Genomic DNA, 72,089 nt, shown 5'->3' with positions numbered 1-72,089 from the left:
TCCCTTTTGCCAGATGGCACCAATGGCCCTCTGTCACAAAAAGCATGTGTCTACAGGTGAGCTGAAAGAGGAACCTCTGCTGCTCAAGACTACAGTAGGCTCATCAATCTCTGTGTGGGCCAGCCCCCAACTAGAAGGGGACAGAGCACCACACAGAGTAGGTGTAGGTTACACCAGAGTATAAGCTTCTTAAAGCAGGGGCCATCTTTTTATTATTGATTATTATTATTACTAATAAAAATAATTCATTCATGTGTGTATAGCACCCAAGACCATGATTGGTGCTCCTCAGACTACTGCAATACAAATAATAAAGAAAATAATTCTTACTCTTGGGAACAGACCTGTTGTAAACTCTCATATGCCAGCCCAGAGGGCTGTTTACTGGAGAGTTGTCAAGCCCTCTGTGACCTCACAGGTCCACAGTTAGTAAGCAGAGACACACATAGTCAAGTACCAGACACATTTTAGCTATTGCAATTACTCAGACACTAAACTGAGCCACTGGGAAAATGTGGCAAAACCTGTTCCTGAATTATTGCTGGCAGATAATGACATGACTGAAAACAAGGTAACACTGGAAATTACTAACTTTCTTGTGGCATTGGAGTATGGTAAGTCTGTCCATGTCTTGAATAATGCTTCCAGGATAGTAAAAAAAAAAAAAATCCAAAATGGACTGTGGGTATGACTATTGTGACATGGTGGGATCCCACCATTTTTCATCCAGTGGGATACATCTCAGCCTATCTTCCCCTCTATATTTCCTCCTGGACTCTTGTGCATCCTACATGCTTTGTTCAGCTTCTACGTGCATCACTGGGACAGGCATTCTGCATGGGCAAAGTGTTCTTGACAACATCTAACCCACGCAGTGGGAAAGCATGAGGGGAAGTGGAGCAGAAGGTGGTTGCAGGGCAGGCTCAGGGAGGGGTATGACTGGCCCTGTGGGGAGTCCATACAGTAGGATGAAGGAATGAGGGATGGAGAAGTGCTGGCACTTCCAGGAAGTTAAAAAGGAGAAAGGCAGCCAAGGGAGCGTAAGGGCAAGGTGAGCATGGCAGAGGGTTAGCAAAGGAGGAAGTCCTACGCAGGAGGTGGTGCTTGTGCAGGAAGTGAATGGGTGAATGACTGGATAGATGAGGAAAAGAATATGGAAGAAGACATCCACTGTGGCTAGGGGTCAAGAAAGGAAGGGAAGAAAATACAATAGGGACCAGAAGTGCATGAAAACTTAAAAGGAAGACGAGGATAGCAGGAGGTGAAATGTAGGTACAGATGGGAACAGCAGGACGGAAAGAGGGTCATCATCTGATTTATTTGGCTTAGGTCTGGGAAGTACATGCATTGTTCCTATTATTTATATTCCAGTAGCAAATACAGGCCCCAATCAAGTTCAGAGCTGTGTTGTGATAGGCACCAGATACACAGAGACCATCCTGAAGGGCGTAGAGTCTAAATCAACCACCCAGACAGGGCAAGAAAACAGAGACACAAGATGATGAAGTAACTTGCTTAAGGTCACAACAGGATAGTGGTTGAGCCAAGAATAGGACCCTAGTTTCTAAAGCCCCAGGCGAATTGCCTAGCCCCTGGTGCATGCTGCTTTATTGCACATACACCATGGGAGAATGAGACTTTATCAAGACCATTGCAGACATAGGTTTATTTCTAAAGTTTAAAAATATTAAAAGTAAATTATTGTTGCCTGCAGATTTCTGGAGCCTCTGCAGCTGCCAGTGAGGAAACAGATTATTGCTGGTATGTGACACCCCTTTGGGTTATTGTGCTAAAAGTGAACTTTGGTAACCTCCAGACAAGCCCTTCTGGCACTGTTGTACAAATCTGGCTGTCACAGTGAGCTCATGGTTGATTCTACCCTGCCTTCTCACCCTGTTTTCCCCATCCTCTCATTCACCCCTCTCCTTTATTTTGTCTGCTGCACATTGTCCAGGGGTGGGATTTTTTCATCACACCCAATGAAACTGGGATAGTGTAGGTAAATCACTAATGACCTACCTCTCTCACATCCTCTCCTCCCTGTTATCTGTTCATTTGCATACTTGAATCCTATTAGTTAAATTAAATGTCTTGCCCTTTTTCACTTGTGATATGTAAAAACTATTCTATTTAGAGGTTTGTATCCCATGCTTATCATTGCATTAACTGATGGTCTCCATAGTGTTTAAGAGCCTTTGATTCATATTTTTAGTGGCATCCCCCTCCTACAATAGATAGGATCCGAACTGTAGAGAAGTGAAGTATCAGTCTGGACATAGTTCAGTGTGCACCAGTCAAATGTATAACTGAACATTATTAACTAGCCATCTATGTCTTGGATATAACATAATCATAGGTCGCTAGCCAAGAAGTCATATTCCACATTTCTGTTGAGCATATGCAGCAGCTACAGTGGCACTTTAAAATGTCCTTGTCTGTTGTCTCTGAAGTGTCTAAGTAGCCATGTTTTAGACTGCACTTACTTCTCCTAGCAACTTAGTGGGCAAAAGCCTGTATAAAGAGTATGGATTATAGGATAGTTTGGGGGATTATTTCGTGGTTCAGAGCATCTTTCAAATGAAGTTCAGCAGCTCAGACTCCACCTGGACAGATAGTGCGTAAAATGTGTTGCTATCTGAGGCCTTGGAGTTCTCACAGTAGGTCTCAGGGGACAGGTGTCCACAGAACCATAACTAACGTGAATTTTCCAAATCTGGCAGCAGTCTCAAAAGGGAGACCAAAGATTGAACAGTTATAGAGACTCCACATCTCTTGGCTCAAAGTCAGGGTCAGGAGCACTAACAGAACAATGCTGCCTTGCTTTGGCCATTGGAGCGGTATACATGACTACAGTTACAGTTATCAAGCACAGTGTGCATTCACTGCCCATGTGATCACACAGCCATAGAACCTCAGCATTATTTAAAAGACATTCTGTGGGAAATTAGTCTATGCTTTGCCTATGGTGCTTCAGTGATAGTTACTGAGATTAGCTCCAAATTCACAGAAGCCCCACACAATCCGGGTGCGTTTGGGTTCCAGTGTGTGTGTGTGTGCCAACCTCAGCCAAGATTCAGATGAAGGCCAGCAATCTGGACTGGATCATCACAGCTCCCCCCTACACCCTTGCTGTCCCCACAGGAGCTCCACTGATAGCCCCCCTACACTGCAGACTCTGAGATCCCTCCGCCTTACTTTGGATGTCTTCTGCACTGGTCTACTGAGGTCACTCTGTGGTCCTGGTGATTCTCTACCAGTTCACAGGTACCACACCCCTCAATAGGCAGGGAGAAGGATGTGCCTGCTCCTCCATAGGGCAGTACCTCCTAGGGCAAAGGGGAAGACTCCTCCTCCCTCTGCCAGCTCCACTCAATTGGGAACCCAGACACTCCATAATGCCCAATGTGGTTGGTAGGGAACCTTGGGGTGTCCTAGCAACCATCTGTTGGGGAAAAGAAGCCTCCTGCTGCCTAACACGAAGTTGCTACATCATTTTAGGGATTTGCCAGCTATTGCACTAGGTATTATGGAGTCTCCACAGCCAGCCCCACTGCCAGGGGAAGGGTTTCCCAGCTGCTGTTGCCCTGTTTCTTCATACAAGTGTTTAGAGGGCCTAACACACCAATGGTGCTGTGTGAAGAGTAGAAATTAATGCCATTAAAATTAGGAACCTGAATGAATAAGAGACGCTGACTCTCTGGCAGTAAGCTGTTTTTCTTCTGCTGATGGTTGCTCTCCTCTCCTCCTCCTCCCTCATCTCTCCCATGCCCGGGCGCCTCTCTACACACGATCTTTCTTTCTTTTGTTTGTATCTTCCTCCTTTTCCCGCCTCTCACTCTGCTCCTCTAGCCACCCGATTTCTCTCCCTTCACCGATAATCTTTTTCTTTTCACCCCTCCTCACAAGTGGCCAGTCTCTTTCCATCCCTCACTTAGGGCCCCAACATTTTTCTCCCCTCCCTCTCACCCAAGGCTATCAGTATTTTTCCCTCATCCCCTTCCCATGCACCCTGAGTTTCATTTCTCACCCCTCAACTCTAGTCTCTTCCCGGAACCCTGAGAGTTGCGTGGGGTGAGACTCCTGGGGTCAGCACCTCCAGGAGAGCAAACCTGCCACTAACACCTCCCTCTCTCAATGACTCATTCACACAAACCCTATTTCAGTACCATTCCCATCTCCCCTGAGTGCCATCAGCTGCCCAGGTTTTCCCCTCGGGGTTCCCTCTGGCGCTGAGGGCAGCTTCATGAACACACAGAGATTCTACTCTGTCATTGCACTGATCATCCGGGGGCTGCTTAGACCCTCACATATCTGGTGCCCATGTCCCTGAATCTCAAAGGTCACACTGATTTCCTTCTAAAGAACCAGAGTGGGATTTTCAAAAGCACCCGTGTGGTTTAGGAGCATACATCAAAGGGGTTTATGCATCTACGTTGCTTAGGTGCTTTGGAAAAATCTCAGCCCTGGAATGTAATCAAATGCAGCTCCCTATATCTCTAGGCCACCAGTTCTCAAAATGTGGGTCAGGACCCCATTTTAATGGGGTCACCAGGGGTGGTATTATACTTGCTGGGGCCGAAGCCAAAGCCTGAGCTCCACCGCCCAGGGTCAAAGTTTGAGCCCCATCACCCAGGGCTGAAGCCGGAGGGCTTCAGCCCTGGGTGATGGGGCTCAGGTTACAGGCCCCACACCTGGGACTGAAGCTCTTGGGCTTTGGCTTTGGTCCCCCCACCCGGGGTGGTAGGTTTTGGGCTTTGGCAGGGCTTGGGTGGGCTCAGGCTTCAGTTCTTCCTCCTGGGGTCATATAGCAATTTTTGTTGTCAGAAGGGGGTCACAGTGCAATGAAGTTTGAGAATCCCTGGTCTAGGCATTTACTCTACCCTCATCAGCATGGTATCTGAATGAGGTAGAGTTTTCTGACGCTGAGAATTTTTTTTGTACCTGTGCTAGGGACATCTGGATAGCAGCAGAAGGTGACTCAGTCTTCCAGTCCCAACACATAAACATGTTGCTGAAAGAGCAACTTCAAAGTCTGTGTAAGGAAGGGAACAACATCAGAACTAGCATTGGAGATGTAGAGAAAGCCATGAGCAGCATAGAAGCCGAGCTCAGCAGGTAAAGGCAAACAGCCTGGGGTTTTAGATGAACATTCCATCCATTATGACAGGTTTCAGAGTAACAGCCGTGTTAGTCTGTATTCACAAAAAGAAAAGGAGTACTTGTGGCACCTTAGAGACTAACCAATTTATTTGAGCATGAGCTTTCGTGAGCTACAGCTCACTTCATCGGATGCATACCGTGGAAACTGCAGCAGACTTTATATACACACAGAGAATATGAAACAATACCTCCTCCCACCCCACTGTGGGAGCTCATGCTCAAATAAATTGGTTAGTCTCTAAGGTGCCACAAGTACTCCTTTTCTTATTCCATCCATTGATGACATGTCTGAGGATGCCAACAACTCAAACACTCTTGAGCAAGACTAGATCTGCACTTTCCCTGTTGAGCTAAGAGAAGAGGAAAGATTTGGGAATATAGCTGTCTAAGTAAACCAGCCATCATTGCCCCCTGCTTTTCATTTCCTTGTATTCATTTGCAGGGTATTTCTTAATAACTCACATTTCCCTAAGTAAATGTTTCACTGATCTGCACAACAAGAATTCCAGGCCATCAGCCCATCAATTCCGAGCAACACACCAGAGCACCTGGGGGTTGCATGCGTAGCATGCAGGAGATCTGCTCTGGTAGGGCACAGAATTCAGAGTTAAGCTTCTAAGTGATTACTGGAAATCACAGGAAAGGGAAAATGAAATGATGCAGTGGTTGGGCTGCAGTTTCCCCCGCCCCTGACATTAGCCATCAGTTTCGTGCTGTGCCATGGACAAGCCTCTGCCAGTGACTTACTTACCATGCTGCATCAGACTGGGGCTCCTTCTCGTGGCCAGTACCTAGTGCTTCAGAGAAAGGAGGAAGAACCCCTGCCATGGGCAGCAAGGGGAAAGTTTCTTCCTAACCCCTGTAATTTACAGGTTATTGACAAGTTGCCAAAATGACATTTGGACTTAATTCACCTCTGCGGAGGCAGAACAATCCCATTGCCACCTTCCTGAACCAGTGGGATCAGCACTGGACCAGCTGTGGCTCTAAGGATACTTCCCCCTTCACATTCCTAGGGTCCGCTGGCCTCAGCCCCTGCTCTCTGGACTACAGGCAGAGCGGCCTGGCTGCAGACTCCCCAGAAGAACAGGCGACCTGAGTTCACATGATGCTACATCTTCACTCAGTGTCAGCACACAAAAAGACCCCAGAGGATCCTGGGGCAAGAATAGGTTAGGGTCCTCCTTCCCAATTCCCATATCAGAAATTTTGCTCAATCCCAACATCATAGACCCACAATGTCCCCTGGACCCCCAACTCAGCCCACACAACTCTCCCGACTGCACTGATCTCTTCACCCCATTGCCCCCCAACACTCCCTATGCACACACAGACCCCCAACAACTCACTCGCAGCCCTTCACCCAGCACCCCCAGGCTCCTCCTGGCCACTCACTGGCACCCGCCCCCTTCCCTCCCCCTCCAGCTCAGTGGTCTGCTCCAATCTGGGCTGGGGTGGCTCCTCCCAATCCTGGCTCACCAAAGGCTCTATTCGCTGTCAGTGCCCACTTTGCACTCGCCCAGCACAGCCTGAATTTGAGTGATGAGTGGCATTGTGACCTGGTGCATGGGCCCGCAGTGCCACTCAGGTTTGGCCTGGCCTCCCATGTCATGATGGAGAGGTGAGCGGGCCAATCTAAATGGCGTTGCAACCCGTGTGCACCTGGTCTGAATACCGCTCAAATTTGGACCAGCTACCTGGCAGCTCAACAGTGATGTGGTGGAGCCAAATTTGAGTGAGTGGTATTGCAACTCTGTGCACCAGGTGAAGTGCTGAAGTGCTACTCCATCTAGTTGGGCCCCATAATTTTGTGGGCCCCATTGCAAACGTATGCAGCTATGCTATTTGACATGGATTTTGCTACCAAAGGCTGCTGGCAGATCCTGGATTGTGTGTGGAAAGATTTTGAATGCACAAGCTAGTATATCTCAGCCCTAGGGCATTTTCTTTCATAGAATCATAGAAGATTAGGGTTGGAAGAGACCTCAGGAGGTCATCTAGTCCAACCCCCTGCTCAAAGCAGGACCAAAAAGGTCAACTAAATCATCCCAGCCAGGGCTTTGTCAAGCTGGGCCTTAAAAACCTCTAAGGATGGAGATTCCAACACCTCCCTATGTAACCCATTCCAATGCTTCTTGACCCTCCTTTCATTTCATACATGACACAAACATCTCCATCCACTACCTGTGCAATAGTCACAGGTTATACAGTTAGAGACCAGTTGCTAGCAGGAGATACATTCACACCAACCATCTATTACACTTGTTCTCCTTCCGTGTACATACATGTTCATGACTTCAATTTAGGTTAGCAATACACCATCTTGACAGTCTATGATCCGGGGAGAATTTCACCAAAATTCCAGGAGTGGGCAAAGCTGTGTCAGAACATTCTCAATCCCAAATAGCATCACAAAAAAGAAAAGCTAGACAATTATCGTTTCCTAATGACCACGGTGAAAGTCTGGGTGAGAGAGAGAGTGCAAAAAGTGGAAGGTATAATGGAGAAGACAGACCTATGAAAAGTTTTGTGGGGGGACAACTGCCTGCCTTTCCCCATAGTACATGACAACCCTGCCATGACTGGTTGATTCCTTTTTTCCCTCTCTTGTTCATTGTGTATGCCCAATACTGATTAACAGGAGTTCCCAAACTTTTTGCTGGCTTAACCCCATTTTAATGAACTATTTCCTCCGGGGACCCCAGACAGCAGAGGGGATGCCATTTTGTAGGCAAAATGGCATCCTCCATACACCATGACCTCTCATGCAGCGTGTATGCAAGGTCATGCTGTATGAAGCAAAATGGGGTCCTCCACACACAACCCCATCTGCTGATGGCGCCACACCCTTTGGGGGTCATGACCCACCATTTGGGAACTGCTGCTTCATAGACTTACATTTGAGGCTGAAAGTCAATGGCACTAGTTCTCCTAAGTCACATGGGTACTTCTGAAAACCCCACCTCTAAAGTATGCTGAAAGAGTCAGAAGCACCAATGATAAACTGAACTGAATAAATGTCAGCCAGGGATTCACAATCTAGCTCAGCCTTTGAGAATCTGTAGTAAACAGCTCCATTGCTACATTAGCAATCTTTGGATTATAATTTTATTGTCTTGAGTTTATTTCGCCCCTCTGATGCATACAGGATAAAACAGGCAGAAACCATGAAAACGCTTTTAGAAGCAGAGATACAAACAACCAAGAAAACTCTGGAGGAGGAGCGTGTGTCAGCCTCACAAAAGGAACTTTACCTAAGGAAGCTGGTACTGTTACATTATACCTAATAATGGAATTATTCCACATTTCTATATTATTTATTATTATTTCTATTATTATTCTATATTATTTCTATATTATTCCACATTTCAATAAGATTAACAACAACAAATATTTTATTATTGTGTAGATTACTCTTTTAGGACACTACGCTATTATTAACAGCAACAATAATAAGTGTTACCTAATAGAAGAATATATCCCAATAATAAAACAGATGATTATTATTATTGTTGCTGTAGTTTTTGAAATAAAGTCTCCGAGATTAATTTTATTAGAACATATGGATATGAGATGTCCTGGAAAATGCGAATGAAAGCAAGTAAAATAATCAGGTGGATTTCAGTGCAAAATTCAAATGCAGTGATTCTAAAGGAGAAGGAAAACGGATTTCTCTCAAAAAGTGTGTAGTTTGCTATTAAAATCTCTATACGAAGTTTCTGATTCTCCTGTCCCAGACCAGAGAGGTGTGGTCCCCTCCTTACTTTCACATCAGAGTGATGATGTTTTTTTGTCCCATCCCACAAGTTGTAACTATATGTGTTAGTCTGGAAACTCAGAGGAATCCAACAGAAAGCAACAAACTAACTGGTTAGTTCAACATTGGCAAGCAAGGTAAGAATAGGCCCAATAGTGTCTAGCACCAGATGCTTCAAAGGAAGGTGCAAGGAACCCCACCTTAGGCAGATGGAGCTCAGAGCAACACCTGTATTGTACAACTAACAAAATACCATACTGTATAGAAAGGTTGACTCATCACTGGCATGCTCCCTTGTGGCACAGCATGGCAAAACAGCTCTTCTCTAGCATCCTCAGCAGACAGCTGCTCCGGTCCTGCGGTGGTCCCTCCTCTTCTCACAACTCAGCCATCCAGCCAAGTTATGCTTTAGTTCCACCAATTCTGGGGTAACAGAACCACAAATAAGAATCTAATGTCCCTACAAATGGTCTTCAGCCCTGCAGCCCTTACACCTGTCTCTCAGACTTTTAATCATCCACCTCCCCTTACATCAGGGGCCTCATCCCCCCTTCCCCTGTGGCTGGTAGGGGAACCCAGATCCTCCCACAACACTGGGTTCCAGCCCAGGGTACCAGCGGCCATGAGCTGCTCTAACAGACTCCTTACTGCAGCCTCCCTGGACATCTTCCTACCTTAGCCCATGAGCAGGTCTCTCCCAGAGACATCCTAGGTTCATCTTTCTTTCAGGTCCAGAACTCACGAGGTTGCTCCCTGGATAATCCTAAAACTACAACTTAACCTAACTTCTGCCCTCCTCAATCTTGACCTGTCATCCCTCATAAGTTTCCCTTGCTCTTTTCCTCCACTGAACACCTCCCAGGGCTTCCTCCCTGGAAATCTAGATCCTGCCCTTTTATCAGCGTTCACCACCAGAGCCCACTGCACCCCAAAGGCTACTCTTTGTCTCTCCTGGCCTCCTGCCAGAATTCTCTACTCAGGTGAGGATGCCAAGGATCAGCTAACTCTCCCCGGGCTTCCTCCTTGCCCCTCCTAGTCTCTCCCCTTTCTAGTGCCAAGAGAGGAACTATAGTGTTCTTCCAACCCTCCCTGCAACCCCCTTCTGCTCTGGGCTTCCTCTTTTTATAGCACCACCCATCTTTTCCTTATCTGGGCTTCACCTTCAGCCTGGCCCTCCCACATGGTGCAAGTAGGCGGGTTAATTGGGCTTAGGCTCCTGTTAATCAATGTAGGGTTTATACACCCCATCACACCTACCCAGTCAACAACATCACCATTGATATTTGAAATGTCAGCTTGCACAGCCACCATACCCAGTCCACAGAGTCAGTGGCAAGCCCTTTGAATTTCAGCCAAGGAATCTTTGTTCTTCCCACAGGAAAAGGACAATGAAGATTTAAATTTGAGGATTCTCATGCTCTCGGAGGAGGTATGTAGGAAAAGCGGATCATGCCCCCTGGGACTCTTTCCTTTTCACTCTAGTACAAAAGATAAACAACTTGTCAGCATGTATGTATAAAACCATGAGATGTAACACAATCCAGTAATGCACCTAAGAGGTTTGGAGGAAATCATGCACAGCAATGTGCTGAGCTGTGTTTGCAAATGAAATAGGTTACCAGTCCTCTCTGCCTTGTACCATTCATTCTATAGCACCTTCCATTCCCCAGATAGAGGGAACTAACCCTACCCCACAACACTCCCCAAGGGTGTGCAGGCTGATTAGCTTTATTGTATTAGCTTGTCTTGCCACAAATGTGGCTGCTGATCACACAGTTATTAAGTCCTTTTTAAGATCCAGCCATAGTATTCAGGACAGAGTCTGATCTCACTTACTTTGGATTTGCACAGTCTAACTTCACTGAAGTCATTGGAGATATCCCAATATAAAGCTAGGGATCTGTCTAGCTACTTATATGGCCTGCATCACCGTGGTATTTGAGACTCTCACAAGCATTAATGGATTTTATCTTCACCACACCATCTTACTAATGCACAGAGATTCTGTAACTTCCCCAAGGTGACACAGCACATCTGCAGCCTAGGTGGGAATCAAACCTACTACTCTTGACTCCCATTCCAGCTCCCTAGCTACCAAACTACCTGGCCTGCCCTGCTGTGAATATTCTTCCCTGGTGTCAATGGGATCTGAGCTAGACGCTTGCTGTACTTTTATTTGATCAAGTCAGGGATTGGTTAAAAAGGAGGATTAGAATGGTGTTCCTGATGCCCTTCATAATTCGGAATACCCAGTTTGCTGCTCTCCTTTCAGTCCCCATGGTTGATTCCATCATGCCTTACACCTTGGGCCATCATTGACATCTCCGAGTGGGTTTAAAAACACCATCAGATCAGAACAGGTGCATTTTACATCTACATTGCACAAGTGTCAAGGATGGCATGAGGTGCAAGGCAGGGGGGAATCAGGCACCATATTAGATTAAATCCTGCTGTCCTGAATCATTCCTTTCTGTGTTGACATCAAAATGAATTTTGACCTCAAGGGAAGCTTGGTCTGATGAATCCTGGCTTAGTCTTTGCAAGAGCTTGCATGTGTTAAGCCTGCTGGGAATTATTGCTGCCCTTCAGCCTCTGCCCTGCAGGACATGGTCCTCCAGAACAGGGTGTGCTATTGTTCACTATGACGTGGCTATATCCTGAGTATTACCAAAGCCTGCTCTCTTCACCAGGATGGACTTTGATAGCAAACATGCTAATAGCTTTTGGCTACCCAACCTCTCCTCCTAAGGGAAGAAGGATGGTCTTTTGATTAAGGCAGAGACCAGGCAACCTGGGTTAATTCCAGCTCTTTTATAGCCTCCCAATGTGACTTTGAAACAGTCACCTGATCTTTCTTGCCCTCAAGACCCTAGTTATTAAATGGGGTAATAACCCTTCCTTTCTTCCACTCTTTGTCTTGTGGCTTTAGATCATAAGGGATTTAGACTTAGCTTTGCAGCACCTAATGTTTAGGCACTCTATCACCTAGTGGAATCCACAGCCCTGAGCTAGGTGCCCAGGCTCCCTGTACAATGCCTGGGGGGAGCTAGGCACCTGAGAATAGGATACACCAAGGCTTACACGCTGAATGGGGAGCCCCCTAAGGCAGCCATTATGAAGTGCCAAGGGGAGGGCTGGAGCCTAAGCCACACATTTTCAAAGAACTTAGATGCTTAAATCCAGTTTGAAGGGAGGTGCCTATCTCTTCATGGGGTTCACAGTATGAACCCTGTCCTGCACTGAAGTGCCTAAATCCTTCCCCATGAAAAACTGAGACTGTTTCCCCCTTTGTTCCCTTTAGCCCAGGGGTTAGTGCACTCATCCAGGATTTTGGAGACACATGTGCGCCTGATGTAAGGGTTTGAACCCAGGTCTTAGGAGAGTGTCCAAACCACTGGGCCATGAGGTATTCGGGGGGAGGGGGGGGACTTTAAAAAAATCTCTTAATTGAAGCTTTTCTACTCTTTAGAAATAATTAAATATTCATTGGGACAGGGACTTGTGTCTGCCAGATCTGAGGGGAGTGCCCTAACCACTGGGTAGTACCGTCATTCTTAGGCTATGTAGTCACTAGAAACATGGCAGCAGCACAGTTGTGGTGCTTCAGTGTAGATACTCGCTACATCAACGGGAGGATTCTCCCATCACTGAGTTAATCCACCTCCCTGAGCGGAGGCAGCTGGGTCAAGTTAAGGGGTTAGGTTGGCTGAACTACATTGCTTACGGGTGTGGATTTTTCACGCTCCTGAGCAACGGAGCTGGATTGACTTATTTTTTTAGTGTAAACCTGGCCTCAGTTTTTCTCTTGCCCAATGAATATTTACATGTCTTTTACATTCATTTGTTTACTGCAATTAATTATTGTATTCTTTTAATTAAAAGGGAAATTTTTTCAAAAGCTACTTTTTAAAAAGCCACTTAGGCACTTGAAAGTCAGTTCAAATAAGGCAGTAAAGTGCCTAAGTCACTTTTTAAAAAGAGACATTGGCTTCTAAGTCACTTAGGTGCTTTTGAAACATTTACTCCCAAGCATATGTCCATAGTATGTGCATCTGCAGAGACATGTGTTTTGCATTCCACCTCAGCTCCCTGAAATGAATCAGAACAGTGGAAGTAATTTGGCTTCACCTACAGACAGTACCTACAAATAGCAATGGAGACCACAGCGCATTACCACATATTGTAGATCATGCATATTGACAATTACATACCAGTCTGAGTGTCAGGTGCAGGTCATTTACACTGCAAGCAAAGCATCCATGGATCTCTGCTTTCCCTTTTGACAGCTGAGAAATTGGAGAAAAATTCCATGCTGGAATGGTCTGAATTACTCCAGTGTCTCACCTGGCTTGGCACTCGCAGAGATAATGAACCTGATTTGCTTTTCATCAGCACCTGTTGCTGCTCTGGTGAAATCAGTGAAATTACTCCTGATTCAGACCAGTGTAAGTGGGAGGAGAATCATGGCCAAATTCTGATCTCACACCCTGTCAAGGTTCCTTCCCCACTCTGAACTCTAAGGTACAGATGTGGGGACCTGCATGAAAACCTCCTAAACTTACTTTTACCAGCTTAGGTTAAAACTTCCCCAAGGTACAAACTATTTTACCATTTGCCTTTGGACTTTCGCTGCCACCACCAAATGTCTGACTGGTATTTATTATTGGGAAAGAGTTCGTTTGGAAACGTCTTTCCCCCCAAAATCCTCACCAAAACCTTACACCCCCCTTCCTGGGGAAGGCTTGATAAAAATCCTCACCAATTTGCGTGGGTGAACACAGACCCAAACCCTTGGATCTTAAGAACAATGAAAAAGCAATCAGGTTCTTAAAAGAAGAATTTTAATAGAAGAAAAAGTAAAAAGAATGAACTCTGTAAAATCAGGATGGTAAATACCTTACAGGGTAATTAGATTCAAAACATAGAGAATTTATCTAGGCAAAACCGTAAGTTATGAAAAGACACAAAGACAGGAATATCCATTCCATTCAGCACAGCTTATTTTCTCAGCCATTTAAACAAACAGAATATAATGCATATCTAGGTAGATTACTTACTAAGTTCTAAGACTCCATTCCTGTTCTGTGCCTGGCAAAAGCATCACACAGACAGACCCAGACCCTTTGTTTCTCCCCCATCCAGCTTTGAAAGTATCCTGTCTCTTCATTGGTCATTGTGGTCAGGTACCAGCGAGGTTATCCTAGCTTCTTAACCCTTTACAGGTGAAAGGGTTTTTCCTCTGGCCAGGAGGGATTTTAAAGGTGTTTACCCTTTCCTTTATATTTATGACATGCCCCCCAAATCACAGATAGGGTGAAAAGCTGGCTGGGATTTCTTCCTGGAGCTCTAGGAAAAAACAGAATTAATAAGATACATGCACCTCTAAATATACTACCAAGTATATAAAGACTAACAATATTTTCCACATCTCAAGGACGATTTTAACCAGTTGATTCTGGGAAACTTTCATGGGAGAGTGCATCAGCCACTTTGTTAGAAGCTCCTGAGATGTGTTGGATGTCGAAATCAAAATCTTGGAGAGCTAAACTCCACCAAATAAGATTTTTGTTATTTCCCGTGGCAGTATGAAGCCACTGTAGCGCAGCATGGTCAGTTTGCAGGTGGAAATGCCATCCACAAATATATGGGCGTAGCTTTTCCAGAGCATAGACAATGGTGTAACATTCTTTTTCAGTGACTGACCAGTTGCTTTCCCTCTCAGACAGCTTCTTGCTGAGAAACACTACAGGGTGGAATTCTTGATCCGGTCCTTCCTGCATTAAAACTGCTCCCACACCATGCTCGGACGCATCTGTGTTTACTAGGAACAGTTTGTCAAAGTTTGGGGCCCTTAGTACAGGGTCAGACATGAGTGTCGCTTTAAGCTGGTTAAAGGCCTTCTGACACTCTTCGGTCCACTGAATGGCATTTGGCTGTTTCTTTTTGGTTAGGTCTGTCAGTGGGGCGGTAATTTGGCTGTATTGTGGTACAAATCGCCTGTAATAACCGACCAAGCTTAAGAAGGATTGAACCTGTTTCTTTGACTTTGGGACAGGCCACTTTTGGATAGCATCCACTTTGGCCTGTAGGGGGTTGATAGTTCCTTGACCCACCTGGTGTCCAAGGTAAGTCACTCTGTTTAGGCCTATTTGACACTTCTTAGCCTTAACAGTTAGTCCTGCCTCCCTTATGCGCTCGAAGACTTTTTGTAGATGTTCCAGGTGTTCTGCCCAGGAATCTGAAAATATGGCCACATCATCAAGGTAGGCGACGGCATATTCTCCTAATCCCGCTAGGAGACCATTTACAAGTCTTTGGAAGGGGGCGGGTGCATTCCGCAGCCCGAAAGGGAGTACATTAAATTCATACAGCCCGAACTGTGTGGTGAAGGCTGACCTTTCCTTGGCGGATTCATCGAGCGGTACCTGCCAGTACTCCTTGGTTAAGTCCAAGGTAGAGATGAACTGGGCCCGTCCCAGTTTCTCTAATAGTTCATCTGTGTGTGGCATTGGATAGTTGTCTGGGCGAGTTACAGCATTTAGCTTACAGTAATCCATGCAAAAACGTATCTCCCCATCTGGTTTGGGAACTAGAACCACTGGAGATGCCCATGCACTGCCAGAGGGGAGGATTACACCCATCTGTAACATATCCTGGCTCTCCCATTCTATAGCAGTTTTAGCTTGAGAAGACACTCGGTAAGGTTGGACTTTAATTGGGTAAGCATTACCTGTGTCAATGGAGTGGTATGCCCGTTCAGTCAGTCCTGGGGTGGCTGAGAACATCGGCGCATAGCTAGTGTACAGCTCCTGGATCTGCTGTCACTACATATGCCCAAGGGTCATGGAGAGGTTCACCTCTTCCACACCACCAGCACTTTTCCCTTCGTAGTAGACACCTTCAGGCCACTCAGCGTCATCTCCTCCCTGGGCTGTAAACTGACAAACCCTTAATTCTCTGGAATAAAAGGGCTTTAGAGAATTAATATGGTATACCTTAGGCTTTCAGTTGGAGATGGGGAATGCTATGAGATAATTAACAACTCCCAGGAGCTCCTGGACCGTGAATGGCCCTTCCCATGACGCTTCTATTTTATGGGCCTGGAGCGCCTTTAAGACCATGACCTGGTCCCCTACTTTGAAGGAACGCTCTCTGGCATGTTTATCATACCAGACTTTTTGCTCTTTTTGAGCATCCTGTAGGTGTTCTTTAGCAAGGGCTAGAGAGGTTCGGAGGGTGTTTTGTAGGTTGGTTACAAAGTCCAGACTGTTAGATCCTGGAGAAGGTGTAAATCCCTCCCATTGCTGCTTCACCAACTGTAATGGCCCCTTAACCTCGAGGCCATATCCAAGTTCAAAGGGTGAAAACCCTAAACTAGGATGTGGTACAGCTCTGTAGGCAAAGAGCAACTGCTGCAACACTAGGTCCTAATCATTGGAGTGCTCATTTACGAATTTACATATCAAGGCCCCCAAAGTTCCATTAAACTTCTCCACCATGCTATTTGTTTGATGGTGGTAAGGAGTGGCAACCAAGTGATTTACCCCATGAGCTTCCCAAAGGCTTTCCATAGTTCCTGCCAGGAAATTAGTTCCTGCATCTGTGAGGAGACAGATGGGTGATCTGTAAGGTGGGTAGAAAGCTGGCTAGATTGTCGGGCTCAACGGGTAGTGATCAATGGCTCCATGTCTAGTTGGCAGCCGGTATCAAGTGGAGTGCCCCAAGGGTCGGTCCTGGGGCCGGTTTTGTTCAATATCTTCATAAATGATCTGGAGGATGGTGTGGATTGCACTCTCAGCAAATTTGCGGATGATACTAAACTGGGAGGAGTGGTAGATACGCTGGAGGGGAGGGATAGGATACAGAAGGACCTAGACAAATTGGAGGATTGGGCCAAAAGAAATCTGATGAGGTTCAATAAGGATAAGTGCAGGGTCCTGCACTTAGGACGGAAGAACCCAATGCACAGCTACAGACCAGGGACCGAATGGCTAGGCAGCAGTTCTGCAGAAAAGGACCTAGGGGTGACAGTGGATGAGAAGCTGGATATGAGTCAGCAGTGTGCCCTTGTTGCCAAGAAGGCCAATGGCATTTTGGGATGTATAAGAAGGGGCATAGCGAGCAGATCGAGGGACGTGATCATTCCCCTCTATTCGACATTGGTGAGGCCTCATCTGGAGTACTGTGTCCAGTTTTGGGCCCCACACTTCAAGAAGGATGTGGATAAATTGGAGAGAGTCCAGCGAAGGGCAACAAAAATGATTAGGGGACTGGAACACATGAGTTATGAGGAGAGGCTGAGGGAGCTGGGATTGTTTAGCCTGCAGAAGAGAAGAATGAGGGGGGGATTTGATAGCTGCTTTCAACTACCTGAAAGGGGGTTCCAAAGAGGATGGCTCTAGACTGTTCTCAATGGTAGCAGATGACAGAACGAGGAGTAATGGTCTCAAGTTGCAGTGGGGGAGGTTTAGATTGGATATTAGGAAAAACTTTTTCACTAAGAGGGTGGTGAAGCACTGGAATGCGTTACCTAGGGAGGTGGTAGAATCTCCTTCCTTAGAGGTTTTTAAGGTCAGGCTTGACAAAGCCCTGGCTGGGATGATTTAACTGGGAATTGGTCCTGCTTTGAGGAGGGGGTTGGACTAGATGATCTTCTGGGGTCCTTCCAACCCTGATATTCTATGATTCTATGAGGATGTCGGAGGGCCAACCTACCCTGGCAAAAATGTCTGCTAGTGCCTGGCACACACGTTTAGCCCTGGTATTGCTTAGAGCTACTGCTTCCGGCCATCTGGTGGCAAAATCCATGAAAGACAATATGTACTGCTTTCCTCTGGATGTCTTTTTCGGAAAAGCTACTCGCTGAAATGGAACTTCAATGATGGGGTGTGGCTGGAGAGGGGCTTTGACCTGGTCTTGGGGTTTTCCCACTTTTTGGCATACCTCACAAGACCGGACATAGGTAGAAACATCCTTGCCCATTCCCTCCCAATGGAATGACCTCCCCAAACGGTCTTTGGTCCTGTTCACCCCAGCATGGCTAATAGGATGATCATGGGCTAAGCTCAAGAGCTTGACCGGTACTTAGTTGGAACTACCAACTGTCTCTGAGGATGCCAGTCTTCTTGGTGTCCATCAGAAAGAGTTTTCTTGTATAAAAGTCCTCTTTCTATAACAAACCTGGATCGATTAGAAGAGCTGAGTGGCGGTGGGTTTCTCCGTGCCGCCGTCCAAGCTCTCTGGAGGCTTTCATCTACTTCCTGTTTGGTCTGGAACTGTTCCTTGATGCTGGAGACATCAGTTCCTCATTGGATTATGGACCTATGCTTGGTCCCTCTGGAAATGATGTAGGGGATGAGTCTGTTTCCGTTGACTGTGAACCGCTCTCCGCTGGTGCACTATGTTGGGGTTCAGGCTCTGGCTGAGCCTCTTGTGTAGGGTTATTGGCTGCTGCCAGTTCAGGTTCGGTGGAGCCCTCTGGTGTTGGGGTTGCAAGTACTGGATTCAGTGCTGGCAATGGGTCTGATACTAGTTGTTCCGCCGGTTCCGGTTCTGACTCTGTCTGGGTCTCTGGGACTGGATCCACTACTGCTGTTGCAGACATTGGCCTGGGGTTCGGGTCCATCACCTCTGACCGGGTCCTGGTAGAAGTTTCCGGAACAGAGCTAGGCGTGACAGCTTGTTTAGCCTGGCTGTGGGTGACCATTCCCACCCTCTTGGCTCGCTTCACATGACTGGCCAAGTCTTCCCCCAACAGCATGGGGATGGGATAATCATCATAGACTGCAAAAGTCCACATTCCTGACCTGCCCTTGTACTGGACAGGCAACTTGGCTGTAGGCAAATTGAAAGAGTTTGACTTGAAGGGTTGAATCATCACTTGGATCTCTGGGTTGATTAAATTGGGGTCCACTAAGGAAGCATGGATAGCTGACACTTGTGCTCCGGTGTCCCTCCACGCGGTAACCTTCTTCCCCCCCACACTCACAGTTTCCCTCCGCTCTGAGGGTATCTGGGAGGTATCTGGGACTTAGGATTTCTGGTGTGATTCTGGTGCAATGAACTGTAATCTGTTGGGGTTCTTGGGGCAGTTGGCCTTTACATGCCCAAGCTCATTACATTTAAAACATCGGCCAGCTGATGGGTCACTGGGGTGAGGTGGGTTGCTGGAGAATGGTGTGGTGGGACGATAAGGTGTCTGGAGGGTTCCTTGGGGAGGTAGTTGGGACCTTGGGCAGCCCCCGGTAGTAGGGGGTGGTCTGAGGTTGTCCCTTCTGGTATCCACTCCAACTGCAACCATTTTTTTCTTTTCTGCCACCTCCACCCATTTGGCTCCAATCTCCCCTGCCTCGATTACAGTTTTGGGCTTCCCATCTATGATGTATCTTTCTATTTCCTCAGGAACACCCTCTAAGAATTGCTCCATTTTCATTAGGAAGGGCAAATCTTCTGGAGATTTAACACTTGCTCCTGATATCCAGGCATCCCAATGTTTCACAATGTGATAGGCATGTCGGGTAAATGAAACATCTGGTTTCCACCTTAGGGCTCTGAATTGCTGACGGGAATGCTCGGGTGTTAGCCCCATTCTGACTCTTGCCTTGGTTTTAAACAGTTCATACTGGTTCATGTGTTCCTTTGGCATTTCAGCTGCCACCTCAGCTAAGGGTCCACTGAGCTGCGGCCTCAGCTCTACCATGTATTGATCTGTAGAGATACTGTACCCAAGGCAGGCCCTTTTGAAGTTTTCTAAGAAGTCCTCGGTATCATCGCCTGCCTTGTAGTTAGGGAACTTTCTGGGATGGGAAGTGGTACCTGGAGAAGAATTGCTAGGGTTTGTTGGTATATTCTGCTGAGTCTTTTCCTTCTCCATCTCCAGTGCATGCTTTCTCTCTCTTTCCTTCTCCTCCAGTTCTTTGGCTCTTGCCTCCAGTTCTTTTTCCTTTGCCTCCATTGTTGTCCTGTGGGCAGCCTCTTGGTGTTGTTCTGCCTCTTTAGCTCTCCTTTGAGCAGCCTCTTGGTGTTGTTCTGCCTCTTTCGCTGCCTCCATTTCTTTGTCCTTTGCCTCCATTTCTCTCCTGTGGGCAGCTTCTAGGGCTTTTTCTGCCTCTTTTGTTGCCTTCAGTCTGGCTAACTCCAATTTCTGTAGTGTCTTGGTTTCTGTCATCTTTACCTCTCTGTTTTTAACTAACTTTACACCCGAGAGTTAGAAATAAAACAAAAAAAAAAAAAACTTGGCTTCTAAAATTTTGCTGTGCTGTAATATGATACCTATATTCTCTGATAGTGATTGTCAGCCTACAGAAAAATCCAAAAAAAACCCCAACAACAATAACAAAAGCCAAAAAAATAAAAAAAAAACCCTAACACCTTTGTCTCCAGGCAAATAGGCAGAAAACCCCTCTAGTAGCTCTTAGGTTAAAAAAAAAATCTTTAGGTCTGTGAAGACTGGTGAATATCCCTGCAGGAGGTTAACTACCCTGCCTTTAGGTAGAGAAAACTCCAGCTCACCAAAGACAATTCCCTTTTGTCTCTGCTCTGGCCCCAAAGCAGAAAAAAAAACCTCTAACTGCTTTCAGCCCTGAACCTGCTTTTCAGCAGCCCAAACAAAAAAAAAATTCCTTTTTAAGATCTGTGCTCCTTGTTCAAAAAATCAAAATCCTAAAAAAACCAAAAACTAACACCTTTGTCCCCAGGCAAATAGGCAGAAAACCGCTCTAGGTGCTCTTAGGTAAAAAACAACTTCAGGTATGTGAAAACTTGTGAATTTCCCTGCAGGAGGTTAACTATCCTGCCTTTAGGTAAAGAAAACTCCAGCTCACAAAAGACAATTCCCTTTTGTCTCTGCTCTGGCCCCAAAGCAGAAAAAAAAAACTAACTGCTTTCAGCCAAAACCCTGCTTTTCAGCAGCCCAAAGGAAAAAAAATCCTTTTCAAATATGTGCTTCTGGTTCAAAAAATGTCAAATTGATCTCAAAATTATTTCAAGTTAATCCCACTGCTCTGCCACCATGTCAAGGTTCCTTCCCCACTCTGAACTATAGGGTACAGATGTGGGGACCTGCATGAAAACCTCCTAAACTTACTTTTACCAGCTTAGGTTAAAATTTCCCCAAGGTACAAACTATTTTACCTTTCGCCCTTGGACTTTTGCTGCCACCACCAAACGTCTAACCGGTATTTATTATTGGGAAAGAGTTTGTTTGGAAACGTCTTTCCCCCCAAAATCCTCACCAAAACCTTATACCCCCCCTTCCTGGGGAAGGCTTGATAAAAATCCTCACCAATTTGCGTAGGTGAACACAGACCCAAACCTATGGATCTTAAGAACAATGAAAAAGCAATCAGGTTCTTAAAAGAAGAATTTTAATAGAAGAAAAAGTAAAAAGAATGAACTCTGTAAAATCAGGATGGTAAATACCTTACAGGGTAATTAGATTCAAAACATAGAGAATTTATCTAGGCAAAACCGTAAGTTATGAAAAGACACAAAGACAGGAATATCCATTCCATTCAGCACAGCTTATTTTCTCAGCCATTTAAACAAACAGAATCTAACGCATATCTAGCTAGATTACTTACTAAGTTCTAAGACTCCATTCCTGTTCTGTGCCCGTCAAAAGCATCACACAGACAGACCCAGACCCTTTGTTTCTCCCCCCCCTCCAGCTTTGAAAGTATCTTGTCTCCTCATTGGTCATTGTGGTCAGGTACCAGCAAGGTTATCCTAGCTTCTTAACCCTTTACAGGTGAAAGGGTTTTTCCTCTGGCCAGGAGGGATTTTAAAGGTGTTTACCCTTCCCTTTATATTTATGAGGCACCCCTTATACACCAGTGACTTCTGCAGAATTACGCTTAGATGAGGATCAGGCCCATAACAGATATGTTTGTTGGAAGACTAATGACTTTCCTTGCATGCAAGATATTTGGCCCTACAGGAAATGAAGTACAATGGCACCATCTGATTTCAGAACTCATCATTGACCATGTCGAGAAGAACCAGCCAGCGCAGCCACATGCAGCTTTGGGCTGATGTCCACAAACTAGTGGTGAGTAGAACTGCATCCAGCAAAGAGGAATGCTTGAAACACAGAAAGATCCAGTTCATGTAAAGGAATTGGGGGCCTGACCCACAACCCACTGAAATCAGTAGGAATCTTTCTGTTGACCTCAGTGTGATTTGGGGTCAGGCACTTAGGGAGGCCTGTAAATGTCATTTTTGTCAAACCAAATGAGTTAGGTGTCCAATTCCCCCTGAAATCCAGTTGTCAAAGGAACATGAGACTCATTTCCATCAGCCACATTTCTCAACTCAGCCTATTCCTTGACAATGTTAGGAGAACATTCTCCTGAGTTCTCCTGAGCTCTTTCTCTCTTCTCCCCAGGCTACCCTCCTTGGTGATTTAAAAATCACTGATTTCCCCCTGAAATCCAGAGGGAATTGAGAACCTCATTCCCCCCGGACCTCTATAAATCTTAGCCTGTGCCCCAGCTCCCCAATCGCTGTAAAAATTGTCACAGCTCCATTGATTTCAACTGAACTTTGATGCCGCACAAGTTCAGGATCTGGCCCTATATGTCTTTGTTAAATGTAAATCAAGGAAGCGTGTGAAACCACTTACTATAATCAGTCAAACCTTTTTTTTTTTTTACCCTTGTTCGGTTACTCAAGAATATTTCAATGGATGCCAGAGTTGAAGAGAGGAATTAGCCATGTGAATATTCTTTTGGAGATGCTTTGGGTAGTTTTTCTGAACCAGCCTGGATATGAATTTTGTGGGAAAAGCATAAAGATATCTAAAGCTGTGTCTAGGTCAGCTAGCATGCAGGTAGCAACACTGTACTCATACCAGTGCCACAAATTCAAGAGAGGGCTTAAGATTTCCCTTCCTTGGCTAGCAGAAACAACAGTGGTGCATGGAAGTGTATGTTTTGTGGGGGTCAGGGGAGGGACTGTTGGCCAAGAAGTTGTATTATCAGAACATATTTATGGAATGTTTGTCTCCTATTAGAAAAAGATACAGAAATGCAAACTGGCTTCTGGTGTTGAAGATGAGATTTTCAGAAAGGTACAGTAAACTCGTTTATCTAGGCATTATTTATTTAGGCTAGGGAGGGATCTTAGTGCATAGACAGCTCAATATCACTAGCTGAATATGATTTATGGTGTATATGCAGGTAGATCAGGGTCTTAGCTAGGCCTTCAATACAAGCTAGTACAGCTGGTACGCAATATTAAGGATATTTTTGGAAAGTGGGTAAAGCTGAAGGAGACCTAGAGAAAATAACCAACAGCATTGTTTGTCATTTAGCATAAAAATCCAGTGCAACTTTGGGCTGCAAACTCAGAGGCATCACTTCACAGAACTGGAAGGTCCCTTTCTAAATGGTACGGAGGGGCCATATCTCACAGTACAACCAGAAAGCTTTTGATTAACTGAAAGGAATTCAGAGACTAGCAAATACAACTATTTATGGGCTCAAGGGAATGGACTGTTTACATATTCATAGCTAGACTCAACGAGGACTGGGGGGGAAGGTATAATAATAATGTATCTGAAGGATGTGACACCAAGGAAGAAGAGGAATGTTTGGGGTGCTCTGCAAAGCATAACTGGGGAGATGGGAATGAAATCAAGCATTAGAAACATGAATATAAAAACATTTAATCAAAAGTTTGCACAGAGATTTTTTCACATTTGAGTCCCTACAGCACCAGCTGTTGGCTAGTTGATATGTTGATTTTTCCTTGAAGGTTGGGAGAATAGGAATTCCCACCAAGAGGAGTTCTGCCCAGTTTGAATCACCTCTGTTGTGGAGGGAACAAAATGGGCTTAAATAATTTCTCGTTCTGTATAGATATTGGCATTACTGAGAAATGATTTAATAATTCCCAAGTAATATTTATTGCTTTTCAGTCACAAGTAACAAGTAACAAGTCATTACTTTACTATTCACCTGTAATTAAAATTCACTGATTCATTTTGCAAAAAAAATAATTTTAAGCAACAATGGGTGAGTAAGTAGCAATTATTGCACTTGTTATTAGCATTTAATAATGCCCAAATATTTTGAATTTCTTTGTGTGTGTGAATATGCAGAAGGCTACAGTCTTCAGGGCTATCAAATGAGCACCTTTCACAAAAAATAAATTCACCCATATTTCTTTCTATATGAGGTTAGGCACAACCCTCCTGTCTATATAATTTAGAACTTTAGGGCCTGTTCCAAAGCCCATTGAAGTCAGCGCAATTCCCATTTAGTGGGCTTTGGAGCAGACACTTATGTAATAAAAATCAGGGGCGGCTCTACCAATTTTGCCGCCCCAAGCATTCGCCGAATTACTGCCGCCCCCGGCACAACGTGGGAGCTGCCGCCGAATTGCCGCCATGGGACATGGACTGCCACCCCATTACGAATATCGCCCCAAGCACCTGCTTGGAAAGGTGGTGCCTGGAGCCAGCCCTGGTAAAAATAAACTCTGGAGCCCCAATCCTGCAATGAACTGCATGCAGGCAAAGCTCATTGGACAGTAGTAACCTTGGACAAGAGCACTTGCTGCCACACGGGCAACATAAAGGGAAAATTGGTTCTCACCAGCGTTCCTGGGTAAAGAACCTTGAATTCTTGCTGTCACACTGGGTGCTGTTCCCTATCTGTAGCACTGTTCAGTGGTAAGCCGAGACAAAGGACATTGGAGTAATGTAGCCTATGAGCCACATGAAATTATACCTCAACTTGAATTTTTTTTAGATGAAACACCAAGCCCAAGAATTGGAGGAATCCATAAAAGAATATGAGGCAGTGATCCAGGTAAAACTTCCACGTGCTAAATTGGCTAAAGGTAGCATGTCCTACATAATTCAACGTGTAACACAGAAGAAGGATCTTGTAACTAAGGCACTGGATTAGCACTCCAGAAACCTGGGTTTGTTTTTTGGCTCTGTCAGTGTGTCCCTTGGGTCTCCATTTGTACAGTGAGGGTGCAGTGCTTCCTTTGTCTATTGTCCTCCTGTCTATTGATATTGTTAAGTTCAGTGTGGTAAGGGTTGTCTCTTGTTATGTGTCTGAACCATACTTAGGAAGACTAGGCTGCCATATCAACTGGGGCCTTTAATCATATTAAAGACATAATCATAGCTCTCCCCAACATTTGTCTTTGGGCTAAAATTTTTGAGCCTTGCTGTCCATCCAAAGGGACTTTGGAAAGTGGGGATAGGGTCTCTTCAGCAGCTTCTGCAGTTCTAGGACAGTAACAACGCACCTTTTCCCACTGTAAACAACTGTTGCGATTTTGGGAGGTGTGGCAGGAAGAGTGGGAGTGACAGAATAGCACCATAATGGTGGAACCTATAAACTTTACAATGGCCATTGTCACAGGGCACATCACTCAACACCGGACTGGCGCCTCCTCCTGGTACTCTGGGGATCAGCTCGAGGCCAGTGCTCCCCTGTCCACAGTTCACAGTGTCACTCCATCTCTGCTGTCCACCTGCAGTCCCTCTCACAGCCTCAGGAACCCCAGCAGCCTCTTCATGGCTCAGCCCTCCTGCCGGGTCACTGTTGGTGTTTCCCCCTTTCTGGGGGTGGGATTTAAGTCCTCATTAGTCTTAGGCAGTCTTTTCATTCACTGCCTCAGTGCCACTCGTCAAGTAGCTGATAGGGGAACCCAGGCCCACACTCTTTTCCAGGTTCCAACCCAGGGACCCTCAGCTCTTTCTCTGGCCTCACTGCTCTATCCCTGGGCTGCTTCCTACTATTGGTTCCCCTTGTCTTCCTGGGTCTATCAGCTCCCAGAGCCTCCACCCTCTTCCCAGAGAGCGACTACAGCCTAAAGTCCCCACTCGCTCTTCCCTTTCCCCTGGGAGTGTCTGCCTTTTCCCAGCAGCTTCTACTTTCAGCTCCTGGGCTTTGTAGGCCTCACCTATTCCTGCCCAGGTGAGCCTCCTTAATCAGCTGCCTAATTGATTAATTGGCCCACCTGGCCTTGTCATAAATATAAAGGGAAGGGTAACCACCTTTCTGTATACAGAACTATAAAATCTCTCCTGGCCAGAGGCAAAACCCTTTCACCTGCAAAGGGTCAAGAAGCTAAGATAATCTCACTAGCACCTGACTAAACTGACCAATGAGGAGACAAGTTACTTTCAAAGCTGGAGGGTGGGGGGGAACAAAGGATCTGTCTGTCTGTGTGATGCTTTTGCTGGGAACAGATCAAGAATGCCCTTCAGAACTCCTGTAAAAAGTTAGTACGCAATCTAGCTAGAGATGCGTTAGATTTTCTTTTGTTTAATGGCTGGTAAAATAGCTGTGGTGAATGGAATGTATATTCCTGTTTTTGTGTCTTTTTGTAACTTAAGGTTTTGCCTAGAGGGATTCTCTATGTTTTGAATCTGATTACCCTGTAAGGTATTTACCATCCTGATTTTACAGAGGTGATTCTTTTACTTTTTCTTCAATTAAAATTTTTCTTCTAAGAACCTGATTGCTTTTTCATTGTTCTTAAGATCCAAGGGTTTTGGTCTGTGTTCACCTATGCAAATCGGTGAGGATTTTTATCAAGCCTTCCCCAGGAAAGGGGGTGTAGGGCTTGGGGGGATATTTTGGAGGGAAGACGTCTCCAAGTGGGCTCTTTCCCTGTTCTTGGTGTAACACACTTGGTAGTGGCAGCATAGGGTTCAAGGACAAGGCAAAGTTTGTACCTTGAGGAAGTTTTTAACCTAAGCTGGTAAGAATAAGCTTAGGGGGTGTTTCATGCAGGTCCCCACATCTGTACCCTAGAGTTCAAAGTGGGGAAGGAACCTTGACAGGCCTGCATAAAACCCTGCAGGGTGAGTGTGGGGTAGACACCCCATCACAGTCATGTGCACAGTCGAGTCCTGAGTGTGTAGAACAGTGGTGCCTGCAGTGGTGCACCTTATGTACAGTCCTTACCATTCGCAGCAGCAAGGAGAAGTAGTGCTCTCCACCCCAATGCCCATTCAGGTTTGTCCCACTGGCCCATCATGATGTAGGTGCCATGGGACTAAAACTGAGTGGGTGGCATTGCAACCTGATGCTGGGGGTCACAGCACCACTCAGGGAGGTGCAGCAGGGCCTCTCTGAGTGTCGGCGAGATCCCCGGGGACCAGGTCACAACACTACTCACTCAGTTTTGGCCATGCCACCCTCCTATCATAATGGAGGGCCGTGGGGCCAAACCTGAGTGGACAGTGGTGGAGCCAGTGATGCTACTCTTCACTGCTGCTGTGGGGCTTGCTCCTGCACCTGGATGATTCTCCCCAGTGATCTGCCCAGCCTTCCCGCTTCTAGCAGCCTGGGTCCCCTCTCTGGGATGGGGAGTGACACTGCACCTGCATGGGCAGGGCTGGAAGGTTGGGGCTGAGCATGGCCCAGACTGGGTGGGTAAGGCACTGGGGCCAGCAGCAGCAGCAGGGATGGCTCCACAGGGATGGACAGAACATACCACAGGAAAAATTTCTCAGGGCAACAGTGGTTTAGGACATACTTTGGTACATTTTGGCAAATAGGTGGTGAGATGACAATTATGGCCATTTTGAAAGTCTGTGTGCGTGCACCTGCACTTGGAAATAGTACTATATTTGAAGCCAGAATACTGAACCCAGGAGGGGGAGGCTGATTTCATTTCACAAAGAACTGCCTTGGCCCCTGGATTGCTCTGAAACAATCCAAGGAACATTTGGGGGATTTTGCTTTTCTCTACAGAGTTCCAGGTACCACACTGTCATATATTGAACATCCGCTACTTGTTGCCAAATCCAAATTGTAGCCATGTGGGTTCGCTGAATTTAGTCTTTTGTGTGATTCATTTGCTTAGTCTCGTTTTGGCAGCCAATGCAACCAACTTGTTCTTGAAGCAGATCTGTAGGGAAAATACCCTCAGCATCTTATGGAACAAAATCAAACTGCTGAGATATAAAACACGTGAAACAGAAACCCAAGCAAAGGTGTTTTAATGGGTTTGCTATTTCTAAGGTTCTTCAGAATAAAGAGAAGTCTCTTCAGGACCAGCTCTCAGCTGCTGAGGAGAAGGCTCGGTAAGTCTCCTGGGTGCAAACCAAAGCTTTTTATGGCCAATGTCTTAGTGATGAGCATTACCTGGGGAAAAGTAGTATTGTATGCAAAGTTGAGAGGAAGCCAGTGTAAGGAATTTAAATATAAGTACTCAATACTGCTAAGGCTCAAGAAAGTGACTGGTTAAGAGCCTGGTCTGAGTCAAGCGTAACCTGGTAGTTCTTGCACAAGCGCCTACCAGAGCTCTTTCAGTTCACCACAGTCATAATCTGAGTTATGCTTCCTGTACGGATACTGAGCCTCTCTCAAACAGACTTCTTAACTGCAGGGTGGTTTCGTGATGTGCTCTAACGGGAGCTAGGATAAGACTGTCAAACGCCTATTCAGTTGTGTCCTATCCAGGATTGTTGCCCGGACTCTCACACTGGCAGGTGAGACTTACAACCCCACTGCACTATTAAAGAGTCCATATCACTTGGAGTACCAGAGACTTTTAGATATCAGCACAGGTAGCCCTGCAGTCCATTATGACAAACGGCTGGGGTTGTCAAAGGAACATGAAGCTCATTTCCATCAGCCACATTTCTCAACTCAGCCTATTCCTTGACAATGTTAGGAGAACATTCTCCTGAGCTCTTTCTCTCTTCTCCCCAGGCTACCCTCTTTGGTGACTTTTGCAGGCCTAGGACTGTACCATGGTAGCATGTATTTGTCTCCTCTTCCCCTTACATCACTTTTTATCTTTTTAGTTTGTTGACACTTGTATTCACATGGGGCCTAAGCTTCATTAACCCCATCCTCCTGACTTTCTGTTTTGATGACTAGATGGGGCGGGGTCGCAGAAGAGCTGCTTGTTACCTATGCTTATTACACCTGCAGAGAATTGTCCTGCAGCATGGACAAATTCCTCCACCAGTTATAGCTAACCCATTTGTACTGGTGTCTTGAAACATACAAGGCCTAAATAGTCCCACTACATGTACAAATATTCTGTCTCATTAGAAAAAGACTGAGCTCAGACATTACTTTTCCAACCCATGTAAACACCATGTGGTTCACTCTCCCCCTCTAGTGGTTAGACCATGTATAGAGGTTGATGAGTCCATGGCAGTCTTTGAGCTAACAATCTGGGTTCCATAAAGACAAATGCTTTTAGATATTCGGTTCAATTCCCCCTGCTGCCAGACCATCCAGGGGTGTCATGTTATTCAGCATTACAACAAACGTATCTACTTGATCCTGAAACCACTAATATAAAGAAAAAGAGAGGCTATGTGTGTATGTGGGAAGTAATATCCAATACTTTCTCCTCCAACTGCAGCAGGGTGTCACAAGAAGCACTGAGTCAGTATTTCCTAGCTGTGTTTGGCTATACTCATAGCCAAATGGTTTATCTTGCCAAGGCGGAAATCCGGTTCGTTTGCCAAGATTGATGTAAACGAATCTTGATTGATGTAAAGATTTATCAGAAATAGCAGCCTGTAAGATAACTGGGCATCAATTGGATAAGATGGGCATCAATAGGAAAATTGAAAGGTGGATAGGGAATTGGTTAAAGGGGAGACTACAACGGGTCCTACTGAAAGGTGAACTGTCAAGTTGGAGGGAGGTTACCAGTGGAGTTCCTCAAGGATCAGTTTTGGGACCAATCTTATTTAATCTTTTTATTACTGACCTGGGCACAAAAAGTGGGAGTGTGCTAATAAAGTTTGCAGATGATACAAAGCTGGGAGGTATTGCTAATTTAGAGAAGGACAGGGATACCCTACAGGAGGATCTGGATGACCTTGTAAACTGGAGTAATAGGAATAGGATGAAATTTAATAGTGAGAAGTGTAAGGTCATGCATTTAGGGATTAATAACAAGAATTTTAGTTATAAGCTAGGGACGCATCAACTAGAAGTAACGGAGGAGGAAAAGGACCTTGGAGTATTGGTTGATCATAGGTTGACTATAAGCTGCCAATGTGATATGGCTGTGAAAAAAGCTAATGTCGTCTTGGGATGCATCAGGAGAGGTATTTCCAGTAGGGATAAGGAGGTTTTAGTACCGTTATATAAGGCACTGGTGAGACCTCACCTGGAATACTGTGTGCAGTTCTGGTCTCCCATGTTTAAGAAGGATGAATTCAAACTGGAACAGGTACAGAGAAGGGCTACGAGGATGATCCGAGGAATGGAAAACTTGTCTTATGAAAGGAGACTCAGGGAGCTTGGCTTGTTTAGCCTAACTAAAAGAAGGTTGAGGGGAGATATGATTGCTCTCTATAAATATATCAGAGGGATAAATACCAGAGAGGGAGAGGAATTATTTAAACTCAATACCAATGTGGACACAAGAACAAATGGATATAAACTGGCCACTAGGAAATTTAGATTAGAAATTAGACGAAGGTTTCTAACCATCAGAGGAGTGAAGTTTTGGAATAGCCTTCCGAGGGAAGTAGTGGGGGCAAAAGATCTATCTTGCTTTAAGATTAAACTCGATAAGTTTATGGAGGAGATGGTATGATGGGATAACATGGTTTTGGTAATTAAATATTCATGGTAAATAGGCCCAATGGCCTGTGATGGGTTTTTAGATGGGGTAAGATCCAAGTTACCCGGGAAAGAATTTTCTGTAGTATCTGGCTGATGAATCTTGCCCATATGCTCAGGGTTTAGCTGATCGCCATATTTGGGGTCGGGAAGGAATTTTCCTCCAGGGCAGATTGGAAGGCCCTGGAGGTTTTTCGCCTTCCTCTGTAGCATGGGGCACGGGTCACTTGCTGGAGGATTCTCTGCTCCTTGAGGTCTTCAAACTACAATTTGAGGACTTCAATAGCACAGATATAGGTGTGAGGTCTTTTTTAGGAGTGGTGGGTGAAATTCTGTGGCCTGCATTGTGCAGGAGGTCAGACTAGATGATCATAATGGTCCCTTCTGACCTAAATATCTATGAATCTATGAATCTATGAAACTCACATATAAATGACAGCAAGAACTTTAAAAATGTCATGACCGAGGTCTTTACATTTCTTAGCTGAAAACTAATCATTGCCTTTCTTTGTGTAATGTTGAAAAACTGTACTTAACATACAAGCATGGCTGATAAGCAATACACTGGCTGGCTTGTTATAATCTTCTAACCTCTTCCCCTCTGTTTTTTTCATTTTCTTTTGTTCTCCATTCACTTTTGCTTCTGTGCTGAAGACTCTGTGGTAGATACATGGCACTCTCTTGTTCTCTTCTAGACCTTTGTCTTTCTATCCATCTTTTTTTCTATAACAGGGAGACACAGGAAAGATACAGCAACTTAGGACACAGGAGTGGAAGGGATCTCCTGGGTCATTCAGTTCAACCTCCTATTGCAGGCAACCCCTAATTTGCTCTGTCTCTTTGATGGTCTTGTGTGACTTTATACCCTATAAAAATGTGAAAAATGTAATTTAGAAAATCCCCAACTAAAGATAGGTTGGTCGTGGACTGTGAAGGTGCAGTCTGAGCATTTGCTGAGAAATTCGGAGTCGGAGAAAGCTTTACAGATCTGCCAAATGCCTGGACAGGCAATCTTACAGATGTAAAGATGGTAGCCAAGATGCTCTTTGTGAGGTTATTGCTCAGCAAGATGTGGAAAAAAAACCTGCCTAATGAGAATAGTCAGTGCAAGGAATGGCACCAAAACCTTATAACAGGGCAGGAGTCTAGACATGTATGTGAATCGAAGAAGTGAACTTTCAGATAGTTGCTGACTGGCAATGGGGAAAAACAGCAGCAGGAGGTATCATTGCCTAGGGTTTAAAGGAGAGGGGCTGAGAGAGAGAGGAGACTTGACATTCTCTTAAGGAAAGTAGGTCTATACATACTATCAGGTGGGTGCACAACTGTTGAAAGACTGTATTCAAAGAGCAGGTACCAATGGTTTGCAGTCAAACTGGCAGGGCGTATCTAGTGGAGTCCCACAGGAGTCAGTGCTGGGTCTGGTACTATTCAATATTTTCATTAATGACTTGGATAATGGAGTGGAGAGTATGCGTATAAACTGTGCAGACAACAGCAAGCTGGAAGGGGTTGCAATTACGTTGGAGGACAGGATTAGAAGTCGAAGGACCTTGATTAATCGGAAAACATGTCTGAATTCAACAAAATGAGACTTAAAGCAAATAAGTGTAAAGTATTTCACTTAAAAAGGACAAATCAAGTGTACATCTACAAAATGGGGAGTAACTAGCTAGGCGGTAGTACTGCTGAAAGGGATCTGGGGGTGATAGAGAAGTATGTATCCAATTCTGGGGACCACATTTTAGAAAAGATGTGGTCAAATTGGAGCGAGTGAAGAGGAGAGCAACAGAAAGATCAAAGCTTTGAACTAAGAGGAAAGGTTAAAAAAAGAAAAAAAAACTTGGCCATGTTGAGTATTGAGAAACAAAGACTGTGGGGGGACCTGATAAGAGCAGTAATGAGCTGCCAAAATCTAAACAACCAGTTCTTTCCTCACCCCACGAGGGGGTCGTGGCCCACCCCCGCCCTCCCGGGGACTCTTTCCCCATCCAACCCCCCCACATTCCTTGAAGCCTCCCCCCCCCGGGAGATTTAGGTTAGACATTATGAAAAACTTTCTAACTCTAAGGGTAGTTAAGCTCTGGAACAGGCTTCCAAGGGAGGTTATGGAATCCCCGTCATTGTGGGTTTTTAAGGACAGGCTGGACAAACAACTATGAGGGATCATCTACTTTTATTTGGTCCTGTCACAGTGCAAGGGGCTGGACTTGATGATTTCTCAAGGCCCCTTCCAGCCCTACATTTCTATTATTCTATTCCCAATACTGCCCTTTATTTGCAATATAATGAGGGCAGTTTACTTAATCTCTCTGGGGCTCAGTTCCCCATCTAAACAGTGGGGATTACAACACATATCGCCAATGGCCCACAAAATGCATATAAAGGGGACACCGGTGCATAGCTGTGGTGCATCAAGGCAAAAGTAACCTCCATTAGTGAAAAAGACCAATGTCCCACTACTGTGCTGTACAACAGCCACAACAGACCCAATCTCAGTTTAAGGCATAAGGAATGGAAAGTAAATATGCCTTGTGACTGTCCTAGGGGACAGAACACCTTTTCTTACGACTGGAATCAAGCCATTAGGACTGAAATCTATGTTCTTATAGCAGGAGACGTGACAGAAAATATCACAGCCTTTGTGGCAAAATACATGGCAGTGTTTACAAGAGGAAAGATATTAATAATTGATAAAATAACTGGAAAGAAAGAAGTATAATCTGTCATAAATGTCTTCAGGAAAGTAAGCGTGTCTCTCAGAGCAGACTACAAAGAGAACAGTACGTCTATGGATGAAAATGACAGGGCTAAGGAACCTGCCATTGAGCGCCTGGGCACCCTACCCAACCCTACCTAACAGAAACAGGGTGCAAGTTTCAAATGTACTCAGCAATGGCTATACTCTGCGGTCGGGGGCAAAACTCCCATTAACTTCAATGGGAACAAGGTTAGATCAAGGCTGGGACCTTTTGAAAGTCCCACCCTGCAGCATGATAGGAGAAAACCAGTGAGATCTCTGTGCTTGTGCTAGGATCCCAAGGAACCAGATGCCAGCATTATAAGGGAATGTCGTCATATGCCAATCAGATATGAACACCTAGAAGAGATGGCAGGTGCCACATTTTTCTCCATTCTGGATGCATTGTGTGTTATTTATTTATTTATTTATCTATTATTTATTGTTGGTGAATTTTCTCTGCTAAGCAGAACACAGGAACGTTCACTCCTATTTTATGAATTAGCTTCACACAATGTATTCCCTACAACCCTGCAGGAACTCTTGGGTGATATTGGAAGTGTCTGATAATCCAGAGAGGATACTCTCATCTGGGAGAAGAGGAAGATCATATATTTGTCATGGACTGACCGCTGCCTCCTTCAGTTTGATGTTTGTGTGCAGGTCTCCCATTGGGATATAAGACCCATTTTACTGGCCCATCCTCAGAGGCTGATGAATCCAGATAGCTTTCAGAGGCTCAGAGAAGGATTACTGTACACAGGACACTATGTGGTTAAATTCCTGAACTGAAACTGATCAGTTACAACATGAAGAGTGTTTGAAATCTTCTTCCATGGCTGTGCTAGACATAAAGGAGAGGCTCTTTGCTTCTTCGGTAACATCCATGACTTCCCAGGCTGTGACCTGCTCAAGCTGGCAAAGCCTCACTCCATTGAGTAGCAGATACGAGCGCTCCCTTCTGTGAGCTCATTTTTATTTTTTTGGTTGAGGTCATTCAGACTTGAATGAAGCTCTCAGCGTCTGCGGGTTCAGAGCAGTTCTAGAAACAGTGAATGCAGGGTCTTCTCTGCTTGTATTTTGGCCAGTGAGATTCTGCAATGGGGAACTTCAGGTTTTCACATACAAGCCAGAGCCATGTTGCTGTAGCTGACCAGGTCATGGGCAGTCAGGTCTAGTGATGGAAGTGAGAGTGTGGCTTACCAATTAGAGCTGGGTCTAGGGTGGGCAGAGTCTAGGAAATGAGCTGAGGGTTAGTACCGGAGGGACCCAGAAGCCAAATGCCAGAGCTGGAAGGTAAACCAGAGTCATAAGCCAGAGGCAGAACCAGAGACTGAGGCTAGAAGTCTGAAGATGGAGAGGAGCAGGAAGTGGAACAAGGGAAAGCACAGCTGCCGGCATGCTGTGCATAGAACAGCCACTGATCTGTGTGGTGGCCAGGCTTGTAGGCAGGGCTGCTAAATCAGAAGACGATCAGGCGCTGTGGCCACTCCATCAATCCCAAGGCCTTGCAGCTGGGCTCGTTGGTTGCCTAGCAGCAAAATTAGTCAGGGAGCAGGCCAGCAGCTGGTCCTAGCTGGTCTGGTCCCTGTCAGCACCCCTTTCGGGGTCACCTCCCAGAAGACCTCAGGCTGGGTTTCTCAGGGTAGGCCCAGCGGAAGGCATACAGGAGGTCATATCAGATTAATCTGCCTTCTTGGGGCACTGAAGAATTTATCTGTGAACTCACTTGTATGACGAACTATGGACATAGCTGTGATCATGGCAGTGTATTAGATAGAATTCAATCTGCTGTGACCACAAAGGATTTGGCTTTACTTGACACAGGACCAGTGGTCTCTGTCTCATCCAAAATCCATTGAAATCAGCAAGAATCTTTCCATTGTCTGCAGTGGGCTATGGATGTAGTAGACTTTGGCTACAGAGGTCTCTAGTCCTTCTGATTGATTGAGTCCATAACAACATTGAAATTCTACAAACAAGCAACTCATGAGTGTGAGTGAGCAAAATGAAAGGGATAACACCTTTTTTAGGCATGATATTCTGCAAACTTTGCAAATAATTTCACCTACAGCTTGAGACCAAACATTCGAATTTCTAGTCAGATAGGGAAGAGTTTCCTTAGAATCATAGATTATCAGGGTTGGAAGGGACCTCAGGAGGTCATCTAGTCCAACCCCCTGCTCAAAGCAGGACCAATCCCCAACTAAATCATCCCAGCTAGGGCTTTGTCAAGCCTGACCTTAAAAACCTCTAAGGAAGGAGATTCCACCACCTTCCTAGGTAACCTATTCCAGTTCTTCACCACCCTCCCAGTGAAAATGTTTTTCCTAATATCCAACCTAACCCCCCCCCCCCCCCCCCACTGCAACTTGAGACCATTACTCCTCGTTCTGTCATCCGCTACCACTGAGAACAGTGTAGATCCATCCTCTTTGGAACCCCCTTTCAGGTAGTTGAAAGCAGCTATCAAATCCCCCCTCATTCTTCTCTTATGCAGACTAAACAATCCCAGTTCCCGCAGCCTCTCCTCATAAGTCATGTGCTCCAGCCCCCTAATCATTTTTGTTGCCCTCCGCTGGACTCTTTCCAATTTTTCCACATCCTTCTTGTTGTACGGGGCCCAAAACTGGACACAGTATGCCAGATGAAGCTTCACCAATGCCGAATAGAGGGGAATGATCACGTCCCTCCATCCGCTGGCAATGCTCCTACTTATACAGCCCCAAATGTTGTTAGCCTTCTTGGCAACAAAGGTACACCGTTGTATGTAAGAAAGGGAATGTAAGAATGTAAGAAAGGGATGGGAAAATGTATGAAAGAATGTAAGAAAGGGATGGGAAAAAGGGCATAGAAAGAGATTCCATCTGCAGCCTTTGCTATGGCACTCCATTGCATGGCTAGCTTGGTACCCATGCTGCTAGAAGGTTTTTAACATCTGGTCCCTTCTTATGGTCCTTTCTTCCATTTTCCAGTACTCATAAAGTGGTTGAAATGTATCATCTTAGAAAGGAATATGACGGTCTTCAGATCCATATGTTCACAGAGAACAAATCGGACAACTGAATGTTATGATAATTATTGAAATCCTCAAATCAAGTTCCTTTTATTTTTACAGAACTCTCCCAAGGACACCCAGTAACATCCTGACCATCAACCCAAAGAGCCTGATGTTTGAAATAGTCAAAGCTGAGTTGGTAAGTACTTTTATCTTAATCTGTAGAAGAGGAACTGTAAATGAATCAACACTTCCTTTAGTTTCTTGATTTTACTTTAGGAATGGACGAATTGTTGTATTACTGCATTACTAATGTATCCTGTACGTCAGTGATTTTCAACCTTTTTTGATTTGCTGACCCCTAAAAAATTTCAAATGGAGGTGTGGACCCCTTTGGAAATCTTAGACATAGTCTGCAGGCCCCCAGAGTTCTGCAGACCACATATTGAAAACTACTGCTGTAGGTGCATGCAGAGACCTGACTTAAAATACTTTTTAAACAGTTTACATTACATTACTCCCTACTTACTCCCACTGTAACCTAGAGGACATACCATGGAGGTGACAAGATTCATGTTTATATGCCTTATTGATGTTTATATATCGGGATGCTCCTTCCATGTTCATATTGGAGCTAGACATGCCTGTTTTAGGGCCAGCTGTAAGTAAAACAGGCCAAAATTCCAAATTTCAAGTCTGTAGGAAGTTTTGACATTTTAGAATTTGCTTTCGTGCCAAATTGGAATGAAAACATATATTTTCTAAATGTCCCGTGAATCAGAAATTTTAAAAAAATTCATTATTGGAAAATTTTAATTTCAGAATTCTAAAATGTTATTTTTAATTTTATTTTTTCTATGTTCTTTCATAACATTTCACTTCCACTGCAGAAAGCCATAATGTGACATGATTTAGTAGTTGAAATATATTATTTTTATTTTATAAGTCATTAAGGGCAGCTGTTACTTAGTACTGATTGAAATATTTTATCTTCTTTTTTATTTTTATTCCCTTTTGTGTTGTATGACACAAATTGACACTATATTACACACTACCATCTCTACTGACATGTTGTGAAATAATGTAAAAATAATGAAATATGAAGCAAAATTTTGGAATTTCCTGAAATGAAAATTTTCTGAAATGAACTTTTATTCTTCATTTTGCAAGATATTTTTTCCACAGGAATGATCATCAAAATTGACACATTTTTCAAAATGTTTCAGTTTTGACATAAATGGTATTATTGGTCAAAAAAGAAATCCCAAGCAACTCTAGCTATGAGTCTCAACTCTAAAGGCCTTCATGGGGACAGACAACCAGTTCTTTTCAGCCATGCCTGCCGCTGTGAGTGGCTTTCAGAGCACACTCACCTCTCAGGAGACTGGATCATAAGGCTATATACCTTTATCTGAGTAAATAGCTAAATGTGCAGTCACACAGAAAGATGACTTTGTGTTTAGGACACCAAACTGGGACTTGGAACTTCTGGGATCAGGTCCTTGTTCTTTATGATAGGCTGAGTTTTTACCAGGTCCCATGTGAGCATTTTCAGAGTCTCTCTTCCCCTTCCAAAGTCCTTTCCCACTTGGGAACATCACTTCTGTCTGTCTGGAGTCACAAGCTGGGGGTTCTTCCAATTAAAGGCGGTGTTCAGTCTCTAGGTTTTCCTTTAAAAGAATGAATGGGGATGTGGCTTGTATATGGTGGTTAGATATGGCTAAACTCTGACTCAGAGTTTATCTTCAACCCCTACCAGCAGCGATCAGCTTGTAACTGGTCTGGTGAGTCCTTATGGGTGACGGAGGTTTACAAGCTGTCTTCTTCCTGGTGACTCAGTTGCAAGAGTCAGCTAATCCTGGGGTGCAATAGTTTTCCTCCTGGTTGCTTCCCCTTCCTGTTACAACTTCTCCATTTTAAGCTTGCTTCCTCCTAGTGGAGCAGGCTCTGCAGGTGCACCTATTTAATACCAGATGAGCCTAGAGAAGTGCTTAGTCTTCTCCTGATTAGGATGGAGATGTGCCTCATCAGTTTGCTACAGACACGTGTGACATTGCATCCCTGAGTCTCTCTGGGCTCCAGTTCCCCATCTGTAAAATGGGTATGATAACATCATTCCCTATCTGTTAGACTATAAGCTCTTTGGTGCAGAGACTATGTCTTACTATATATGTGTACAGCTCTTAGCACAATGTGGCCATGATCTTACGTTTTATGGTCTGCAATAATAGTGATGAAAAAAACTCAGGGATAGAATATAAAAACATTAAGAATGGCCATACTGGCTCAAACCAATGGTCCATCTAGCCTATTATGTTATGTCTGCCAGTGGCCAGTGCCAGACGCTTCAGAGGGAATAAACAGAACAGGACAATTTTGAGTGATCCAGTCTCTGTCATCCAGTCCCACCATGTGGCAGTCAGAGGCTTAGGGACACCCAGAGCATGGAGTGGGATCCTTGACCATCTTGTCTGATAGTCATTGGTGGACCTAACCTCCATGAAGTTACATAATTCTTTTTAAAATCTCTTATGCAACATCCCCTGGCAACGATTGTGTGTTGAGTGAAGAAGTACATTCTTTTGTTTGTTTTAAATCTGCTGCCTATTAATTTAATTGGGTGACTCCTAGTTCTTGTGTTACATGATGGGGTACATAGCACTTCTCTGTTCACTTTCTCCACACCAGCCATGGTTTTATAGAGCTCTATCATATCCCCCCTTAGTTGTCTCTTTTCTGAACTGAACAGTCAGTCTTGTTAATCTCTCCTCATATGGAAGCTGTTCTATACCCTTAATAATTTTTGTTGCCCTTTTCTGTACCATTTCCAATTCTAATATATCTTATTTTAGATAGGGTGACTGGAACTGCACATGGTATTCAAGGTGTGGGAGTACCATTCATGTAGATAGTGGCATTACGATATTTTCTGTTTTAATATCTATCTTTTTCCTGATGTTTCCTAACATTCTGTTAGATTTTTGACTTCTGCTGCACATTGAGTGGATTTTTTCAGAGAACTATCCACAATGACTTACAGTGTTTACCTGTGGGGCACCACAGAGCCCATTGGCCAGACACACAAGTGAAAAATACAAATCTATTTGAGCAACATACGAAAGTAATAAAAGGGCATCACTTGTGAAAACATAAGTAGAATCCTTTTGGTTTTAAGAATATTACAAAGAATCTATCATTGTTAGCCTGAGTGTCCCTTTAAACAATCTCTTGCTTGCTTATTTGCAATTGAAAGTGTTTTAAGTCTCTTAAAATTCTCTTTCTCTGCAGGAAGACAAAATGCGAGGAAAAGAAAAGAACCAAAGGAAGCACATTTTTGGTGGTAGGTTAGTGAAGCTCCTGTTTACATTTATGAAACAGCTGCCTTTTTAAAAGATTTTTATGACCATACAAGAATATGCACATTTAAAAAAAGAACAGAATGGAGCAAGGGCCAGCTTTTGAAAGGTATTTAGATATCTAAAGATGCAGGTAGGTGCCTAGTGGATGCCTGCGTGTTTTTGAAAATCCCATCAAACACCCATTGGTATCTTTAGGCACCTAAATACCTTTGAAAATCTGGGCCCAAGTCTATACAAAATGACTTTGCTTAGTATGAGTAAATTTTAATGGATAGGGCCCATTAAAGGGGAAAATCTTGGCCTAAGAGTTTCAAAGCTATCTAAAGGGATTTAGATATTGGATTCCTATTAAGTTTAATGTGTGCATCCAGATCCCTTCTACAGCTTTGAAAATTGCAGCTTTAAATCTTCCATTAAGTTCAAACTATGGGACATTGCACTGTAAGCGCATTGAGGGCAAGGACTGTCTTTTCATTCTGGGTTGTACAGAGCCTAGCACAATGGGATCCTGGTGCATGACTGGGGCCCCTAGGTGCTTCATAATCTAGACACTAAATAAAATAATAATCTTAGGGAAAATTAGGATGTAAACCATTTTTAAAAGGGAAAAGTATCATTTTAACCATAAGGTAGCCTTACCAATCGGTGTGAAATGAACAGGGGTAAAGAGGATGAATGAGAGAGAAATGAAAGAGAAGAGTGTGAGACACACAAGGGAAAACAGTGAGGGAGGAGAAAGAGGCAGTGAGATGGGGAGGAGTTGCTGAGTTGCAAGCCTGAGCATGGGCAGCGGGTACCATATTCTGGGGGGGCTGTGCCTCCCCAACAGCCAGGCATGGCCTTGCCCATGCTCCACCCCCAGGTCTCCCTCCTGCTTCCTGCCCGCTCTCTGTACCTGCCCTCCCGGCACTCTGGAGCTTGGGGGATGGTGGTTAGCCTGGGGCAGGGGCCGGGGGCTGCAGTGGGGAGGGGCTTTGGGCTCCAGTGGGGGGTATTTGTGGAAGGGGAGGGGCCTTGGGTGGAAGGAGTGGGGTTGGGGACTAGCCTCCCCCAGCCTGCAGTTCACACGCCACCTATGAGCCTGAGAGATGTGGACTTACAATAAGACGTGGTGTTGAGGCCATGGGAATGTCTTGCGAAATCTAAAGACTCAGACAGCAGACTGCTGTTACCTCTGCTAGAGTGTTTGATCCTGCCCCAGTGAAATCAATGGGAGAGTAATTTTTTCCCACGGTGATCGTAGATGCTATCTTATTTCCATTCTGAGCCTGGGGGAGGATGTGGACCATTCCAGTAGGAAGAGCTGTGAGGGCAGTTTTTCCAGGTCCATTTATACAGGTTTCTCCTCACTGAGTCTGAGCAGGCAGAGTTTAACAGAAGGGTAGGGCTGAACAAACTGTTCATAGTGAATAATTCTTGCAACAGTTTGCCAATTGCCCATAAGCAGCATCTATGATCTTAAATCTATTCATGATTCAGAAGTATATGCTGCAGGACTGGATGAGCGTAACCCTGAAAATCAGGTTTCTGGTGCAAATATCCACAGAGTTCAAAATTCAATTAGCAGCCAGTCCAGCTCCCACTGAAATTAGTGACAGTCTCCCGCAGAATTCAGTGGGAGCTGGGTAAAATCCTTAAGGCAAATAACCCTGCTGTTGTCTTTAAAAATTTTCATGAACATTGCTGCCAACAAATGTGTTTATGTCACATTCAGTGTGTCAGTGAGTTTGCATTAGGGTGACCAGACAGCAAGTATGAAAAATCGGGATGGGGGTGGGGCAGGTAATAGGCGCCTATAGAAGAACATGCCCCAAATATCGGGACTGTCCCTATAAAATAGGGACATCTGGTCACCCTAGTTTGCATAATATGTAGGGTGTTTGTGTAACATGCGGTGTGTTTGTGAAATGTGCAGTGTGTCAGTGTATTTGTGTAACGTGCCCTGTGTTTGTGTCTCTTTATCCTGCAGGCTGAGCCCCAAGTGGATTCTGGTTCTGTTGTGGCAGCTCACTGGTGTGCTGCTGGCCATTCTTCTGGCTGCCACCCTAGTCACTCTCTTTGTCCTCTATACCTGCTTCTCAGATCACACAGTGACAGAGGCCTATCACCAACCACCGTGGCAGTTTCTGGACTATTACCTCTGGCCTTATATGAAGCTGCACAGTTCTGGCATGTTACCCAAGTAATCCCCAGGCTTCACAGAAGCTATTGACCAGTGCAAGTGTATTCACAGCAAAGCCTTGTCACTCTACAACCTCCAGGCATTTGAAACGGCTAGCTCCCTCAGATGCTTTGCAATCTGCAACACCCAGAGCTCTAATTTTACACTGTCCATTCCGCAGTAATGAAGTGCACAAGAAATTCAAATGTCAAACTCCTGGGGCCCTGGGGGTCACCTATACATTCAGATGTTTAGAGAATCGCTGGAGTAGGAAGAACCTGTCATGTTAGGCCAACACTGTGCTCGATAAAAGCTATAATGGAATGTTTAATAAGAGATATCATCTGTTCCTATACATGCCCCCATATTATTCTACAAATGTATGCTGTAAGCTCGGCAGACAGTACTGATGTTCATTGAGAAAAGACAGACATTAGCCACATTCCTCTCTGGTGTAACTCCACTGATTTCAGGGGCTGCATTCAGACCATCATATTTTTTTGCAGAATGAACTGGAAATTATGGGTCCAATCCTCAGGTCTGGCCAAGCTAGGACCAAGCCAGTTTTTTAAGCAGATTCCCATGTTGCCATTTTTACTGTGCTCTGGGGTGCACTGAGGTATTTCTGGGCACATATATACTCATTTGCGGTGTAAATGTAGTCAGTATAAATTAAACCCTCTTGGCATAATCCACATGCCATTGTTTATCCATTAAGAGCAGAATATCTAGATAACATATCATGGCAAGTGTTTGCACTGCTCTGTTCTGGCAGCATGAACAATGCTACATCCTCCATGAGCCATTTGAAACAGGAACCACATATTTCAGAAAGCAAACACAACAGGAGCTAGGCCACAACATTAGGTTTCCAGGGGCATCGCAACCTGGGGTGCAACACAGCTATGGAGGAGTGGGGCTAGCGGAATGTATTTTTATTTCAATGGTAGTAACTTTCTGGCTTTATTTGGTTGCCACTCTATAGCTGAATCCCTGTTCAATGTGTAACCTCTTCCAGTGGTCAGAAAGGAATGAAGAAAAGAGTGGGTGAGCCCCGGTAAGGATGCTGTGCACAGCTTCACTGTAGAGCTACCTGTGAGATTCACCTGGTGCAAATATTTGCATGAGAAATTGCTTCTGTAATGCCTGAGCCAGAGAGCAGACAACACCAGCTGCCCGGCATGGCCTCATTGCAGCAGCCAGTTAACACTCAGCAGCCAGAGACAAAACAGCAGCACACTCCCACCTCACATGGTGGCCAAATTCAGCCTCAGAGAGGATGGAGAAAGGGAATGAAGAGGGCACAGTTTCCATGAACAGGGCAGGAGCTGATCAGCTCCCAGTCAGCATTTAAATACCCTGGGTTAGCTTCCTCAGTAGGCTATAGAAGTGATTCTTACAAAGGTGCACATGGGCACAGGGTACCCAGAACCCCTGGTGGGAGTTACAAGGTGAGTCTCACTCACAGGAGCCAAGCTATACCTGAGGGGTTATGGGTCACTACGCTAGGCTGGCGGACTACAGGCTTTTGTCAGAGAGCATGCAGGAACTTGTTAGCCGATGGAAGTTGATATGGCCTGTCTGAGTGCCCTTGTAAGGGGGGTTAGTCATTGCAATACCCTCTGACAGGCGAGTCCTGGCTTAATCCAAGCCCCACATCCTGGGTGCTGTAGTTCACACCCCTCCAATGGCAGCCTCCTCTGGGGTGTGAGGTGTCCTATGGCAACATGAAGAAGTTCTGTTCTATCATCACCAAATACCTTCACACAGCCGTAGTGCTCCAGGAGCATGTCATGTGTCTCGTCTTCTGTAGAGGTCTAGCTTCATAAGGGACCTTTGAGACCAGGCATTTGTGTAGTGGCTGAATACCAGGTAGGGGTAGTATCATTGTCTGGGCCTCTGCCCAGAGGCATATGCAGGAGACACTGCCACTTCTGGTTCAAATCCTTCCTTGAAAGCGATTCATAGCATTGCACACCATACCCACAAATGTACCTCTCCTCCCCAGAGAAAGTAGCAGCTCTCTTTCCAGGACATTGTATAAATCACAAGTGACAACGCATCTCTCGAGTCCCATTTCAGGTCCAAGGAGGAAAGGTTAAATGTGCTGAAGAAATTACATCCACACCTAATTTCCATGTGCCCACAGGTAAAACTGTGCTCCAAATAGGTGAACCTAAGCTATAATTTTGTGCCCACTTCAATCAGCAGCGCAAAGCATCTGCCCTAGTCGCTGGTGCAATTTTCCACTGTGCACATATGCTCCTCCATTTTGTTAGCAGTGCAACTGTGCACCTTCAAAGTAGTGGTGCCTGCATTTTTTCGTTGGAAAGTACTCATCGTTGCACGGCAAATGCGCATGTTTTTGTGCGGCATCCTTCCTGGTGCTCATAATCCTACACATTTGCAAATATAGCTCTTTATGTTTCCTCCTCTTATCTCAGTGCAAACAGAGTGCAAATGCCAGCACAGCCTGAAAGCAAGGTATAAGATACTGCTCTCAAAGTTCCACCTGGCATGAATGCACTGCATAGGCAGTCTGTATTCTTAGGCACCAGGTCATGGACTTCTCCAACCTTCCTGATAATTCTAGTGCCTGCTTTCAAAAGTATCCTAATTCAAAATAATTCAGCATTCGTGTCCAGCAGACTGCAAGCTCTGTCTGGCTTTTTCTGATCAAAGAAGGTGAGTTTTGATTTATTTACAAATATGTCAAAAGTAAAATCGGAAAATGAATGGAAATTGTATCACAAGATTTGACATAATTCACATGATTTGTTTTAGTTTCATAGATATATAACTGTGCTATATATTAAATATTATATAATCTAGAGGTTTTCTGTCAGACAGAAATTTACTGTGAGCCTGGGTTTAAATCTGAGATGCAGCTGGCTTTGAAGTGCATGTGTGGGCTCCCACTCTACTTTTAATATAATTTGTAATTTATTCGATAATTGACTATAGCAGATTCAGAAAAGAGATAAGACCTATGCAGTTCAGATGGTGCCATGTCTACTACGAATAACACTGTCTCTGGGAATCCACTGCCAGAAGATTAAGAACAATCACTAACCTTAGTGCATGCAGAGCCAAATGTAAAACCCACCCCTTTATCCAGACAGTCCCACAAGAGAGCCTGCATTTTCATAGACTCATTCATAAAAACAAAACACAAGCCTAAGCCCATTTCTTGTTGTCAGGGAAGGAGAGGCGATTCAGAGAGCCGATTATTTTAATGGGAGGTGCTCAGATACCATGGTGATGAGCCCTGGATAGATAGATGAGTATGCATGGTGATGGTATGTATGGCAATGACAGATAGCTAAACAGGGATATTATTTACCTTTTCTTGCAGATTACATGTATTTATATTTGCGATGTGTGTTAATCAGTTCAGATAAAAGGAATTTACAGTAACTGCTCTTAGTCCAAACCTCAAACCAAATCTGAACTAAAAAAAATTGTATAGATTAAAAGTTTCAGCTGATTTAAAAATATCCCACAATATTTTGAAATGGTCAAACAAGGGAGGGAACCCCCCACCCCCGAGCATATATATGATAGCCAAGGCATTATGCATTGACCTACCCATTCAATTCTAGACTTATATGTTACAATTAAGCTTGTCGGGAACGTTTGGGGAATTCTGGGGCATTATTCTGAATATATTCGACCCTCCCACCTCTGTCTCATATTCTGTGGAGAGTCTGAATTATTTTTAAAGCAAATACAATCAAACAGTTATGAAAACACAAATATACTAGAGGCATATCATGCTCAGATGAACCATGTGCACAGGGACTCAATGTGCATGGTTCTCTCCCACCCAACAGCAATTCCCCCCTTCCCAGGACTCATGGAGGGCTCTCCAGGGCTCTGGGAATCTGTGATTGGGGATCAGGCAGCAATGGGGCAGAAAGGATGGAGCTGTGAGATGCATGTCCCCCCACATCCAGATGTATTAACTTTCATGCTGAGCCCTTTGTGTTGGAGAACCCCTTCACAGGAGGGTTCTAGGGATAGGTGCTGACTGGGGGAGTCATTGGCAGCACTGACAAAGACCTGGAGTGGAGTCACAGATGGCCCCCCAAAAGATGTAGGGACACAATGGCCCCTTGCCTCTGAGAGATCCCTGAGATCTGCATGGAACTCAGGGAGCCTTCAGGACATATGGGCCAGGTCCCTGGTCTCTTCCCCAAAGCAGAATTCAGTGGCAATTCCCTGAGAAGAGAGTCACAGAGCTTCCTGGCCCCGATGAAGAAAAGCAGAGATTCAGAGCAGGCTCTAGAGATTGCACCCCAGTACTACACAGCACACTCCCCATTTCCTCAGCAGCTATTCACCAGGAAGATTGCTCAGGACAGTTGGGGCCCTTCCACAGCCCTCTTTGGTTAGTAGGGTGAGTCCTGTGGCTAGTAGGCATCTGGTCAACTCTCCAAGCCTGATGTGGGAGTGGAGGTGGTGAGTCGGAGCGTGGGACAGAGAGAGAGAATGACTGGATACGTTAGAAAAGAGAACTATACTCTTGAGCTGGTGTCACAGGGTGCCTTCGCCATTACCCCGTGTACTCAGCTGCCTGGCCTGTTTGTGTGGCCTCACAGCCACAAACACCACCACCCCCCCCGTGTTGTTATCTGTCACCAAAGTGTTTAGCAAATCCCTTCTTACAAAGTAACAACGTAATGTAGGCTTGCAGAAAAGGCAGGCTTCCATGCTACTGTCACTCCTTTGCCCAAGCTTCCTCTCTGAGCTTCCTCTTCCTCCCACTTGTATCCTCCCAGTTACCCCATTAGCATCACTCAGGTGCTTACAATCCCCCGACAGAAGTTCATAATTGCCTCCCGCTTGGCCTGCAGCTTCTTCAGGCTGCAGCAATGTCCATGACCAGGGTGCTGCTGAAAGGGCCCTGTCCCAGCTGGGGACAGAATCTGAGGAGAAAACAGGAAGAAAGGAGAAGCAGCAAATGCAGGGGAGGAGATAGAGGAGACACTTCAGGGTGTGAGAGAGATGGACCCAAAGGGCTGGCTGGATGAAGAAGGAAAAGAGGAGTCACATCCTGAAGGCAATGTAAGAAAGGAGACCGAGTGATGGTGCCTGAGATCGGAAAGGAAAATCAGGAAAAGGGGAGTGGAGCCAGATGAAGAAGATAAAATAAAAGCACAAGAGATGAAGCAACTGGTATTTTTGAACTATACCGGCTGAGTTAAAGCGGTGCCCCCTCCTCCCCACCCCAGTGTGGATATAGCTAAATTGGTATAAAGGGGCTTATACTGGTAGCATTAATATCCATAAAGGAAGGTGTTCAAGGCACCTTGATAACTGTGTCCACACTAGGCTTTGTACCTGGATAACTAGTTTGGTATAAAATTACACCCATGATGGACAGAGTTATTCCAGTACAAAATTGGTGTAGACCAGGCCTAAGAATGCCCCAAACACTAAAATGCAAACAATATAGACACTGTATACCCTTCCTAGGGTGGCCTGCTGTACTAGTCTAGCCTGGTGGTAAAGATGATGTGTATCACCATGGCTAGTCTTGCATCTAAGAAAAAATGGGGTAATCTGCCGGCGGGACAAAGAGAGAAAACAACATTCTTACCCAGGACCAGTGAAGTCACCAAAAGAACCCCAACATGGTATTGCACCTTTGGCTATAAGGAGTCGGTGCTCCAAACAGAGAGTGAGGTTGTAGTTCCTCACAGTTCCTCAAACTTCTTCCCTCTTCTTACCAGCATCACCTCTGTCATATCTGGCCAGAGTCTGAGCGAAATGTTTTCACTCAGGTTCCAGGGTCTCCTCAAACACTGCCTTTGTCTGATGAGAAAAGTTATCGTCAGTCTGTTAATGGCAGAACTTCCCATAGCATCTCATGATCCATGACACCTCCAAGACATTGCAGAAGTATAATTGTCACAAGTGTTGGTAAGATGGCAAATGTTAGATATAATGAGTGGGCCAACTGACCTGCCCCTCCACTTGTGGAAGTTGTCTACACAAAGTTGTATTATTTACTGGCAATTAGATTGTACCTTTCTTTAACAAGTATTTCACAGACTGAGTTGAGGGAATTATCACACAATGTTTCCAGTGCTGTAACAGCTTGGCATTCTTGCTACTCTTTCTCACAGCCTCATCCACTTTTACATATTGTGTTTGAAATACTGAAATGACCAAGAGAATAGAAATATCTTGTCAAGGAGGGCCAGCAAGTTGGCATCTTGTCTGATGCACGAGAAAAAGCAACCACTTGACAGGATAATCTATTTAATGGCTGGGATGTATTTTTAATGTTTGGTTCTGCAGCCCTCTTAACTTGAGAAGAGAAGTGAACATTCTGATAACAGTTGTCTCCAGGTCAAATGTGAATTGAATAAGTAACTCCCCACCTACTGGCTTTGGAACACCAACCACAGAAAACAATTCCTTGAAATAAGACAACAAAGATTCATGTTTTTTCTTCATGTTGTCACACACAGAACTGACATCTGTTGGCATGTCGGCTTATTCTGTTTCCACAATATGCCTTCTGGAGTATTCTGAAATTTATTGCAACCACACTTGTGTTGGGGTCCTCAGAAAGAATTGAGACATCAGATTTTTAGGCCATCAAATGGGAAATATGGAGTCAGAAATGAGAATATTTTGATATTCCCATTTTTAATCAATGCAACTGCTTGGTCTTCTGTTTCAAGCTAATATTACCAAGAAAATGGAGCCAAGACTTTAAAATGTTAACAGCTGCAGAGACAGTGCTCCAACACCTCAACTTCATTGGAAGAACAAAATCTCCATCTTCATATGTGTGAGGGATTCATTTTAGTTGGGAGCTAAAATTCTAAAAGACTAAAGGTGAAATCCTGGCCCCGCTGAAGTTGATGAAAAAACTCTTTTTGACTTATGTGGAGGCAGGATTTCATCCTAAGTTTATGCATTTTACAAGAACTAGAAATATTACAGAAGGGGTATGTGTGAGAGAGACACACACACAGAGAGGTTCTATTTGAGGGTCAACATACTTACCTCTATTTATTATTTCTCATGTCCTTTCCACACTTTGGTTCATTGTTGTCCAGGTCTCACTGGCAAATTGTATTTACGTGACAAGTACAGGCTGCTGGAGGGGCAGTGGTCTACAGTGCACGACGGTCTTTTTGAAAAGTTGAAGCTGGTTGATTGCTGAGTCAGCTGTACACTCTCCCCCTCACCTTCCCTGAACCCCAAACACATCAGGCATTGGAAGGCTGGGCACCATCTTTCACAATGGAACTGGAAGGTCCAGCTCTTCCAGCATCAGCCCCTTGGGATGAATTATTAGCTAAATGGGAATGAAGACTTGGAAAGGAAAGAAAAAAATAAAAGGAAAGTTTGTATGTGACTCTGAGATTCTAAACCATATGTACACACACACACACACACATGCACCGACATACACACAGTGTGCATGCACATACATATAAACATATTTGACTCCTTCTCCTTCTGCCTTCACATTGAGGCTGCAACCAAGACCTGCCTTTTTTTTCTCCAGAACTTATAGGGAACTGTATCATTCCTATCCGTTGCTACAGTGTAATCACTGCCAAACCCTCTAGCTTCCCCTAAACAATTTCTATGGTGCCGTTACAGCAGTCAGTGGCTCACTGAAAACTGAATAGGTGGCAACAACGTAGAGCAAAGTAAATTTAACATCCAAATAAACAATCCAGGGGAGGCTCAATTTCCACCAACATGCCAGAGCATCCAGGGACCTCACAGTAGAGTTTTGATGTAGCTTAAGAACGTAAGAATGGCCTGGGAGAGACGAATGGTTGATGTAGCCCAGTAGCCTGTCTTCCAACAGTATGTGGTGTCAGATTCTTCAAAGGGGATTAACAGGGGAATTATTGAGTCCACTCCCAACTTCTGGCAGTCAGAGGTTTATGGACACCCAGAGCATGGGGTTACATCCTTCACGATCTTGGCTAATAGTCATTGAGGGACCTATCGTGCATGAATTTATATAATTCTTTTTTTAACCCAGTTATACTTTTGGCCTTCACAATGTCCTCTGGCAATGAGTTCCACAGGTTGACTGTGTGTTGTGCAAAAAAAGTGCTTCCTTCTGTTTGTTTTTAACCTACTGCCTATTAATTTAATTGGGTGACCCTGGATTCTTGTATTATGTGAGGGGTAAATAATACTTCCTTATTCACTTTCTCTACACCATTCATGATTTTATAGACCTCTATCATATCCACCCTTAGTAATCTCATTTCTAAAATGAACAATCCCTGTTTTTTTAATCTCTCATTTGACAGCTCTTCCATACCCCCCATCAGTTTTGTTGCCCTTCTCTGTACTTTTCCCAATTCTAAAATATCATTGTTTAGAAAGGGCAAACAGAATTGCATGCTGTATTTCAGGTGTGGGCATATCATAGATTTATATAGCAGGATTATGATATTTTCTGTTTTATTATCTATCCCTTTCTTATTGGGTCCTAACATTGTGTTAGCCTTTACGACTGCTGCTGCATATTGATTGGATGTTTTCAGAGAACTATCCACAATGACTCCTAGCTCTCTTTCTTGAGTGGGAACAGCTAATTTAGACCCCATCATTTTATATATACAGTTGGGATTATGTTTTCCAGGGTGTATTACTTTGCATTTATCAACACTGAATTTCATCTGCCATTTTGTTGCCCAGTCACCCAGTTCTGTGAGATCCCTTTCTAACTCTTCAAAGTCAGCTTTGGACTTAACTATCTTGAGTAATTTTGTATCATCTGCAAACTTTCCCACCTCACTGTTTACCCCCTTTTCCAGATCACTTATGAATATGTTGAACAGCACCGGTCTCAGTGCTGATCCTTCGGGGTGACCCTGCTATTTATGTCTCTCCACTGTGAAAACTGGCCATTTCTTCCTACCCTTTGTTCCTATCCCAAGCCTGCCTAGTTTGCTTCAGAGCCTTTGGTGAGGGATCTTGTCAAAGGCTTTCTGAAAGTCCAAGTATGCAATATCAACTGGATCCCCCATGACCATATGTTTGTTTATCTCCTGAAAGAATTCTAATAGGTTGGTGAGGCATGATTTCCCTTGGCAAAAAGCCATGTTGACTCTTCCCCAACATATCATGTTCATCTGTGTCTGATAATTGACGTGCAGTACATGGTACTTTGTCTATATTCTGATCCTATTAGTTAATAAGAAAAGTTACCAGATAAAGAAATGTGGGTGTATCTCCTATCTTTACTGGAAGTACAATTTACTCAGTTTGCTCACAGGCTTGACGACTACTATAGATGGTTACTGCAGATTTCCCCTTCAGACACCTCAAATCCACAACTGTCAAACAATCACCCTCATGCCCTACGCTGTAATGGGAGCCCAGGTGTGTATCACTTTCTGTCTTGCAGCCTTATCCTGAACATAAAACAAATAGACTCCTTAAGCACTGAGGCTGCTATTCAAAATCTCAGGCTGGCTAATGAGCATTGGCAGATTTGTCTATACTGGATATGCACTGGTAACATGCAATCAAGTGGCACACCCAGAGTGAACGCACCTGAAACACAGTGTAGTCCAGATATAGGGCCAAATTCTGCCTCCCTCCTGAAGCAACTTCTGATCTACTCAGGTTCTGTGGCGTTGTGCAGCAATGTTGAATTTGGCCTGTGCATTTATTTTTCACTTCATGCAGCCAAAATAAAATGGACTGTGAATGGATAATAACCCTAGGTTCCACAGGAACTGCACAGCCAAGTAGACTGGTAATATTAGAAGAAACTAAATGCCCCACAGTGAGAATATACATACAAAAGTACACGACCCACTTCCTTTGGGATCTCATATGATCTGAAAGGTGTGAGTGACTGTTGACTCTGCTGCTCCCTTATATGGAGCTCCCAAGACAAGGCAGGAGGTTGTTCTGTTATTGACACCTTTAATTGTTTCTTCTTCAAACACCCACCATATCTTAGCTCAGTAGGGTACCTTGCTTGTGCCACTCAATTAGATTCATGTCAGTTTCTCCTTCCTGTTATGATGTAGGGACCTTTTCGTTGCCACTGAGTTCCATTAAGTTCAGTGGAGAACTCTTCTGGTTTGAGGACTGCAAACTTCAGGATTCCAATTCATAGATAGTTGACAAGCCTTTTTCATAAGGCTCTTTTGGGTGAGGGATAGTTCAGTGATTTGAGAATTGGCCTGCTAAACCCAGAGTTGTAAGTTCAACCATTGAGGGAGCCATTTAGGGATCTGGGGCAAAAATTGGGGATTGGTCCTGCTTTGAGCAGGGGGTTGGAGTAGATGATCTTCTGAGGTCCCTTCCAACCCTGATATTCTATGATAAACTGCCTGAGTCAAAGAGGTTGATGCCAACTCAGGTATGTGAGTTGGTTTAACTCTTGATTCACCAGTTACATAATACACTGGCAACCACATACAAAATAATCAAAGGTCATAATACTTTTTGAAATCCTTTCCTGTCACATTTTTCCCTGGGATAAACAATGAACCACTAACATTGACTTTGTTTGTTATTTAAGACTCAGATGTCCAAGGAAAAGCAAGGATGTTGAAGGAGATCCAAATAGTGCTCTGTTTCTTTTTTGTCTTTGTCTTTGCCATTTTGTATGAAATCACCCTGCAGTCTGGCTGCGTCTTGTCATGCATGCCTATTTCTAAGCAATTCCTGACACAAGAGGATATTATGAGCCAGAGCAGAAGCATCATCTTTGTGGAGACTACAGATCGCCTTGAGCCTCCTCCGTTGGTTTCATGTTCTGTGGAATCTGCTACCAGGATCTACCATGACAGACCTGTTGTTTTCTTCATGAAAGGGCTGAACAATAGCACATGGCTGGATTCAAATTCCACTTACACAGCCTTCTCACTTTTATCTGCTATGAAGAATGTCTTCATTTTTCCTTTCCAGATGGAAACTTTGTTCCAGGAGACACCTCTGCTGCCATGGTATCACAAGGTGAGAGGAAATGTTTTTGAACAAGATTTAAAATAGAGGTGGTAGAAAATTAAAGGAACATTTTTGCACATTGTTTTGAAGTTTTGAAGCTGTTGTTGTTTTGTTGCATTCAATATGGATCCCTGTTTCTTGATGATTTGCCATGCATTAGTCAAAATATTTATTGAAATTGTTATGGACATTTTCCATTTCCTGATGACAGGAGTTATGGCAAACGGACATGTCAGTAATGATTTTGATAAGCATATTTTATCAAAATGGTTAATCAACATCTTTTTTTAAAAGGGAATTTTTTTTTATAAAGAAGTTGTATTTGAAAAATTTTAGTCAGCATGAATTTAAAATAAGCATTTATTGTTTGGGAAAAATGATTTCAGTGCTTGTTAAAGGTGTCAGAAACAGCAATGAAAATGTCGGGGGACAAGCTCTAGAAGTGAGAGGGTCATTCAGAGGTCAATTTGGGGGCAGGAAAGGCAGTGATGGTCTTCCAAGGTCAACCCACGCCTCTCAGAACTGTTGTTCAGGGAGTTCACACCCCTTTGAGTTCTTGTTCTGAGTCCTTTGAGTCCTGTCTGAAAACTCAGGCAGGCATCACTGCATTAGTTTGCACTTGTTCCATGTTTTCATGGATCTGTTGGCAACCATTACAGTTAAGGACTTCTTTATTTTATTTATTTTTAAATGAAAGCGGAGAGTCTGGAGAATAATCAGGCAGTTGGCTGCTAAACTGCTACACCAGCCCTCTGTGCACCAGCATAACTAAGGCCTGAATTTCTCTCTCACTTTTTATCCTCTTTAGAGAATACCAGGAAAGGCGAGTTCCAAAGCCCACTGAAGTCAATGAGAATCTGTGGGCTTTGGATCAGACAGTGAGTGTGTAAATTGAAATGGGGCAAGGTTGTTTTTGTGGAAATTACAGTTAATGATTCATATTCTCATTATTTCATAAATGTTGCATGTTTCCTCGGCGTTTACTGCACCTTGGAAACACCTGTAGAATCACATTGAACAAAACCTACAGCTGCTCTTGCCTTTTCCCAGCAAAGTTTCATAGCTGGGGGCGGGAGCGGGAGGGGGGGTGGCCATTAATTTTTAAAGGGATTAAAGTGAGGATAGACACTGTTGAGAGTTTTATACACTATATAGCTAATGGGATCAGGTGTTCTGAAATTTTGAACTGGAGACAATTGCATCTCTGTGATCCCTTTCCAACTCTGCAGGTAAATGCAACCCAGGAAAAGTACTGGGTTCATATCAGCTCTGATGCCAGCAGACTTGCACTCATCTGGAAATACGGTGGGACCTACATGGACACAGATGTCATCTCCATCAGGCCTATTCCAGTGACAAACTTCCTGGCAGCCCAGGCTTCCCAGTTCTCCAGCAATGGGATTTTTGGCTTTCCTTACCATCACTGGTTCATTTGGGATTGCATGAAAGATTTTGTTCAAAACTACAATGGACACATTTGGGGAAACCAAGGACCCCTCTTAATGACGAGGAGGCTGCAAGCCTTGTGCAACCTGACCAATTTCCATAATGTGGAGGATCAGAGCTGTCAGAACATTTCCTTCTTACATCCTCAGCGTTTCTACCCCATCCCTTACCCAGCATGGAGGCAGTACTACAAGGTTTGGAAGAGAAGCCCTGACTTCAACAACTCCTATGCTTTGCACCTGTGGAACTTCATGAACAAGGAACACAAGACTGTGGTTGCAGGAAGTAACACGTTAGTGGAAAATCTGTACAAAACATACTGCCCCACCACTTATAAGGCCCTTATTCAAGGCACAGAAGGCAGTGGTCATATGCAACAAAATAAGACTGAATGACTGGATCTAGCAGAACGAGGTGTCCTTTCCAGCCCTGATAGTCCTGTGACTAAAATAAACTGCACAATGTGTACCTCCTCTTAGTCAGTGACTCAGCCATTTTCTGTCTGCAAACCACTTCGTAGGAAAGAGTCTCTCAGAAACCACCTCTTCTCCCAAGTTTCCCCAGGACCTAATGAAATGTGTAAGAAGGTGGGGGTGTAAATATCATGTCATCACCAATTACAAGTATGTTTTGTCCTTTAGGGTAAAATTTTCCAAAGTATCTAAGTGATCTAGGAGCTTGAATCCCATTTTCAAAAATCTCGTTGGCTTTGCGAGCCAAAGATCCACTGAAAAACCCAAGGGTCAGATTTTCAAAGGTATTTGGTGCCTACAGATGCAGAAAAGTGCTTTTGAAAATCCCATTAGGCATCTATCTGCATCTTTAGGGGCCTAAATGCCTTTAAAAATCTGGCTCCTTAGATTCTTTGGGAATTTTTTTCTTGTCATTTGCTGAGTGCTTGTACAGTACTTTGTGTAATGAGGCCCCAAGCTGTCTCAGCCCTCTCAGTGCTACTGTAATATCAATGTTCAGTAAGAATAAATATAATAAACAATCATAGCCCAAACTTCCTCCACTCCAACTGTTCATTAACGTTGTTTATTTTTCCTCTCTTCTGCTTCAGCTATGTACCCTACCTTCTGGACAGTGACATTTTAAATGCACATATAAATAAAATATCTAACCCACTCCAATGGCTCTGGATTCCCCTCTCAAATCTCCTTCAAGCTTCTGGGATGGAGTGAAAAGGAAAGGGGGTTGTGTTTATTCATTGTTTCTTAATATATCTCTCTAAGTACTTATATGGCCCCATTCTTACGGCATTTGGGCAGCTCACTTAAATTATTGAATTTTGTCTCCCAACAACTTGTGAGGATGGGAAGTGGTATTCTCCCCATTGTACAGCTGGAAAAGCAAGGCATGGAGATGAAGGTCAAGATCCACAAAGGAACCTAGGCACCTAAAGCCCAGTTTTAGGCACTACTGCAATCCACAAAACCCCCATTCAGCTACTGCCTAACCCTGCAGGTGCTGAACTCATGATTTAAGTTCCCTTGGCACCTATGTTTCTGCCTCTACTCACATGTGCTGCCTGCAGGACCCAGTCTGGTAGGTATGCTCTGAGCACTCCTGACTCAGCACAAAATGGGAAGGACTCCTCTCTTATAACCTTTAGCCCAGTGGTTAGGGAACTCACACCAGGTGAAGGGGACACCAGTTCAATTCCCCCCTATGCCTGGTAAGGGGAAGGGATTGCAACCTAGGCTTCCCACCTCTTAGATGTGTGCCCAAACCTCTGAACTATAGGTAAGGCTAAGCTTTTGCACTCATATTTTTAGTAAAAGTCATGGACAGGTCACAGGCAATGAAGAAAAATTCACAGAAGCCCATGACCTATCCCTGACTTTTACTAAAAATATGCATGACAAAATGGGGAGCTTCAGGGTCCACACACTACCCAGGGGGCCCTGGCTTGGAGCTCCCAGGGCTCCCCTGCCACCCGCGGCGGCTACAAGCTGTGGGGCACCCGGGGAGCTCCTGAGGACCTCGCAGTTCCCAGCCTCTACAGGCAGCAAGGGGACCCTGGAACTCCCAGGTGCCATGGGCTCAAGTCACATAGGTCTCTGGGACTCATGGATCCCATGACTTCCAAGACAAAATCATAGCCCTAACTATGGGGTATACGGATGTGAGAGTCTCTCCTGATGAAGCTTGGTCAAGTTTGTATGAATAATTAAATATGCATTGGGGCAGAGAAAGCACGACCCTCGGTACATCCGCAGGCAGTTAGCCTCTACCAGGCAATGTCTAGACTGCTATTTTTAGCATGTTATCTCAATCAGTGGTAACACATGTACATTTACGTAATATAAGAGACCACGGCACAGGCAGTGTGGCCAAGCAGTTACAGCTGGGCTGGGATCCACATGGCAGTGATAGTGATCAGAGGAATCACTAGAGCCAGGTTCAATAAATAAGAGTTGCAATTGAAGTCAGGCGATGGTCAGAGACCAGAGAAAGCACCAGGCTGCAGTCAGGAGGCAAGGGTCAGGGTCAGGCTGAGATCAGAGAATGGAGAGCAGGCAACAAGATGAGGTCTGGAGTCAAAGCAGATCCAAAGTCTACATGGTTGCCCAATCAGCTTCCTGGGGCACCCTCCAGGGTTAAATAGGGCTCCAGGGTATTGTCACTCTGGGTCACTTGAGCAGTACTTCCTGCAGCTCCGACTCTCTACCTTGCTCCCTGGCTTAGTCCTGGGGGAATTCTGTGCCAAAAAATTAAAAATTCTGCAACAAAAAAATTAAAAGTTTGCACACAATATTTTAAAATTCTGCAAAATTCTGCATATTTTATTTCTCAAAATAACACAGTATAATCACACCAGTTTCAATTATTTTTCATTATTTATTTCAAAATACCTGTCAGTAAGTATATCTGTAACAATACAGGCAACAAAAAAGATTCAGGAAATTTTTTTTTTACAAATAGATTCCTTACTAGGCATATTAATACAGAACTCTGAGTAATAATTCATTTAAACTACAATACAGAACTGTATTCCCCACACTCCTCAGAAGCAGTGAAAAGGCGTGGGGGAGTCAGGGGTAATGGAGGAGCTGAGGGACAGGGATGTAAATTGCTGGGAAGAAGTCAGGGAGTGAACTTGGAAGGTTGTTGGGTACGGGTGGGAAAAGTATGGAACAGGGTTTTTTTGGGGGGGTGGGCAGGGGTGAGGAGGGATTGTTACATAACTTCCCCTGTGCAGACCCTGGCTGACCTCTTGCCTCTCCCATTCAGTCAGGCACATCTGCCCCGTCCCATTGTGTTCCTGCACCCCCATGTGTCCTTGTAGCCCCTGTCCACATGTGTCCCTCCAGCCCCACTCAGACATCCACTCCCACATTCCCATGTGGCCCTGCACCCCCTCTCCCTATGTAGCTCTCTCCCCCATCCCCATGTGTCTCTGTGCCCCCACCCAGACACTCCCCTGTCCCTATGTGTCCCTGTACCCCTTCCCCTGTCCCCATGTGTCTCTAGGCCCCCACCCAGCCACCTTCTGTCCCTATGTAGTGCTGCACCCCACCCTCCATCACCATGTGGCTCCGCACCTCTCTCCCACCTGTTGCTCTGCGCCTCCACTCCCATTCAGCCCATGCCCCAGTCTGTCCTCTCCCACTAGTCCTTATGAGCCACTGTCTGACCCCACCACCACCCCATGCTGTCTGTCTCCCCATAGCCCCTGTCTCCTGACCTGTCCTGACAGGTGCTGTGAAGAAGGTAGACTTTCTCTTCCTTAGCTGGCCAGGAGCTGCTGCTTTGGTTTATCAACACAATGACCTCTTGTGAGCAAAAAGCAGATCTACAGAAGTTGTTTTCTGCCCGAAGCTACCGCTGTTGTTGTGCCATGGCACCATCTGGTGGGCAAAAGGCAGAACTGCAACAACATTTTGGCAGAAGCTTTTTTTTGGTGCAAAAAATTAAAAAATATGCTGGGCTCATTAATTATGCAGGTACGCAGTAGCGCAGAATTCCCCAAGGAGTACTGGCTGTGGCTTTGCATGGGCTCCTGGTGATGATGTGGGACTATCAGCTGTTCCAGGATCTGCAAGCCTGGGGTCTCATCCCTAAAGCCTTACACCTGTTCTGGAAATTACACCTCCAGCTGCAGTGTAGCTACACCCTGAGAGAAAAATGAAAAGATTGTTCAGCACCCTGTCCCATCACATCCTGTCGTGATTATTCACCATGATGCTTTCCTCCACTCTGTGGTACAAACAAACCCGCACCCTGTCTTTCCTGTGGTATGATTTGCAAGCCACAACAGCAGAAGGTCTTCCCACCATTTAGTCTCCTGGCCTTTTATGAGGGGATTACATTTACTTAGAAAGAAATGTAAGCTGGATTCTTTCCCAGTGTTAATTCAAATCCTTTCAAACCCGGACTTCTAAGAAGTCTAAAAGGCAAATCCCTTCCTGCTCTGCTTGAAAGGCTGTTTAGAAATCTAAACACAGGGGATGCACAGGGGATGCCAATTTAATAATCCGTTATCAAACGTTTTCCATTTGTGATACGGTATCTTTTGTAAACAAAGCGGCTAACAAGCAGAGTGCATTCTGTAGCCTTTTGTCTGCTTCATCAATTACAGTAGAATTAGCTAGGGAGAGTATGTACACTAGGGTTGCCAACTTTCTAATTGGACAAAACGGAACACTCTTGCCCCACCCTCTGCCCCACCCCTCCTCTGAGGCCCCAACCCTACCCCTTCTCCGAGGCCCTGCCCCCACTCACTCCATCCCCCCTACCTCTGTCGCTCACTCTCCCTACCCTCATTCACTTGCTCATTTTCATCAAGCTGGCTCATGAGTTTGCAGTGCGGGAGAGGGTGAGGGCTCCAGGGTGAGGCCATTGTGACACTCTGTACCTCGGGGGAACACCCTGTACCTCCATGTTCATCCTTATAATATGATTGTGTGGTAACCAATACAAAGTTTGTCATGTGAGGGTCTTCAGAAGGTTCATGATGCACTGAGCATTGTTGTTATAGTAATTTTATAGGTTGTAATTTCATGCAAAACTCCAGGAACAGAGGGGCAGTTCACACCTCATCAGGGCATGTATGGGACAAACCCAGCCCAACCTCACAGGAACACAGGATCACAGGAAATGGCCTAGGCAGCAACAAAGGATCTGTTGGACTCTAGAGTGAGTCACCCCGCTTCCCTTGGTCAGTCAGAAACTACAAGATGGTAATTCTCACCTGACTCTGAAGGGGAGGGCAAAGCCAAGAGGGAAGAAAGAACATGATAAAAGGCAGAGACGTTTGCCAAGCTCTCTCTCTTCCACCTCCATGTACAGACACCACCACCAAGCAACTGAAGCTCTGATCAAAGGGGAGAGCCTGGCTGAAGCGCAACCAGCCAGCCTGTGGTGAGAAGTATCTAAGTTTGTAAGGGCACCAAAAATGTTAAGATCAGTTTAGAATGCATTTAGCTTTTATTTCATTTGACCCGATCTGACTTCTTGTGCTTTGACTTATAATCACTTGAAATCTATCTTTTGTAGTTAATAAATCTGTCTGTTTATTCTACCTGAAGCAGTGCGTTTGGTCTGAAGCATGTCAGAGACTCCTCTTGGGATAACAAGGCTGGAACATATAAATTTCTTTGTTAAATTGATGAACTCATATAAGCTTGCAGTGTCCAACAGGCATAACTGGAGGAGGTTCCTAGGGTTGTGTCTGGGACCAGAGATATTGGCTAGTCTCATTTGCTTGCAGGTCGCTGGGAGCAGCTTACATGCCAGAGGTGGGGTGTGAACAGCCCAGGAGTGGGGGTTCTCACAGCAGATCAGGGTAAGGTTGGCTCCCAGAGTCAAGGATTGGAGTGACCTAGCAAATCACCAGTCCAGATAACACCAGCTGAACATAACACTGGGTTAATCAGCACTCCCAAGCTGACCCCTTATATATCCCTGGATTCAGTAGGCTTCCAAGCTGTCACCCTCATAGGACCTTGGATTCAGCAGGCTGGGTGGAACAACACCTCCCAGCTGTCACCCTCCTATGCCCTGGGCACCGCACTGGAATAGAGCACGCCTGAGCTGGCTGGGTCGAGCAGCACTTTCAATCTGCCACCCTCATATGTCCCAGGTTCAGCCCATCCCTATCCCCACTTTCACATTACAATTGTTCTGGTAGTAACCCACTTGATGAGCAACTGCCACAGGATTTTTGGGTGCTGCAGGGATCTTTAGCTTAGGTACGATGAGCATTGCTGCAGAGTGAACAGGGGGTTCAGAACAGAACACCCACAAGGGGGTAGGGAGGAAGAGAGAGGGAGAGAGAGAGACAACCAGCTTAACCATGAAAGTTATTTATTGCCAGGAAATAACCACAGGGGAGGCAAACAAACAAAACAGTTATAATATTAAATCTAACTTAAATTTGATTATAAAAGTCAGGTTTAGAAAACTATAACTGATCACACAAGTCAGGGTCAAAAAGCTATACGAGGGGGGGGGGGACTGGGTTCTCACCACTCTGTGAAGCTTGAATTGATCAGGGTTCCCAGGTGGTGGTGGTAGCTGAGCATCCGGACTGCTGGAGATAAACAGAGCCCTCAGCTTGATCAGTCAGGAGAAGATGAAGTCCCAGTGGAACTGTTGCAGATTTTGGATCCAGGCATCAGAACACTTACTTGAGCATGAGTAAGGTTTTTTGTAGGGAAAGAACAATGGTTCAAGGGAGAACACTAGATTTGTTTATTGCGAAACTGATGACTCAAGGGAGTATACCAAAGTTGTTTTGCTCAGGCTAGACAATAGGAACTGATCATTCCTACCTATGGGCAGTATTCCTTGGAGGGAGCTCACAAGGCAATTCGGGAGCTTCACTATTTTGGATATCAATAAAGGATTTATTACTAGAATTGTTCTGATAACTACTGAGCTGGTTTCAGAGTAGCAGCCATGTTAGTCTGTATCCGCAAAAAGAAATGAGAGACTTATGGCACCTTAGAGACTAACAAATTTATTTGAGCATAAGCTTTCGTGAGCTACAGCCCACTTCATTGGATGCATTCAGTGGAAAATACAGTGGGGAGATTTATATACACAGAGAACATGAAACAATGGGTGTTACCATACACACTGTAAGGACAGTGATCAGGTAAAGTGAGCTATTACCAGCAGGAGAGCTGGGGGGAAAAGCCTTTTGTAGTGATAATCAAAGTGGGCCATTTGCAGCAGTTGACAAGAAAGTCTGAGGAACAGCAGGGAGTGAGGGGTGGAATAAACATGGGGAAATAGTTTTACTTTGTGTAATGACCCATCCACTCCCAGTCTTTATTCAAGCCTAAGTTAATTGTATCCCGTTTGCAAATTGATTCCAATTCAGCGTCTCTCGTTGGAGTATGTTTTTGAAGTTTTTTTGTTGAAGAATTGCCACTTTTGGGTTTGTAATTGAGTGACCAAAGAGACTGAAGTGTTCTCCGACTGCTTTTTGAATGTACTTGTGGCACCTTAGAGACTAACAAATTTATTAGAGCATAAGCTTTCGTGGGCTACAGCCCACTTCATCAGATGCATAGAATGGAACATATAGTAAGATATATATATATATACACACACACATACACACATATATACACATACAGATAAGTTGGAAGTTACCATACAAACTGTAAGAGGGTAATTAGTTTAGATGAGCTATTATCATCAGGAGAAAAAAACTTTTGTAGTAGTAATCAAGATGGCCCGTTTAGACAGTTGACAAGAAGGTGTGAGGATACTTAAGAAAATAGATTCAATATGTCTAATGACTCAGGCACTCCCAGTCTCTATTCAAACCCAAGTTAATGGTATCTAGTTTGCATATTAATTCAAGCTCAGCAGTTTCTCATTGGAGTCTGTTTTTGAAGCTTTTCTCATGCAAAATTTCCACCCTTAAATCTTTTACTGAGTGGCCAGAGAGATTGAAGTGTTCTCCTACCGGGTTTTGAATGTTATGATCCCTGACAGGTTTCAGAGTAACAGCCGTGTTAATCTGTATTCGCAAAAAGAAAAGGAGTACTTGTGGCACCTTAGAGACTAACCAATTTATTAGAGCATAAGCTTTCGTGAGCTACAGCTCACTTCATCGGATGCATACTGTGGAAAGTGTAGAAGATCTTTTTATACACACAAAGCATGAAAAAATACCTCCTCCCACCCCACTCTCCTGCTGGTAATAGCTTATTTAAAGTGACCTCTCTCCTTACAATGTGTATGATAATTAAGGTGGGCCATTTCCAGCACAAATCCAGGGTTTAACAAGAACGTCTGGGGGGCGGGGGGCTAGGAAAAAACAAGGGGAAATAGGTTACCTTGCATAATGACTTAGCCACTCCCAGTCTCTATTCAAGCCTAAGTTAATTGTATCCAATTTGCAAATGAATTCCAATTCAACAGTTTCTCGCTGGAGTCTGGATTTGAAGTTTTTTTGTTGTAATATAGCAACTTTCATGTCTGTAATTGCGTAACCAGAGAGACTGAAGTGTTCTCCGACTGGTTTATGAATGTTATAATTCTTGACATCTGATTTGTGTCCATTTATTCTTTCATGTAGAGACCGTCCAGTTTGACAAATGTACATGGCAGAGGGGCATTGCTAGCACATGATGGCATATATCACATTGGTGGATGTGCAGGTGAATGAGCCTCTGATAGTGTGGCTGATGTTATTAGGCCCTGTGATGATGTCCCCTGAATCGATATGTGGGCACAGTTGGCAACGGGCTTTGTTGCAAGGATAGGTTCCTGGGTTAGTGGTTCTGTTGTGTGGTATGTGGTTGCTGGTGAGTATTTACTTCAGGTTGGGGGGCTGTCTGTAGGCAAGGACTGGCCTGTCTCCCAAGATTTGTGAGAGTGTTGGGTCATCCTTCAGGATAGGTTGTAGATCCTTAATAATGCGTTGGAGGGGTTTTAGTTGGGGGCTGAAGGTGACGGCTAGTGGCGTTCTGTTATTTTCTTTGTTAGGCCTGTCCAGTAGTAGGTGACTTCTGGGAACTCTTCTGGCTCTATCAATCTGTTTCTTCACTTCCGCAGGTGGGTATTGTAGTTGTAAGAATGCTTGATAGAGATCTTGTAGGTGTTTGTCTCTGTCTGAGGGGTTGGAGCAAATGTGGTTGTATTGCAGAGCTTGGCTGTAGATGATGGATTGTGTGGTGTGGTCAGGGTGAAAGCTGGAGGCATGTAGGTAGGAATAGCGGTCAGTAGGTTTCCGGTATAGGGTGGTGTTTATGTGACCATCGTTTATTAGCACTGTAGTGTCCAGGAAGTGGCTCTCTTGTGTGGACTGGACCAGGCTGAGGTTGATGGTGGGATGGAAATTGTTGAAATCATGGTGGAATTCCTCAAGGGCTTCTTTTCCATGGGTCCAGATGATGAAGATGTCATCAATATAGCGCAAGTAGAGTAGGGGCGTTAGGGGACGAAAGCTGAGGAAGCGTTGTTCTAAATCAGCCATAAAAATGTTGGCATACTGTGGGGCCATGCGGGTACCCATAGCAGTGCCGCTGATCTGAAGGTATACATTGTCCCCAAATGTAAAATAGTTATGGGTAAGGACAAAGTCACAAAGTTCAACCACCAGGTTAGCCGTGACATTATCGGGGATAGTGTTCTTGATGGCTTGTAGTCCATCTTTGTGTGGAATGCTGGTGTAGAGGGCTTCTACATCCACAGTAGCCAGGATGGTGTTATCAGGAGGATCACTGATGGATTGAAGTTTCCTCAGGAAGTCAGTGGTGTCTCGAAGGTAGCTGGGGGTGCTGGTAGCGTAGAGCCTGAGGAGGGAGTCTACATAGCCAGACAATCCTGCTGTCAGGGTGCCAATGCCTGAGATGATGGGGCGCCCAGGATTTCCAGGTTTATGGATCTTGGGTAGTAGATAGAATATCCCAGGTCGGAGTTCCAGGGGTGTGTCTGTGCGGATTTGATCTTGTGCTTTTTCAGGGAGTTTCTTGAGCAAATGCTGTAGTTTCTTTTGGTAACTCTCAGTGGGATCAGAGGGTAATGGCTTGTAGAAAGTGGTGTTGGAGAGCTGCTGAGCAGCCTCTTGTTCATATTCCGACCTATTCATGATGACAACAGCACCTCCTTTGTCAGCCTTTTTGATTATGATGTCAGAGTTGTTTCTGAGGCTGTGGATGGCATTGTGTTCCGCACGGCTGAGGTTATGGGGCAAGTGATGCTGCTTTTCCACAATTTCAGCCCATGCACATCAGCAGAAGCACTCTATGTAGAAGTCCAGTCAGCAGGAGAGTGGGTTTGTGTGTGGGGGGGTATGGAGGGGGGGTGAGAAAACCTGGTTTTGTGCTGGAAATGGCCCAACTTGATTATCATACACATTGTAAGGAGAGTGATCACTTTAGATAAGCTATTACCAGCAGGAGAGTGGGGTGGGAGGAGGTATTTTTTCATGCTTTGTGTGTATAAAAAGATCTTCTACACTTTCCACGGTATGCATCTGATGAAGTGAGCTGTAGCTCACGAAAGCTTATGCTCAAATAAATTGGTTAGTCTCTAAGGTGCCACAAGTACTCCTTTTCTTTTTATGATTCCTGACGACACATTTGTGTCCATTTATTCTTTTGCATAGAGACTGTCCGGTTTGGCCAATGTACATGGCAGAGGGGCATTGCTGGCACATGATGGCATATATCACATTGGTAGATGTGCAGGTGAACAAGCCCCTGATGGCATGGCGTGGTTAATGTGATTAGGTCCTATGATATCCTCTGCAACATGCCATCCTTAGACATCTTGTTACTATTGCATGACACACCTAGTAAAATGCTGTTGCTCTACACAACCCTCTGTTGTCAGTCCTCTTGGTGTTCAGAGTTGATCTGAAAATATGGTATGTAATATTTTATAAATGGCATTTTGTCTAAATATCTTCTTTTACTCCTGGGGGAATTCTGCACCACTGTGCATGCATGGAATTTATGTCCTTTGCAGATTTCTTTGCTTCCCCACAGCAAAAGGAAGTCACAAGAGCGGTCATGCAACCCTCCCCGACAGTATGTTTCGGGTGTCTAGGGCAGCTGGCAGAGAGGTAAATCACTGTGGGGCAGGAAGCGGAACTGAGGAAGTCCCGGCTGCTGGCTCCTACCCAGTGATAAGCTGCCAAAATTTTAACAATGGGTTCCCTCCTCACCCCACGAGGGGGTCGTTGCACACCCCCGCCCCCCAGAACTCCTGCCCCATCCACCCCCCTCCCCTGTCTGCCCCCAGAACCAGGCAGGAGGGTCTCATGGGCCACCATAGTGGGTGCCCACCCCACCCCTAAGAGCCAGAAGCACCTGCCGGGGGGCGAGGTGGAGAGTCCAGGCGGTGCTTACCTAGGGCAGCTCCCAGGAAGTATCCGGCAGGTCCCTCTGGCTCCTGGGGTGGGGGAGTGTAGCTGGGGGGGAGCAGCTGCTTCCCCCACTGATCACATCAAAAGTGGTGCCTTAGGCGCTGACTCCCTGGGTGCTCCGGGGCTGGAGCACCCACAGGGAAAATTTGGTGGGTGCAGAGCACGCGCCCGGCCCCAGCTCACCTCTGCTCCGCCTTCTCCCCGAATGAGCCACCCCGCTCTGCTTCTCCGCCCCCGGCTTCCCGCAAATCAGCTGTTTGCATGGGAAGCCGGGGAGGACTGAGAAGCAGGCAGTGGCTTCCTGCTCAGGCTGAGGGTGGCAGAGGTCAGCTGGGGCGGGAAGCGGTTCCCCTGTGCCCCCCCAGGGTTACCTGCTGCGACGCGGGTGGCCCTCCTCGCGCCTCCCGCCCCAGCGCACCTCCGCCTCCCCGGGCCTGAGCGGGAAGCCGCCGCTTGCTTCTCAGCCTGCCCCGGCTTCCCGTGTGAACAGCTGATTCGCGGGAAGCCTGTGGGGGCGGAGAAGCAGAGCAGGGCGGCGCGTTCAGGGGAGGAGGTGAAGGTGAAGTGGAGGTGAGGTGAGCTGGGGCCAGGGGTGGGGTGGGGAACTGCCGGTGGGTGCTCTGCACCCACCAAATTTTCCCCTTGGGTGCTCCAGGGCTGGAGCACCCGTGAAGTCGGCGTCTAAGGAGCCACTTTTGGCTGGTTAAATTTAGAAGCTCTTTTAGAACCAGTTGTCCCTTGCGGAACAACCGGTTCTAAAAGGGCTTCTAAATTTAACAACCGGTTCTAGCGAACCGGTGCAAACCAGCTCCAGCTCACCACCGCTCCTAACCTGTGCTAGGCTCAGCTGCTAGTCTTGGCTCGGCTGGGCAGGATGGGACTTCCTCTTCCTCTACACAGCAACTGGGGCTGGGTCAGATGCACCCCCAGATTTCTACCCTGGCTGCAGGAAGCTCTGCAAACTGCCCCACTCCCCCCATGCTTCCTGCACCCATCGCTCCTCAGCTGCAGGGGGAAGGATCCCTGTACAGGGAGCTGCTCCCCCATCCACCCAACTCCTGTGCATCCAGACCCCGTCATAACCATACCCTCCTGCCAAGCTTCGTCCCCCCTGCACTCAGAACCCTCTGATGAGCCCCACTTCCCCCGCACCTGGACCACCACAATGAGCACCCTGATCCCCATCCCACAAAGCCTACCCAATTGCACCTGGATCCCCACCCTCTTCTGAGCCCCACTCCCCCAGCATTTGGACCCCCACTGAGTCCCTGACACCCAGACCCCCTCCGCTGAGTCTCAGTGACCTTCACCTGGACCCTCCTCCAGAGACCCATTACCATTGCACCAGAACCCCCCAACAAACCCCTGTACATCCAGATCCCCTCCACACCCAGATCCCCCACTGAGCTGCCTGCACCTGGATTACCCCACACAGAATCCTCTCAACCCACACCTGGATCCCCCACACTAAACCCCACCACTCTTGGATCCTGCCTTGCTGAGCCTACGTGGTGCACCTGGCATGGAGGGGCAAGGCCATGGGGTATTTCTGGTGCAGGCCCCGTCTTTGCATCTCCCACCTCTGTGCAGCCAGTGGCCTGTGCTCCCCAATACCATGCTGGAGCCTCTACATTTATTTGACAAATACAATTGGCAGAATTTTGCAGAGTTTTAAAATATTGTGTGCAGAATTTTATTTTTTTGGCACAGAATGCCCTCAGGAGTATTCTCTGTAGGAATGTACAACAGCAGGTATTCCATCCCATTCTGGATGATTCTAAAATTCTGTTCTCAGTGTTTACAATCTTGCAACTGATGTCTTGATTTTAATGGTTAAATAGTTGCTACATTTTACAGTTTGTAGATTTTAACCCACATTAAAATTTCTAGCTACAAAGGCTAATGCAACTGTATAGAGATGTTACTTTTTGGCCCCAGGGCCACATCTGGGTATGGAAGTTGTATGGCAGGCCATGAATGCTCATGAAATTGGGGGTTGGAGGACAGGAGGGCTCCGGCTGGGGGTGCAGGCTCTGGGGTGGGGCTGGGGATGAGGGGTTGGGGGTGCAGGAGGGTGCTCCTGGCTGGGACCGAGGGGTTTGGAGGGTGAGAAGGGGATCAGGATTGGGGCATGGGAGGGGTTCGGGGGGCAGGCTGCAGGCAGCGCTTACCTCAAGCAGCTCTCAGAAACAGCGGCATCTCCCCCCTCCAGCTCCTATGTGGAGATGCGGCCAGGTGTCTCTGTGTGCTGCCCTGTCCGCAGGCCCCGCCCCTGCAGCTCCCATTGGCTGCGGTTCCCAACCCATTCCCTGCGGTTCCCAGCTGCGGTTCCCAGCCAATGGGAGCTGCGGGGGCAGCGCTTGGGGTGGGGGCAGCATGCGGAGCCCTCTGGCTGCACCTACACGTAGAAGCCAGAAGGGGGACATGGAGTGGGGCAAGACCCCGACCCTGGTCCCCAGCTGGAGCGCCAGAGCAGGGCAAGCCCCAGACCCCACTTCCTGGCAGGAGCTCGAGGGCTGGATTAAAACATCTGGAGGGCCGGATGTGGCCCCCGGGCCATAGTTTGCCCACCACTGGCCTAGGAAGACACGATTAGGGTTATTTCTTTTATTTTTTATTGGCTTGTGGACTCCTCTGTGCTAACTCCCAAACTCTTTGGTTTTGCTTGTAACCATTAAGGTGGAACTCAAGAAGGTTACTCTTGATGTTTAATTTTTATAAGTGGGTTTTTTAATCTAGCAAAGCCTAAGTTCCATATATATTTTCTTTCTTTTTGTTTTTAATAAAATTTACCTTTTTTAAGCACAGGATTGGTGGGGGTTGTTTGGGTTTTTTTGGTATCCTAAGAGATTTGTGCATATGTTGTTTAATTAGCTGGTGGCAATAGCTTATTTCCTTTGATTTTCTTTCTCAGCTCTTCCCCGGGGGGCAGGGGTGTGAAAGAGCTTGAGGGTATCCTACAGGAAGGAATTCCTAAGTGCGCCAGAAAGGGTTTTTTTCACTTGGGTGGTGGCAGCATCTACCCATCCAAGGACAGAGAGAAGCTGTAACCTTGGGAGTTTAATACAAGCCTGGAGTGGTCAGTATTAATTTTTAGAATCCTTGCGGGCCCCCACCTTCTGCACTCTAAGTGCCAGAGTGGGGAATCAGCCTTGACAGGGAGGAAAATTGATTAGGAGTAATTAAAATTAAAAAATAATCTCGAAAATTCTTTGGATCCAAAGAATGGAAATGGATATTTCATGTTGAATAAGACTTTTTGTTTCATTGAGGAGAGAGACGTACCAATGGCACAAACAGACTTTCAATTAAAAATCTGTATTCTAAAAATTTCTGATAGATAAAAATTCCAATATTTGGCTTTATTTTTTCTTCATACAATTATATCTACCAAATAACAGTTTAAATCTCTTTGATCATGGCTAATATGATTGAACTGAATTCCATAAATGCCACCAGTCCTAACCGTAATTTAAAAAGGGAAAAAAGGGTTTTCAAGCTATTAAAACTGAGGCCCCAGATATGTTTTCTACAAAAAAAACCCCAAAAAAAACCAAAACCTCACACCTTAAATAAGAACATAAATCCCTCAAAGGTAACTGGTTCCACACTTCTTATATTTTTCCAGGAACATCAAATAAAAGAGGAATAGCAATCATTACTGCCAAACATATCTTTCAAATTAAAGAATAAATATACGGATAATCATAGAATCATAGAACCATAGAATATCAGGGTTGGAAGGGACCCCAGAAGGTCATCTAGTCCAACCCCCTGCTTGAAGCAGGACCAATTCCCAGTTAAATCATCCCAGCCAGGGCTTTGTCAAGCCTGACCTTAAAAACCTCTAAGGAAGGAGATTCTACCACGTCCCTAGGTAACGCATTCCAGTGTTTCACCACCCTCTTAGTGAAAAAGTTTTTCCTAATATCCAATCTAAACCTCCCCCACTGCAACTTGAGACCATTACTCCTCGTTCAGTTATCTGCTACCATTGAGAACAGTCTAGAGCCATCCTCTTTGGAACCCCCTTTCAGGTAGTTGAAAGCAGCTATCAAATCCCCCCTCATTCTTCTCTTCTGCAGGCTAAACAATCCCAGCTCCCTCAGCCTCTCCTCATAAGTCATGTGTTCCAGACCCCTAATCATTTTTGTTGCCCTTCGCTGGACTCTCTCCAATTTATCCACATCCTTCTTGTAGTGTGGGGCCCAAAACTGGACACAGTACTCCAGATGAGGCCTCACCAATGTCGAATAGAGGGGAACGATCACGTCCCTCGATCTGCTCGTTATGCCCCTACTTATACATCCCAAAATGCCATTGGCCTTCTTGGCAACAAGGGCACACTGCTGACTCATATCCAGCTTCTCGTCCACTGTCACCCCTAGGTCCTTTTCCGCAGAACTGCTGCCTAGCCATTCGGTCCCTAGTCTGTAGCTGTGCATTGGGTTCTTCCGTCCTAAGTGCAGGACCCTGCACTTATCCTTATTGAACCTCATCAGATTTCTTTTGGCCCAATCCTCCAATTTGTCTAGGTCCTTCTGTATCCTATCCCTCCCCTCCAGCGTATCTACCACTCCTCCCAGTTTAGTATCATCCGCAAATTTGCTGAGAGTGCAATCCACACCATCCTCCAGATCATTTATGAAGATATTGAACAAAACCGGCCCCAGGACCGACCCTTGGGGCACTCCACTTGATACCGGCTGCCAACTAGACATGGAGCCATTGATCACTACCCGTTGAGCCCGACAATCTAGCCAGCTTTCTATCCACCTTATAGTGCATTCATCTAGCCCATACTTCCTTAACTTGCTGACAAGAATACTGTGGGAGACCGTGTCAAAAGCTTTGCTAAAGTCAAGAAACAATATGTCCACTGCTTTCCCTTCATCCACAGAACCAGTAATCTCATCATAAAAGGCGATTAGATTAGTCAGGCATGACCTTCCCTTGGTGAATCCATGCTGGCTGTTTCTGATCACTTTCCTCTCATGCAAGTGCTTCAGGATTGATTCTTTGAGGACCTGCTCCATGATTTTTCCAGGGACTGAGGTGAGGCTGACTGGCCTGTAGTTCCCAGGATCCTCCTTCTTCCCTTTTTTAAAGATTGGCACTACATTAGCCTTTTTCCAGTCATCCGGGACTTCCCCGGTTCACCACGAGTTTTCAAAGATAATGGCCAATGGCTCTGCAATCACAGCCGCCAATTCCTTCAGCACTCTCGGATGCAACTCGTCCGGCCCCATGGACTTGTGCACGTCCAACTTTTCTAAATAGTCCCTAACCACCTCTATCTCCACAGAGGGCTGGCCATCTCTTCCCCATTTTGTGATGCCCAGCGCAGCAGTCTGGGAGCTGACCTTGTTAGTGAAAACAGAGGCAAAAAAAGCATTGAGTACATTAGCTTTTTCCACATCCTCTGTCACTAGGTTGCCTCCCTCATTCAGTAAGGGGCCCACACTTTCCTTGGCTTTCTTCTTGTCGCCAACATACCTGAAGAAACCCTTCTTGTTACTCTTAACATCTCTTGCTAGCTGCAGCTCCAGGTGCGATTTGGCCCTCCTGATATCATTCCTACATGCCCGAGCAATATTTTTATACTCTTCCCCGGTCATATGTCCAACCTTCCACTTCTTGTAAGCTTCTTTTTTATGTTTAAGATCCGCTAGGATTTCACCATTAAGCCAAGCTGGTCGCCTGCCATATTTACTATTCTTTCGACTCATTGGGATGGTTTGTCCCTGTAACCTCAACAGGGATTCCTTGAAATACAGCCAGCTCTCCTGGACTCCTTTCCCCTTCAAGTTAGTCCCCCAGGGGATCCTACCCATCCGTTCCCTGAGGGAGTCGAAGTCTGTAGGCAGATGTCTACTAGTTAAAGGCACAGTTGGTGATAGACTGCTAATTTTAGGATTTATGCTCCTAATCAAGGTCAAATGCCTTTTTTTCAGGAAATTATCTCAGATTAGAAGATCTTAGAGAAGGAACTGTTATTATTGGAGGTGATAATTGTGTTCTAGATACAGACAGCAGTATAGTAAAGTAGAAAATTCAGTCAATTTGTAATCTTTAATTACTAAAGATGATTTGTGTGACTCCTGAAGGTGTCTTAGTCCAAAGGAAAGAGACTACTCCTTTTCAATACCCAAGAGAATATATGCAAGAACTTATTATTCTAATCTCTAGATCTTTGCTTAATACAGGAACATCAAAGTAGCAAGGCTGTATCTCCTGTTCAACTCATGGCACCATTTCTTATTAGAAACTGGAAGGAGACACCTAAAAAAAATGGAGCTTAAACACCCCATTAGTAGATGATCAGAAAAAAGTTCAAGAAATCAGGTATAAGCAATTTAAGAAAAACAATGCTGACCAGATTTTAAAAAGCACTCAGTGGTAGGCCTTCAAAACAGTGATTAGGGGCAGCTTAATTAACAAAGAATCCTATCTTAAAGTTAGAGAGAGGAAATGCAAACATTACTCAATGAGGTTGAAAAATTGAAGTTATAGCAGAAATATCAATCACAGAACATTTTAAAAAAAATTAGAGGCCACAAGCAAGTTAGATTTACTACAAACAGACAAAGCTGAAC

General features: G+C 45.1%; 1 protein-coding gene across 1 annotated transcript; it reads left to right on the top strand.

The window, feature by feature from the left end:
• Positions 1 to 52,307: 52,307 nt before the first annotated feature.
• LOC140917011 (alpha-1,4-N-acetylglucosaminyltransferase) lies at positions 52,308 to 55,274 on the top strand. The gene is made up of 2 exons (XM_073358908.1): positions 52,308 to 52,718; positions 53,939 to 55,274. The coding sequence occupies exons 1-2, from the start codon at positions 52,308 to 52,310 to the stop codon at positions 54,548 to 54,550; spliced, it is 1,023 nt and encodes a 340-aa protein (XP_073215009.1). The 3' UTR covers positions 54,551 to 55,274.
• Positions 55,275 to 72,089: the final 16,815 nt, after the last annotated feature.

The sequence above is a fragment of the Lepidochelys kempii genome, chromosome 9 (genome assembly GCF_965140285.1).
Source record: "Lepidochelys kempii isolate rLepKem1 chromosome 9, rLepKem1.hap1, whole genome shotgun sequence".
Taxonomy (NCBI): domain Eukaryota; kingdom Metazoa; phylum Chordata; order Testudines; family Cheloniidae; genus Lepidochelys; species Lepidochelys kempii.
This window is presented reverse-complemented; position numbering and strand designations above follow the sequence as displayed.

What these genes read in the sequence shown, in the direction of transcription:
- LOC140917011 (XM_073358908.1), top strand. Translation starts at nt 52,308, where the DNA reads ATGTTGAAGGAGATCCAAATAGTGCTCTGTTTCTTTTTTGTCTTTGTC. An exon ending in TGCTGCCATGGTATCACAAG is followed by an intron (nt 52,719 to 53,938) that starts GTGAGAGGAAAT and finishes CCAACTCTGCAG; the next exon opens with GTAAATGCAACCCAGGAAAA.